Genomic DNA, 70,677 nt, shown 5'->3' with positions numbered 1-70,677 from the left:
CCAACTTATAGACGCAGACGGCAGGGACCAAAAACCAAAATAAAAGTTCAGCAGTGTCGATCGAACCTAAGGAGACTTCGGAATATCGGTGCGTACTTCCAGAGAACGAGTCCGAGATGTTCGTTTGTTAGCATTGTGTGCCCGACATTTTCGGTACCGCTATGCCTCCATATATTCGTTCACTTATGTGTCTATAACTTGTTTCTTTTTTGCGTGCGTGCGTACATGCATGTGTGTGTGACTGAGAGAGAGAGAGAGAGAGAGAAGGGAAATGCGCCCTCTCCAGCCTTCCGAAGCTTGTATCATCGGGCAGACCGAGTGGTAAGACTACCTTTGAGGATGTCTGCAGTAAATGCCCATTTCAACACCATGCTACTTTATCATTTATACTAACGCGCTTTCAAAGGCCCCAGTTCGTGGAACCTTCTTTTTCTAGGAATACTACTTAGAAGTAATGGTATAACACCGTCTCAGAGACGCTGTTCTGTTTGTCTTTCTTTTTATACTCCTGTTTAGATCGCCTGTGCGTCAACTTTAATTTCTTTAAGGATGATCATGTTTCTATACTCCGTTTTAGCATAACTCGGCAAATGGTGAAAACTACGACCGCAATTAGACAACCATGCTGCAGAGCGTTGGAGTGAAGCACGTGACTTAAGGCACCATTGGAGTGTACCCTTACCGTGGGGAGCTATCACGTGCTTCGCTCCCTTGCTCTGATTGGCTCAAGGGACAAGTAACGTTTGCCTTTTTGCCAAGTTACCCTGATACTGAATATAATTTACCCCACTGGTTGATACAAGTGCATCCTTCCGACTCAGTTTCTGCCAAATGCTTGCCATAAATATTTAAAGGAATACGGAAACCAAATTTTGGAGTTCATCTCTTTGCTTTACCATGAAGCGGGTTAAAGTAGGACTTCACCAATATCAATATTTCGTACAAAAGCGCAAGAAAACGTATTTTCAACTGAATAAATCGATAACCAGAAACTACCTGGTGGATATCTTTGAAGCGTCGATGGAATGTCGTGACGGCATCAGATCAGTAAGAGCAGCGCCAGAACGGGAAGTACGCTCCTTAGGCCTGAACGGTACTGAGGCGCTTTGGTGATCAAAGTCACGGCAAAGCTGGCCACCATTGGTTTCCTTTCAGTCTCAGGTGGCCTTTCCAACAACGCTCACTTGTTTGGGGAACGACCGTGGTTTGGGAATTGTGTCCGTGAGATGTAACGTCGACGCTACGAAATGTCGATTTAAACGGGCCTGAATGCCCACCCCTGCCGACGACGGGACAACCGCCTTAGTTGACTATACTGCGCGTGCTGGACATGACCCCTGTCGTGCTTTAATTTGGTGGGTGGCTCGACCCATATGACTCATTCCGCGGAAAGCTCAAATTCAGCGGCAGGAGGAGAAGAGGACGAAGAGGAGGGAAGAGTAGGAGGTGAGGAGGAGGAGAAGAGGAGTAGTGGAGGGGCATACCCTCCCCCCCTCCTCCTCAAGAGGTGTGCTGTAGTTTTGCATTACAGAGATTCACAAACGTCTTTTATTTTATTTTTTTTTTTGTTAAAACCACCAAGGAATAAAATGCTCTGCCTAGTGAAGTTCTTCGATGGAATGCGGAGAAACTGCTCACCGTCAAAAGGCCAGTGAGCATTTCTCCGCATCAGACAGTTTTCCGGTGAGCTTATCTCCAGTGAGCTTTTCTACGCCGCCCGTTGCAACTGCGACTACAAATATATGGGCACCAATACATGTTTTCGCTCATTTTACTTGCAGGTACGCGGCTGCTCATTTCACGTTGCGAAAGTCATTAATGCCAAGCGTGACGAACTGGGGCTAAGGGCTCTGTGACGTGACGACCCTGAAGTGAACGGATGGTTCGTCAGAATTGGTCACCTGCCTTTCGTCCCGGACCACTGCCGCCTGCTGTTTTCAAGTGACCTTCTTCCAGCGAAACCAAATCAACCCCATCTGAATGCCGCTCATCTGGATCAGTTTGTCCGTTACTTCAAGAACTTCTGGCTATCCCATAGCATTCTCGAAGAGATTTGGTGACACTTGGGAAATCGGGGTCCAAGGACGATGAACCTAGTTGAGGGGTGGCACAACGGTCTGCATAGTCGACTTTCAGGTCGCCATCCCGACCTGACTGAATTTATTCCGTTCCTTCAGGTTGCGCAGTATGCCGCACAGAATCGAATCCAGGCTTTTCTGCTGGACCCACTCGCTGTGGCAAGACCAACATCAATTTCCGTCTCGGCAAGAAACGAGAGGCTCCGCGCAGAAATGAATGCGCTTGCCTCATTCACCAGCGGCATATGCTGCCACCTACCAGGACGTCTGCAATTACGTCGACAGAATCGCGAGCATTGGAGGACTCTCAGCGGCTTCTTAACAGTTTTTCAGTAGTCGTTTAGTAACGCCTAAAGTGAATAAATGTTTTATGTTTTCCGCTGATCATGTTGCCCCCTTTTGAAGACGGGGAAGAAGGTGCGGAAAGCGGAAACCTATCACTCCTTGAAGCTCCTTTTCCTAACGTTTTTGTCTAAACAGTTGGTCTGGTATGCACCAATCTCTCATCGTTGTATGTGTTTACATTTTACTCTTGAAGCCCAGTTACTGCCCTAGCCTCTTTCGTTTCTGCCACAAAATCTATTAATAAAGCAGTAACCTACATAAAACATGTTTTTTTTAAAATAAATATTAGGGTTTTGTGCAGTTGAGGCTCCGCGAAGATCTACGTCTTTGTTCGTACTTTTCAGCAGTTGTGGAAGTAAACTGATGAAGTCTTCTTCAATTCAAGTGACTGAAAGACGAAAAAAAAAAAAAAAAAGGATATATAAAGTTGTTCGGTCCAGACTTTTCAATGACCGGGGCTATCACGTTTATTTGAAACCACAAGAACGGCGGTACGTTACATAAAAACAACACACCTCCGAACTTTTGATTAGCAGTTCCCAAAATCCAATATTTTAATGCGAAAGCGTTAGCTGTCTCATGGAGCGACCTGACGTCATCAGTTTGAAGCGCAAAAACGGCTCCTGATTTCCGCGATCCGATTCGCCTTCGGTTCCATTGGCTGGCGCGCGTCGACGGGGCTCCCATTGGCCGCTGCGCCATGGCCTCCGAGATCCCGAAGCGCGCGCGCGCTAGTACTGGCCGATTTACACGACGGACTCATCCGCGGACGGATTGATCACGTGACGACATGTCCGCGGTTCGTCCGTCTCCCAAGCGCATCCACACGAGGGAGACGACGAGCAGACGCCAGCGAGGACGAAACAAACCTGTTTCGCCACCCCACAGTGCCGCGAACCTTCAACACCGCACCGTGGCACCGTTGTCCAAGAAAGAAATCGACGTTTGTTACCGCGATAAAGAATCGTACGCCGCTGTTACGAACAGATCGAGACAAAGCACCGTGATAGGCTTCGCGCGAACCGCCACTAGCTTTACTAACCTAGAGTCACCAAATAAGCTACGCTTTCAGAGTACCACATTCCCTTTCTTTAGCATTTTGCCGACAATACAGTCGCTCTGTTCAACAATATTCTGGTTCGCTGCGGCAGTCACGTGAGTCGCTATCATCATCGCGTTTTTTCAACACCACCATCTTGGGTCCAGCGATCCACTGCCTGCTGCTGTTTTACTGTTTACTGCGCGCGCGCGCGCTGAAGTCCGTCGCTCAGCATGCATTTTTTCCTTCTTACGGCGTCGAGATACGAACAACACGACCTTGATTCGCTGCCACAGCTGCGGCTACGGCAGCTGGTACAGGCGACGACTATACAGCTCGGCTTGGCTCGGCTACAGTCGCTCCTCCATCTGCGCGCGGACCCAAGATGGCGGCGCCTGACAACTTCAGACGCGTAGTTTGGGAGTTTCGGTACTCTGAAATCGTAGCTTTATTGAGGGACTCTATAGAGTCTATACTAACCAAAAGCATGACAGCGACTCGAGCTCCTGCTCGAGAAGGGTTTGGCGTAGAAGCGACGAACCCTTCTCGTTCTGGGCTCGCGGAGGTCATTTGGAGATGCCTTCACTCACTCCGCGTTCGTGCACAACACTCAAGTACACCACAGCCACAAGAGAGGTCTTGCTCGGTGAAATTCTGATTGGACGTGCAAGAATTATCGCGGCGCGCTAGACGAGTTTTGATGGGAGATTCTTGACACGGACCCGGAAAAGTATCGGAACCTGCGTCGCGTCAGCCGGACAAAGTTTCTGCAGTTTCTTTCACGCGTGGAACCAAGAATCGCGCGACAAAATGAACCAGCGAACGCACACACACAACGATGCGCCATTTTTGTTTTCATCGTCCAGAAATAAAAAAAAAAAAACAAGAAAAACCATGTACCGTTGCCAGACTCAACGCTTATCAAGTCAATCTTCCGCCAAACATCCGCGAGTGAAAAAGGACTTTATCACGGTCCGCGCGTCCGCGGACGAGCCGCGGATCGCAGGAATCGGTGACGTATCGGTCACGTGCCGGTCACGACAAAGGGAGCGGTCAAGCAGACGACAAAGGGAGCGGACGAGCGGCTCGCATGCTTTCGCATTCACAACTCATAAGAAATAATTAGGTGTACCTCGAGCTTTTTTTTTTTTTTCCGCCCTGTTGTGGGCTTTTAAAGGTCCTCGCCTCCTCTCCTTTGGGACGGCCAATCAATCATTTCAAAATCTGTCGGAGTTACGGGTCCAAACGAGACAAAGCACTGTCCAATTGTCGACTGGGCTTCTACCCACACACTCATTAGTACGGGTTATATTTGCAACGGATTCGGGGTGACAACCCCATAACTTCGGTAGTACAAACGGCCGGAGCTTACTGGGCGTTACGCCAAGCCCATTCTCGATGGACCAGGCCTCTCTTTCGCCACTTCATCACGCTCCCGCCCTTGCCCACGCGCAGAGAGCCGGGGTCAGTTGATAGGAGGGAGGCGACTGATTGGTCCGCGGTCAGTCGCCTCCCCCTTTTTTTTTTTTTTTATAAGCACTTTGCAGATTTAGTTTAGTGTAGAGTTCCTGTATAGACCTTTTCTGCAAGTGCGCCGCCATCTTGAACTGTCGTCACTTCCAGTATGGGCGAAAACGTTGTTTTGCCTTTGCCACGCCAATAGAAGGCGTTTAGGATATAAGCGTAACCGTCACACTTTCTCGTTTTGCCTCCCCTTTATTTTTTTACTATTTGCAGGTTGAAACGTTGGATTATTTTTTCGTCGCCCATACCGGATATGCATATTAGGTGGCTGGGGACGAGAGTACACAGAAAAGGTCTATAGACCCTTTCTTCAAGGGCGTCGCCATCTTGAATTGTCGTCACTTCCAGTATGGGCGAAAACATTGTTTTGCCCTCGCCACGCCAATAGAATGCATTTAGGAAAAAAGCGTGACCGTCACCCATTCTCGTTTTCTCTCCCCTCTATTTTTTTTACTAATTGCAGGTTGAAACGTTTGATATTTTTTTTATCGCCCATACCGGATATGCCTACTTGGCGGTCGGGGGCGAGAGTAAGCGGAAAAGGTCTATAGGGACCGTAGGTAGCTATACAGGAACTCTAGTTTAGTGCTGATACGCGCGCCTCTCGCGGCGGCGTCGCGCGTACTGATCGGGAAGTCACATCGGCAGTCGCTGCTCGATTGCAGTGGTACACCGGTGGGTGTTGTTGCAAGGTCGACATGCCTGCTTGGGCTACCACATTGGCGGAAGCGCGGGAGTGGCGGCGGTGCTCTAACGCTCTCCCTACGCTGACATAAAAGTGGCCCCGCGCGGCGCTGTACACTGGGCGATCGGTAGCGTCTCCTAGCGGACTCAGGGTGCCCATAGCTCCCACTGCAGTCTCAGCCGCCGTCTCAACCAAGCGCCCAATCAAGGTCCCTCGGCGAAGGCACAAACGGTTTGGGAGAGGAGGTACCGAGGAACAACGACACCCGAATTTTTCGGCAAATCCAAAAAGCAGACACCGCCGGGGTGGAAGATATGTGCCCCACGAGATGCGCGTAAGCCGGCGAAGGCCACACGCAATTAATTGCCAGCGGTTCCTTGAAATACGATGGTCGACAGAAGAGTAAACAAGTTAAATCCGAGTACAATTAATTATAAGCCGTTCAGCAATTTCAAAATTGTCCCGAACATAAAGGGATGATGCAACAATTTTTGTACTTTGTGCAAATACCGCCTAAAACGGATCCCTGTCGTTAATGACCTATGAAACACGCTTTCGTTTTTCACCCCACGCAATAGAAGTTCCAGAAAAAAAATAAAGAAAAACGAGCACCGTTCACCCCCTCAACTCGCAGCCAGAACAAGCGGCCACGTGATCTGGAGCCGATTATATGCCGCCAATGTTAATCATAGCCACGCGCTGGGGTTGGCAAAGCACAGGACACGCGCTGAGTTCCAGACATCGTTATGGCTCGGCTATTGCAGCGATTGGACACGGGCCACTACCCGAATGCATGTCGAGGCATCGATTGTCACGAGCCCAGATCGAATGCTCACGCAGTGCTCGCGTCCACTGCGTGAGCAGCATTTGAATATCGTCACCGCAAAGCTCGATGACGCATTCCCGGGGATCGTACTGTTGCCATTGTCCCCAAAGCTCCGTCATCAAATTTCGCGAAGGAGCAAAAGGCGGCTTTAGAAGGAGAGACTGAAAGAAAAGCTCCGCTTTCATCCTTTGAATTCCGCCGCGACGAAGACGCTTCTTGGTCAGTGGTGTCGCGTTCGAGCATTCTTGGGTCCCACTAGTGCCAGGAAGCTGGTGTAAAGTAAGAAATATTCCTACCCAATGTCGTTGCACAGCCCCTTTAACAGCAAAGTATAACCAATTTGAATCCCTGCCTGAGCAACCAGCATTCTCTTTAATGAATTTGAAGATCTATTAGCTCGAAATAGGTAAACATTGTGAAACGCATTGCTCAAATCCCAAATCAGGCAGCCAGAGGAATGAGCCTGGATGACGCTCTGCGTACGATATCCACTTGGTCACGTGGCGGGCGACATGAAATATCCATCGAAAAAGAATGTCCAACGAGTATGAGTATCCAACGAGACGTAAGATCTAACCAGGCCTGAATGTCCAACATGTCTGAATATTCAACGGGCCTAAATATCCACTAGTGGATCTTTCGTCTCGTTGGATCTTTTGACTCGTTGGGTATTCAGGCTCTGCGTCGGAGGGAGGAGAGGTCAAAGGTGGAAGCACTACCTCAGGTTGACTGGACCGGCCATCCTCACATACACCCGGAACGAATCGAAGGTCCGCTTTCTGGCGTCGTCGGGGCCAGCCGCTCGACGGTTCGCTCTGCTCAATGTCTTTGTTGAATCATTGATGTGTAAGACAAATGATTACTTTCTTTTATTTTTGTTTTGTTTTTAAGTCCAACTCCTGAATAATGTCTCTGAGCGACGCAGGTACTGTGCAAATAAAGAAAAGGCTAGCTTGAGCCGGTACACGGGTGAAAGACATCATATAAAGACAGTACGGTGCGCTAGCACACATTTCGTACAAAAGAGACTAAATAACTCGGGGGCAAAAAATAAAAAGCAGGGAACGACAACAATAAAAAGGAAACCTGGAAGTTGCGGAAAACGACGATTGCCCTCTCTGCAAATGGACCTATAGGACAATCGTTGGCATATTTAAAGAGTTGGCCTTCGACAAGTCGACCTTCGACGAATTCGCTTTGAACGAGTTGGCTGGATACCGTAATTTATGCTGTTTGGCTCTGAGCTGAAATGAACCGCTAGGGGCGTGGCTGTGACCAAAAGGGTCGCTGTGGTCGGCCAACCATCGACCTGTTGAACGCTCACTGTGACGTCTTTCGTTGTATTAATTTTGCTTTCATTGGCGCAAATGAGTGTAATGTAAGACTCCCAACTTTGACGGTGTTGGTTTAAGAATGCGATGAATCCAAGCTTCCACCGTGATTTTTGCAGGCAACAGCTAACTCGTCGCCTGCAAGGCAGCCCGGATCACAACTCGCGGCATCATGGCAAGGTAAAACGTTTCTTGCTTCATGGTTCGTTGTTCTTATCGGCTAATGAGACGCCGTCTCACTGGCTGTAGAACCCTGTTTTTTTTTTGCTTAAACCGTCAGTGACCACAGTCTACAAAACCACCCATGGGTGTCCACAATAAGTGGAATATGGAGGTACGCGGACAGTTGTTGAGCAGGATAAAGTCGCAGAATCATAATAAAAATTGGAGCCCTCGCAATTATTTTCTTTTTAAGAAAACCCCCAAAACTGAACTTTTTGCTTCGCGATTTTTATCTTATCGGCACACATATCAGTGGGGTTGTAGCATTTGCCGATAAGATAATTATCTTATCGGCAAATGCTACAATTCCACTGATCTGTGTGTGTGTGTGGGGGGGGGGGGGGGTAATTATCTCATCGGCAAATGCTACAACCCCACTGATCTTTGGGACAATTTTTTAACGCACGTAAGCTCGGCTTCCCAACAGGTCTTTTGCTCAACTGCGAAGGGGCTATTGACGCCGTTTGTCCGCGAAGCTTCCCGGTATTACGAAAGGCCCATCCGACGGCAGGCTACCTCGTAAATTTGACAAACGATGCTTACGGCCAAGGACGCAAGCCGGAGGAGGGAGCAAGCGTCTCGCGGAGGGCTCGTGCCAGTGCCGCCAGACACACGAAAAATCGCCCGGGCTGGTTTGCTCAGCTGGCATTGCTTGTACTACTCCAAACCTTGCGCGTGTCTGTATTTGCAGAAGAAACGCCATCGAGCGTTCCTTTGGGTGTTTTGAATGTCTCAGTCCATTTGTGCAACCCTCCAGGGGGGAAGTAATTGGGAGACATTGGGTGGCCATAGTTTCGAGCTCGCCAGTTGATGCGGCCTTTTTGCACACGCACTCGTCAAGGTTGTTCGGCGGTACATAACGTCGTTCATTCTCGATTATTATCTCGTTGTTGTGATTACACAAGATTGGTAAGTGACTCGACCATCGTCGAAAATATCGTGGCTAAGTTTGTGCATACAGCTTTCCTTATCATTATTAAGGATCTATAAAGAGAAAGACAAGTGAGACGTTAAAACTGGCATCATCACCATCAGTCACATTGCGCCCTGCAGCTGAGGAAGTCGTGGTTGCAGCTTTCGTTCTCCCTACCGGTCGATCATTTCTTTTGAGTGTGTGTGGAAGACAGTGGCATCAAAATAGGGGAGGGGGGAGGGGAGGATTCCGAGTCAAGAGGTCCAACGAGTCAAAAGATCCATTACTGGACCTCTTGACGCCATGGACCTGTTGGCTCGCCGTGGATCTTTTGACACGTTGGATCTCTTGACGCGTTTGACCTCTTAACCCACATTGGATTTCTTGAATCGTGTTCGACGAGTCGAACACTATTCGTTTTCGTTGTCGTTATCCTTTTTATGCATGTTAATTCTTCCCACCGTAGTGCTGCTTAGTTGCCATTAATTCAGGTACTGTGGGCTCGTCAAGCTGCTAAGCGCAGCTTTTTTTCCACAGCCCCTCCAACTGTATTTTTAAAAGGTGGAAATAAACACATGTGAGGTCCAACGCGTAAAGATATCCATTATTGGACATTGTGACGCGATGGACCTCTTGACTGCCTGTCCGATCACCGGGAAAAGGGGGGGGGGGGGGGGGGGGGGCTTCCCAAGAAGGTAGGAAACAAAAGAAGGAAAAGGAACAAAGAAAACCGAAACAACGATGAATGTCGACTTTTAGGTGGTGGCGAGGAGGAGCGTGATGGTCACTGCAGTGCAAGGGGGTGGGATTCCGCAAATAAAAACAAAGCAACAAAAAGAGGGAGAGTGGAGAAGAGGATACAGTGGCCTTGGGGAGGACAGGTTTTGGGATCCCGAATGGCTGTCTGCGTCACGGCGTTGTGCGTTTTCAATTTCTATTGGCTGGTGACCAACGCCATCTCTTCGTGGGGTATGCTGTCTACAGGAGAAATTTCCCGAGAATTTTGCGCGCTGTACGGTCACGCGGGGACGCAGCGCAGGTTGCTTCTTGAATTTAGAAACCAACGAACACGTGTATGCAGCATGAGCTCAACTAGCAGGAAATTTTGGGGTGTGTGGATAATTTGGACAGCGTAATGTTTGTCAGTCATCCAGAGGGTAAACATATGTCTTTCCATAGAATATTGCCGATATGGCCAGTGCAGCATGACTGCTAACTGGCACCACGCTGTACGGAGGACTAGCATCGGCGCGCGTTCGTGTAATCACTACTGCGTGGTGCGCGTAAAGCCCCCAGGCTATACTCCGCTTCACCTATAGGATGGACCGCAGCCGATGCTGGGAGCCCATCCCTCGAGAGCGTCACCGGACATCTCGCTCCGGGCCACGGTGTAGGAAGCCTTCCTACACCGTGCTCCGGGCGTCGCCGCGCTGAACCAGAAATCACGTGACGCACTGTATGCTCAGGATCGGTAGCGCTGGCTCGTAGAGATCGTTTCCGTTGTCCCGCAACGTTCTCCGCAACCCGCTACAAGATCCGGGACTCTGCAGGCAAGGATAGCGCCGGGCATGCGCACTAGTGGCGTCCTTGTTCCGGGGAGCGTAGTGGAGGCGCGAAAATGGTCTACGAAAACTCCCTATTCTTAAGGTGAAACAAAGCACAGCAGTCGTATACGGCCCCGGCTAAAGTGCTCATTTGAGGGTCAGAGATATGTCGCCCCCTGGGTGGCTGACAAGTACCGCGCTGTCTCTTTCTCTCTCTTTCTGATCTCTCTTGGATAATGGAAAAATTCCAAGCGGGAGATCTCGTCGTTGGTTGAACAACGAAGACCCAACGGCGACGAACGTGTCTGTAAAATGACCCCTTGCAATATGACGCGGCAGTTCTCGAGTCATTGGATCTCTTGAGTCGCGTCTGCCAAGTCAAGAGACCCAGCGCGTCAAGCGATCCATTATTGGACCTCCTGACTCGTTGGATCTCTTCGCGCGTTGGACCTCTTGACACACATTGGACCTCTTCACTCGTGACTGGCGAGTCAGAAGGTCCAACGCGTCAAGAGATCCATTATTGAGCCTTTTGACTCGATGGTTCTTTTAACTCGTTGGGTCTCTTGACCAGAAGCGCATACATTTCAGACATTTTCAGCGATCCATTCGGAGGAAAGGAAATCTACTCCCCTCCCACAACAGCGCCCGAAGCCTTCTGACGCCCCTGATAGAAGACAACAAAAACCGCTAAAAAATTTTTGTGTGCTTGTGTGTGTGTGTGTGTGGGGGGGGGGGGGGGGAGAGATTTTATAATAATAATAAGAAGAAATCATAATAATAATAAGAACAAACGTCAAGCGGTTAACGACGACAAAGCCACGCAGCCGAAACCAATTCTATCTACGACGTGCGGAAGTTGCCTAAATTAGCGGTTCGAGTCGCAAGGACGCGCTAACTAGAGAACACTTCTCTTTTTTGCTAGTTTGCAGGTAGTCATTGAAAAGAAGAGAACGCGATGGGCGTGCCGAAAACGAAGTTCCCTCTAAGCCGGGGGCCTAACAGCCCTGACACACACATTCATAACGGCATCGAAAGAAAAGAAAAACACAAATAAGGCCAAACTGATTATGCTTTTAGGAGAAACACGCAGCAGCAATCGATAAACCGAAATCCCCATCAGCGCAAATTATGCATGGACAGAGGGAATAAGAGGGAATTACGCACGCGCTCTCTCTCGCGGGCGCGTGCGGCTAAAAACGGTCGACACCGAAGAGTTTCTTTTGTCTCGCGCCTGCCTTTTTTTTTTCTCCCTAGCTCTCCGCGCCTTTCCCCGCCGAGGACCTCGGAATCTGTCGCGCCGCAGCGCACGCCCCACGTGGGAGCCTCCGCTCCTCTCAACGATCCTTCGCAGTCTGGACTTTCCGAGAAGCACCGATACGTCCGAGTTTCGGGAATAAAAGGCACCGCCCGAAATAGAAGCCCGGCGCCGGTCGAAGTCCTTTCTTCTTCGACCGGTACTTTTGTGCCGGGTTACGCGGCGGCGCGACAGAAAAAAAAAAAAAAAAAAATACAATAGGCGTCTGCATTGACAGGCTCGTGGACAAGGCAGGGCCATTGGTAGATGTGTCAAGTCGCTTCGATTATATCCTGCAGAGAGAAAAAAAAAAAAAAAAAAAGAAACAGAGAGAGAAAGGAGACGGAGAATATAAGCAGGGGGTAGACCCGTCAGTCGCAGCTTCGCGCTTGCCTCAAGCGAACTTGTTGGGCCCGTCCGCCGAAGTATGCTCGTTTATGTAATGTATCGAGCAACACGCAGGGGACGATGCGTGAGATGGGAGCCTTTGAGGGACATGGGCTCGCGTGACTGGCGCTGTGCAGACGCCCCAGGCAACGAAGGGAACCCGACAACCGCGATCATGTCCAACACATCGCTCGGTCATCGACTGCTCACCTCCCCCTTCCGCCGTCCCATTACTAAAAAGAAACACGCAGACGCACGCCGAGACAAAACAAAATGAAAATAAAATAATAATAATAAGAATAAAAAGAGCGCGCGGGGCTGATCGCGGACAAACGCTCCCCCCACCCCGAACCATCAACAACCGAGTTCACGCGCACACGATTCTCCATTCACGAGAAACCAGTTTCTTCCACGCGTTCCCGTTTCTGCCTTTGTCTCTCTCTCTCCTCCTCTTTCTCTCTCTCTTTCTTTCTGTATCTCCTTCGCTCTCCCTCAGACACCGCCCTTCTGTGACGTCGCCGGTGACGTCAGCGCTCGCCCCTGCGTTGTGCTGCGCGCCCTGTTGCAGCCCGTAGCACACGCGGATCGGCGGCGAGAAGCGAGCAGCGTCAAGCGTAGGGGCACGCGCTCTTCGAGTCACCGGTCGCCGATACTCGCGCTCGGGCTTCGTTCGCTCTTCTCACTCCGGATCCCGAGTTGCGTGGGCGAGAAGGGAGCACAGCAGTCCGGGCAACTGGTCTCCCGGCGGTGGGCATCCTCCACGTCGCCCTCGAGCATTCAGAGGTGAGACGACCACTCGGGCGATGTGGGACGCGCGCTTCACTCCTGTTTTCGGTCGGGGCTGCTTTGCTCCCAATCCCGTCCCACACTCCGAAGAACTTTGATACCCCAAGGTTTCGATTGCTCGATTCGAAGGATTTGTTCTCGTGCTTCTTATGTCCGCAATGTTGGGAATAGGGGTGGAAAACAGGATGGCCGGCATTCTTGTGAACAGAGCTCATTAGTATGTTAATGAGCCTTGTTCGCACCGAAGACGGTACCTGTTGGTGTTTAGCGACTCAAAAATTGCCAGAGAGAAAAAAAAAAAGAACACATAATTTTATTTACGTTTGCAAAAAAAAAATATTCTAGTATCTTCTTTTTCGTACGCTTTCCTCTATAAACGTTTGAGCCGTGGCTTCCGTGTACGACAGCGAAAAAAAAAAAACGCATTTGGGCTGAAGTTAAAATTGGATTATAGAGAGTATCAACGCTACGCATTCCATTACATAACATTTTAGTAGATCGTTCCGATACCTGCGATAACGATACCCGATGACAAAACGATGCGTGCACAAAGATGTCCCTGAAATATTGGGTATCGTTATCGGAACGCTCTATTAAAACTCCCTTAACTATGGAATCGCACATTTGGACGCTTATTGAGGACACCTCGTGTCTGTCACGCGACGGGCATTTCGCTCATTTTCAGCGCGTTAGATAATTGCGGGCTACTAATGATGACGGCAGGGCGCTCGAAGCCGCCCATTTGCGCGCTCGCCTGCTTGCGAGTGTCAATACGAGTTTGTAAGAACGCGCGCGACTGTCGCAACAGGTCAGGCGACGTATTGACCGGACCCGCCGCGCGTTTGGATTTCATCACCGTGTTGACATCTTTTATGTGGGCCGGCCAAAAGGTTTAAGCCGTCCGACGAGGCGCCCCCTGGCATGAGGAGGAAGTGTGTAGGCACTCGTAAAGAGCGAGCATTACGTACACTGCGACGTCTCACGCAAGTGCACTGGACCGAGGGTGAGCGTGACACGGTCGGGGGAGGGCACGCGACTAACTGGATCTCCGGCCTCACTCTGGAGACCCCGAACAGGTTCACGCGACTGATCTGCTTTTCCGCGGCTACGCGGGGAGGAGCTCTTCTTTTCCATGGCTGGACGACGTCCTGAACTATGGCATCTTGGTGGGGACTTTCCTGTTGTCTTTCGGCTCTCTACAAACGCTCAGTGAAGGCCGCCGCGGCAAACAAGCGGGGTTTTATTTTCTTTTTCTTCTGGAAAACCAGTACAACAATACTTGGGTAACTGGCGCTCCGCCAGATGAATATAACGAGTCCAAATCTCGTAGTCGGCGAGATCGTTATTCAAAGAAATTTAACGCGTTTCGTGGTAAAGTCGTAATTGCGTGTACGAACTTGAGGCAGCGGGAAGCTAGTCAGCCTCAATGGGCTCTCTGACGTCTCTCTCGCTGTAGAGGAGGAAGTTTGCCAGTGCATGCAGCGCGACTGCTAGCCTGGAGTCTTTGAAGTGCACCACGCAGTTGTGTGTGATACACGACCGCCACGCCGGTACGATGCTCATCCAGATCAAAATGGGCAGGGATGGGGATTGAACCCAGAGCACGAGCACCCCCAAGGTCAACTTTATAAAATAAAAAATCGACATACACCCGGTTTATATATATATATATATATATAGTTTTTTTTTCTTCTTTTTTTTGTCAAATACTTGAACCACGGCGACTTGAATTGATGGCCACAGCGCCGTATTCATCTCAACGTTCGGACATTATGCACGCTGCGGCGACGAGAGCTAGGAATTGTGCTTAGTTTTACCTTAGCCTGGGTCTGATCTCTTTGAGGACAGCGATCCGTGCTCCGTCCAAGTAGCTCGTGCTTCTGTAACCTTCCCCCGGTGTTGGAGCTTAGGTTCCGTACACTGCCTCCGAGCATACGCAAATATGACGTTTAATGTTTAGACAGCGAGAGGTCAGTCTGCCTTTGAGGTCTGGCTACAATGGTTCACGGTGCCTGGACTGGAACCCAACCGAACCAGAGCGTCTATGAACCATTCGAATGATCGTCTTTTGTGTGCCACCATTTTCGTCGACTAGGCTGTTGTGGGACACGCTCTGAGCATGCGCATTAGCTGTTTTCTGCGGAATATCAGGCGCCATGCACACAGCCCCGTGACTCAAGAATTTTCGCCAGGGTGATAAGCGCAGAAAAGGTATATGAAAACTACCATATGCAAAAAAAGAAAGAAAAAAGCATGGCAGGTTCTTTGGGCTCGTAATGTTCACAATCTAGTATGTACAGCAACTAGTATACTAGTGATTACACGACCGCACGCCGGTACGATGCTCGTCCTGATCGAAACTCCGCCTGTTGTTACCACAACGGAACCCTGTCGTGGTTCGTATAAAACACAACGGATACACGAAAGTCCGTGCCGCGCTATTGAGGTCACGCTCGAGGCCGGCAGAGGTGCTTTTTTGCACTGTTCGTCTAAATCCCCCGTTTTATGGGTACTCCAAGGGCCTTCAGAACGAGCTGCTTTAAAGAATCGGTGAACCAGCGCACGCCCATGGGCACGCGCACAGAGTCAAAATCGGAAGCTGATTCGCCGATTGTTTTAAAGGGTTAGTTCTGGATGCCTTTTAAGCGCATATAAAAAGACATTTTCTATTTAAATGTAAAGGTTTTTCTTCTCTCTACATTCGTAATACTTCTAGCAGAAAGAGGACGAGACTCGTGTCGTTTAATATTATCTACGAACGTCGTGATAGTTTTGGCAGTACGACCTTGCTACAGTTGCACTAAGACTAAAAAGGAGGACACCATATATCCAAAAGGACCATCACTATACACTTATAGTTTAGTTTCAAGGCTTCTTTCTTCTTTTGACCGCCAGGCGCTTCGTATATCTGACTCGCTCGAGAAGGCAACGAACCTACCGCCACAGCTTTCTGTCTCTAGCCGCCAGGTGCCGTCAATTTCGCCTGGAGTCGCCAATACTTCGTCTCACTTTAAGGTTGTGGCTGCTGCTCGGCAGGAAAACGAGTCCGGTTTCAGAGTATGCGAAGCCAGCAGGCAGTTTGCCCACCCAGGACTTTACAGTGCGCGACACCGTATAGCGATTATCAGAACTCGGGAAACGTATAAAGATGCTGAAGAACGCGATACCCACGCACACCAGCAGCATCTTATATTACACGATACCTTACGTACACGATCAGCTGAGATCGAGAAGTTCGATGGCGTCGCGTGAAATCGCCGTGAGTGTAAACGAAATATTAGGTTGACACAAGTTGGCGCTCCTCTGGCGCTGTTAAATCCATGGCTGAATTATCTCGGATAGGATATGCCTCGACGTTGCTGACTCCGCCAACCGTTAATACATCGATTCGAGTCGTTCTAATTCTGGGCTCTTCACGAATCCGCAGCTGGCAGCAGCACGAGTTAGAATCAGGTGGGGCATAACATGTATTCGCATAGTGTGGGCAGCAGTCGTGGGTTGGTCATTTCGCGACCCGTGACACTGTCGTACAAAACGTAAGTTTTGTATAAATATACCTCGAGAGTGCACAATGTTCTATTCCGCCTGTTTCCTCTTCTCCTTTGTATACTACGCTTCACCTTACGATGAAGCACGGCGACCTCTACGAGCGATCCCACCAGCCAATTTAACGCTGCGGATGCAGCACGTGTTCCTCCCGAAGGTTATGCGACTCTCAGGCGGCATTGAGTTGGCTCCGATGGCTCCCTCGGCGCTCCAGTGTACGAGGTGAAACGAAGTCTCAGGGAGGCCTAGTGGCCCTCGACGTTCGCCGGCCCTAAAGCAGCCACGTGCTGCACGCATCTCAGCTAACGAGTCGAGCAAGTTTACCGATCCGATCCGCGAGGTATACATTGCGGAGCGATCGTGTTTCTCGTCGATCGCGAGCCGCCGCCCACTCTGGCTCGCTCGTCAATCTCGCTAGCTTCGGCGAAATCGTATACGTGCATCGTCGAGTGTCGCGTGGGCGACATCGGGGGAAGTCTCTGGGTGCAATAAAATACTACGTGTGACCATATCAGACGAGACCCGCCAGTCGGGTACCCTGTCTAACATGTTGCAGTTTAGTGAAGACTAAATAGTCGAGACTATAGGCTTTTAACGAACCTCGTGGTATTGAGATCGACACTGGCTATTTGTCCACTCGTGCACGGGAGAGATTGAACGTGCACCTTCATATTCGGCCACCTCTACAGTCTAGTAACCATGCTGACTTTGAGACAGCATGCAGATACATTATAGATGCTTATGGTACGGTAAAAACTCCGAAGTCCGCCTTTTTTGTCGTATACAGAGCTAATAGGACGTCTCAATCATGGTTTCCAATTGCAAAGGAAACCTCTCAGCGCAGTTGTATATGCGCAATGCTGGCAGTCGCATTAGGCATTTGGTTGTATATAGCAAAATATAGCGCTATAAATCTGCGTCTATCCGATTAAAATCTAATGGACGTTCATTTCTATTGATTCTGCATGGGCGCGACACTCGGATAAAGGAGTGGACTGTGGAACAAATGGCGCGAAGAAGCAGCTTTTCTTAGGTGGAAGCTAAAGCGCAGATCACAGAAAGTGTAATGTCTATCGTTTGGTTCCTAAATGCCTACTATCGGAAAAGTAGCGTTATCATTATTGACGTCGACATTAACATTAGCTCCGTATAATTGCACACGGCGGATACGATGAATAAAAATTGCAAACGACCACACGAAGTGTGCTGCGGTTGGCAGCGGTAGCTGCCGCGTTGTGGAAAGGCATGTTGGAGGAGAGTTTCCTTCAGCCAGTGTGGTGTGCAATGTTTGCAATGGGCTCTTTGCTTCCAGTGGAATTAATGTAGGAGACGTATGTGAGGAGAGATCCTTGCCGGTGCGGTGAGGAACGACAGGGAGAGCAATGCCTCTGCTGTAGACTGGGGTTTTTTCATTCGTATTTAGAGCCCTGCATATCTGCGGATCATTCGCGGATATCCGCAGTAAACTGACGGATATCCGCGGATAAAAATGAATCGGATTTGGCGGATTGCGGATCGGAGGCGGATGACAGAGGGTCGGATGCGGATATCCGCGGGTCCGGATCTACAATTTTTGTCGAGGCGGCCCATAAACGTGTGACAGTGTAGAGTGAAGAGGTGAGTGACAGTAGAAAGTGCATCATCGAATGTTTTGCGGGAACAAGTTACTCTCTTAGAAAAAAAGTGTGTATCGAGAAGAAAATTGTTCCTTACTCCAAGAAGGTCGCTTTAGACCATTCTATCTCGCCAAAAATGCCGCCCATACAAAAAGTTAAGAGATGCGAGGGCATCGATCGTCCCGCGCTTTTTGGCAGGGAAAGAGCGGAAAACGTTCTTCGGGCAAAGAAAACCTAAAACGTGCAAGCCACAAGAAATTATAGAAGAAGCCTCATCGACAAGTGAAACTTAGTGTGTGTGCGCAGTTTCGGGTTCGTGTTTAAAACAGAAACCAATATGATGCTGCCATTATTAAATATTGTAATATTTTCCCAGTGGTGTACTCACGTCTTACAAGTATAAACGAGTACTTCGTTACGTTGAGCGACCGCCTTTTTTTGCCCACTTTTTTGATTGTTTGATGTAAAAAAAAGTTACACAATGTTATTAGTCTGTTTTTTCTTTATTAATTTTAATGGTTAGAAAATTCGCGTCTGCTTAAAGTAAGTGTTACAAAGCAAAAAAAAAAAAAAAAACAAAAAAAACAAGACGCATTAAAGTTTATTTTCTGTTTGAGCGCGTCTTATATTAATAAATATTTATTTTGTTTCATCACTGAAACGGGGAACCAAGACAAAAATCTGCTGGAGCAGCTTGACGGAGGTCCTGGCCCCCTTTACAGAAGGTGATTCCTAAGCAATTACAAAAACGAACAAAATAGCTACATTGAGAGAAAGAACACTATTTCAAATCTACAGATTACGGATCAAACAAAAACAAGAGAGAAAAAAAAAATAATACATTCATTGTGGTATACAATGGCACAGTGATCCGTACGCCTTAGCCGTACTTAAGAAAACAACCCTAAAATAATGCTCGTACCTCTGCCAGCGTCATTGCATGAATATCAACACCTTTTAAAAATAATTCATTTAATAAAGCAGTTAATTGGTAACTTAGCGTGTGGTTATAATATAATGTATGCGATGGTGAAACAAACCCTTTTTCTTTAGGGCGGAGTTGATATGAGGAAGTGAAAAGGACTAGGTTACATAATTCCTCAAAAACTTTATTTTTAAACTGCGTAGACTTCTTGTACGCCACAAGAAGTCGAGACCTGTAAATATTTGAAATTGGGTTTATATTAAGCAATGAGACCAAGTGTTCAGTATGATCATAGTATGAAACATTGGCAATAGCACGCATAGCTTTCTTTTGTAAAGTATGTAGTTTATTTATATTTGTTTTTGTTGTATTTCCCCAAACTAGATGACAATAATTAAGTTGGGAATATACCAAAGCATTGTAAACTTGGAGCTTAACACAGCGAGGTAGCAATGATTTAAACTTCTGGGAAAAGTGTCTCAGACGCCCAGGATGATCTCACAACTGCGATAATCTTTCCAGAGACGCGAAGTGTTGCACTTTTTGCTACAGCTACCGCTGCAAAACGACAAGAAATGTCCAGCGTCTATTTAAATCTTTGGTGCGTACTTTGTTACCACCGATTCAATAAAATAGCATGCGGCGCAGATTCCTCGCCGTGCCGGAACTCGTAGGATATTTCCGTGGCTAAAGGGGCGGGAAAGAGGCTTTTCAAAGCACCGTGTGCTGTCAGCGTCAGGCAGTCCATTAGCCACGCTGCACCGTGTGCGCCTAATGGACTCAATGCAAAAGTAGGAAAATCTGTACGCCGACGACTCGCGTGTGTGCGAACCGGACTTTAATCCGCAAATGGGACTGACGGACACGTGTAGTTTGGTAGTCCGGCATTGTGCAGCGCGGCGCGGCGTTCTTGGAAGCCCGTGGAGCTCCCCTTCTCGGCGAGTGGGGAAGCCGTGCCGAAGAGTGGACTGACCCTGACTGACCGGACTTGCAACAACGCGGCGGCCCCGGTGACAAAAGCGACGGGCTGACAGGAGGGAGGGACACCCCTGCTTCCCTTCCCGAAGGAAAAAAAATATGGGGTGGGAGAAAGGGAGGGCCATTCCTGGGACAAGGTCATTCGTGCTGTCTACATGGGATAGAGTCAGGTTTCAAGGGTACTCAAGGCCCGTCCAAAGAGGATATTCAAAAATTGCGAGGCAACACGACTCCGACATAAGTCATGCGGCGGTCCGCTTCCGTCCGTCTCATTTATTTACTTCTTTTTTTTTTTTGCCGGGGAGAATGCTTTTTTTGTCAAGTTTCTCCCGTGTCCTCCACGGGGGCCTTGAGCATGCTCATTACGTGGGTATGGACGACCACTCACAAGCTCTGTTGGTTGTCGATTAATCGCTGAAGGCCTCCGCTGCTCATCAGGTACCGAAAACGGGAAAGGGAAGGGCTGTGTTCGAAATCTTACCCAAATAGAACCGAGCTACTCAGGCGGATCGTGTCACGTGATAACACAGATGGAGCGACGCTGGACGCGGATAGACTTTCGAACACTGAGGCAGAGGCACAAAACCCTTACCCTAGAGCAGAGCTGGCCAAATTACTCATATTTTGTAATTAAATTACATTACTACCGTAATATCCCGAGTCATCGCCCATCCCCGAGCCAGCGCCCACCCCATTTTTTGGGCCAATATCGATTTCCGAAAAAAACACCGAGTCATCGCCCACCCCTTCAAATACCCCAGCGTGGACTCTGCGATCCGCGAACACTCATCCTACCCGAATGACGCGGCCGCGGACCTTACAGTTGGAGGACGTCCGTGACAAAGTAAAACGAAGGAGGGAAAGACACTTCTTTTTGTTTACGAATTTTCTCCGTGAGTGACCCCAAAGTGGTCGTGTATCCGTGCGAAAAGAAAACGATGGAGATAACAAAATAAGAGTTTGTTAATGTAACCGCAGAGTGTTAGGTCAAAGTCTGTCTCCGCCGAAGTAAGGTCACCGCGAACCCGCTCCTTCTTCCCGCCCGTCGCGACCGCGGTTGTGCAATATTTTAGGCAAAGCCAACGCGTAAATAAAGCTTTGCTGGAACGCCCTACACAGACGTTTGCAGAGCGTCCCAACCGTGCATTGATAGCCCGCCGTGCACGGACGCACGTATGTACGCACCAAACAAGAAAGTTGCGCAAGAGCTTGCAATTGACAAGGCGCCCGACTTGGCCCGACGCCAAAGTATTTGTCAACGCGACCGCCGGCTTTCCCGCTTTCCCATCATTGCTCTGGGTCGCTTCTTTGGTCCGTTCGCTCGCTCGCTCGCTCGCTCGTTGCGCCTGGTCGGTTTTTCTATTTTCTTGTAGACTTTTTTTTTTTACTAACTAGGAGAACATAGTGGTGACATTCTTTCACGGAACAAACGTTTGCGCTATATGCAGATCGGCGGTGTTTCTAGCGCGTATGCAAGCGACGGACTTCGCTATAGTAAAATATTCTTTCGTGAGCATCTTTTTCTATAAAACAATGAAACTAAATCGAGTTTTGAGTTTGATGTATCTCTTGGGCATCAGCGCTAGATACGCAGAGAAAAATGGGCGGTTTTTTCCGCTTTTTTTCAAGTGTTTGTGCTCACCCACCGAGACATGGCCCACCCCACTTTTTTAATGAATTTCAGGCGGTAGGGGGGTGGGCGATGACTCGGGATATTACGGTAATTACTTTGCTGAAAACTGCTGAAATGTAATTAAATTACATTACAAATTACTACAGCCAGAAAGTAATTAATTACCATTACAAATTACTTTTAAAAGTAATGACATTACTTTCGCATTACTTTTGTATACTTTTAAATATAAAGGAGCCATTGATAACTTCCTTTTACAAATAACTTTATTTACATTATTTACACAGTTCATGGCACACAGCTAGAACTCCCTGTTGCATGTTTACCGATGGACAGAGGAACGCACGCGACTGATCCGTTTCCCACTCCAGCCCGGACAACTATTTTTGGAAATGACTGAGGACCCTACGCGGATTATCTCTGGGAGGGGGAGAACACTTGTCATTGTTCGCAAAATCGCGTCGAGGGCCGTTCCACCAGGGGCCTTGGTTCAACCTACTTCCACTCCTTCGTTTCCCGAGAATGTCGAGCAGAAAAGCTCGAATGGAAGGCACTTACCAGCCCTATTTCTCACAGTGGACGATAACACAGAGAGGGTACGCAGTATGCATCAGAAAAAGTAAGCGGAAACTTTCAAGAGGGGCCAGAAAACGTCGAATGCAAAACCGCAAAACATGGGTAGAGAATCGCGCTGAGCGGGTTTTCACAGTTCAAGAGAGTGGCAGAAAATGTCTAGCTGATAGCGGGCGCGAGAGTCGCACCAGCCGCATTAGCATCAGCAACATAGCGGCGGCCAAAGAGCGTTTTTTGGAAAGGTGTAGAGGAAAAAGAAAAAGTAAAATAAAAAGAAAAGTGCCTTGTGTATTGTGGACACAAAAAATATGCCTGGTGCGAAAAAGTAATTAGGTAATTTAATTACAATTACCGTCGCTGGAGTAATTCATTACATTACTAAATTACCTGCTCCAAAAAGTAATGAATTACATTACTAATTACTGGAACAAGTAATTAAATTACTGTAATTTCATTACAGTAATTACATTACTGCCAGCTCTGCCCTAGAGTAAGATCGAGTAAAGTTTGGAACACGGTTCAGGATACGAGGGCCCGGCAGAACAGATGGACAGCGTTGGCAGGTGGCGTGTGACGTCAACACTGACGGGCACCGAGGTTACCGAAACGCGAAGGAAGCTAGAAGGAAGATCGTGATGTTTGCTTGGTAATGTTCAAATAGACACCGGACTGCCGGACGCTTCAACCTCCACGATGTTTGACGGAGTCATGTCGCCTCACGATTTCTGAAGTGTCCTGTTTGGATGGGCCTTCACCGGCCGGCGGCTTTTCCCGGTTTGTGCCACCTTTAAGAAACTGTAGTCACTTCGGAGCTACGGTGTAGGGAGAACCTTGTCTTGGGTGTTTTGACTTTTCAGTCGTGATTTCTGTCATTCGCGTATACATGTAAATGTACGCACGGAATGTCATGACGATGATGATAGGTAGGATTTTAGGAGAGAAAAGCGCTAAGTGATACAGCTACAAGTGATCTATGTCCACGTTCTTCCGTAAATATGTAGTCAACGTTGTGTGAGAATTAGTAATTGTTTTGGTTAGGATTTGGAGTGGTTAGGTTAGGTTTCTTCAGCAGGTGTACACAGACAATAAGATAGTTAAAACATGGGAAGCAGGAACCACACACACCCGCAGCAATAAAAAGAGGGCTCAGACAGGGCTGTCCACGGTCACCTCTGCTCTTCATGATATATCTTAGTGAAATGGAAAATAAATTAGAGCAGAGCAACTTCGGTTTTGATGTGAGTTATATGGAAGGAAAGAGAAATGTAGTGCAGGTAATACCAGCGACCGTTGTATGAGGACGATATAGTATTTATGGCAGATAGCCAGCATACGCTACAGGAACTAGCTGGAATATGTGGAGAGGAAGGGGGACACCTTGGGCATGAATTTTAGTAGTGACAAGTCTGGAGTAATTGTATTTAATGACGAAAAGAGGGAACCCCTGAGGATACAAGACATTGTAATAGACCATGAAGGAAAATACAAATATCTGGGAGTCTGGCTCAATGAGGGAAGGAAATAGCTAGAGGAACATGAGAATATAATTAGAAAAGGGAAAATAAATTAATCTGTCATGACGCTCAAACGACATTGGAACTATAATAGATATGAAGTGGTCAGAGCTATACGGAAAGGAGTGATGGTACCAGGACTGTCTTTTGGAAATGGGGTACTGTGCATGAAATCAGAGGTTCAATCAGGATTAGAAATTCGAAAAAAAAAAAAGCGTAGGCAGATTGGAACTGGGAGCACATGAAAATACACCAAATGAGGGGAGTACAGGAGGCATGGACTGGTCGTCTTTTGAGAGCAGAGCGACAATTAATAAGCTGAAATTTGAACAAAGGTTGACTAAAATTGACGATACGCGCTGGGCACGGAAGGTATTAAAGTATTTATACATGAAAAGTTTAAACACAAATTGGACAAACCGAACCCGGAAGCTTACATTTAAATACCTACACACTAATGGTGGGGTTGAGCAAACTACTTCAGTGGAAAAGGGAGTGAAGGAGGCAGAGAGAAAAATGTGAGAGGTAAGAATGCAGAAAAAATCTACTCTAACAATGTACGGGACACAAAAGCAGGGCATAAGAAAGGAAAATGTGTTTGACAATTCACTTGGAAGTACTTTACTGTTTAAGGCGAAAACGGAAGTTTTGAGGGAAAAAATTGGCTTAGAACGGGCGGGAGGAATCATATGTTTGTCTTCTTAGACTTAGACTCGGTGGCGTAAGCTACTGCCCGTTACAAAGGGTATAGCCATTAACATTCATCCATCCATCCCATCGGCATATTTTCGAGAAACAAATTTTCTGTAGGACATCATGGTTTGCTATCTTTGATGGCTTAAAATGTCTCAAGACGAGTCATCCCCTGAGCCCATAGTAGCTAACAATAATGAAAATAACACCCCAAAAACCCTGAGCGTGACCAGGGAGGAGTATAAATTAGGGTGAGTTGGGGGGGGGGGGGGGGGGGCTTCATAACTTTTATTAAGGCGAACACCTTATATGTTTCATCATTCAGTCGACCTTCAATGTCCTTGAGCGAAAAACACGTCGGCGAGGCGAAATGTACCAAAACGTTTACGTGACCACTCGGGCGAATTTGAGGCAATGAAATTAAGAAGGATGACAAAGTGAAGTAAAAGGAATTTAATTTAAGTAAATCATGTGTCTGTCTTTATTGCATCGGCGCTTGGGCTTTCGCCTTCAAGTCGTCTTAGGGATACCATAAGAGACCCTGTGAATTTTCTTTTATTTCAAGGTCATCAACCGGGGGAAATTAGAGAGGGAGAAAACACGAGTGTGCCATGCGAAGTATCGTAACTGTGAAAGATAATCTAAACAGCTATCACAGTTAAGGCCCTTCAACGCCACACACCTAAGTGATGCGTACCTCGGAGGTCAGACAACCGGGTTCCATTGGACTGCCCGTAAACTTCCTGCCACGTTGCCGCCGTTGTTGATGCGAAGGGCGACCCACGGCCTCGCGATGTACGCAGGGCAGCTCCTCTCGCCCGAAACCCCGCTTTGGAATTCTATCACGACAGCTTTCGAGAGAAGGACCGGACCACCTGGGTCGGCCCTCGACGACCGACGCCGATAAAGCGGTCGTGACCGCCATTCCACTTTATCGCCCTAGAGAAATCAACGTGGCGGGCCTGCCAAGGGAATGCTTTCACCTCGCATTCCTTGCGACGCGTAAACGTGAAGGCGCGTTCGTGCCGTCGAATGGTTGGATGCGCCTTCGTGTAAACATCGTATTCATAGGAAAAAGACCTGGACTCCCTCGAACGTGTGGCAGCCTCGCGCCAGTCGGAAGTGCCGAGCTCTTGGAAAACTCTGTCGTGCAGAAAGATCGGTTTTGTGATGCCGAGTCGTAAGAGGAAATTCATCTCGTGGAAATGTTGCCTTCACGGTCCGATGTAGTCGTCGCATATATGGCGGTACTGTCTGCACCGCAGCATGGGCACCGGCGCAGCGGGCTATAGATGCGAACCGAATTAACAACGCGCCCATCGAGGGTTGTAAAAATAAATCCCTCCAGCATCCGCCTTCGGTTTTCTTCGAAAGAACACCGATAAAACAAACTAATTTTTCGTTTAAAATAACGTTTTCCGTTAGTGCAATTGCTTTGAGAGCATCAATAAATATCGCCCTTTCTCTTTCCGTCGTCAAAGTGTCTTTGTTTCGCTGACAGCGCCACTATACTATCCCCGGAACTTTGGCGGGCGTTACACTATACTCGAGTTTCTCTTACATATATATTCCGGGCGGGGGTGGTCTTTGCGCGGGGGCTACCTTACGCGGCACGATGAAAGCCGATGTTAACTCGGTGTTGGTTGCCCACGCCGCCACGCGTATAATTAAAACCTTGCACTCAGAGGCAGCAACCGAGGGACAGGAAGTGGCCGCCGCCGGTTCCCTAGCCGCCTCCTCTCCCAGGGCGTCCCCCGACGTCTTCGGTAACACGCGTCAAGGCGATCGTACACACGCGCAAACGACGCCACGGTGTTCGCAACGAGGCGGCGGCATACGTGTGCGCGGGACCCTCGGAAGAAGTTGGTCCGCCATCACCGGAGGAGACATCGGAGCAAATGGAATCGGCCGCGTGGCTCGTAAACTATGCGGGCTTACCGGTCCGTGGCGCCCGCGGAATCTGCCACACGCTGCGACCGGGAAGACTTCGGCCGCGGCATTTCTTCCCCTCGAGTGCCGAAAACGGGCGCGGACACAGCCGGCGTGTTTGTGAGCGCGTGTGCGTCGGTCGGTCTGGACGCAAGAGGCGAGACGCCGGACGGTTTTCCGCGAAATGGGGTCAGTTATCTCGCGAGCTAACGGCCAGAGAGAAAGTGACGGAGAACGTGGGACGGAATGAGCATCGCAACAAATGCAGCGCGCCGCCGAGGACTGTATCTTTCGAGGAGCGATCCATCACTCCGGGAGCAGCGGGAGGGCGGGCGGGCGGCGGGGAAATTCCTGGGAAGTGACGCGTACTGCGAAGGGACCCGGGCCTGGCATGACTCGGCGTTTCGGAGGGAGCGCGTGTAGTTCAATTACGCGATCCCGCCCTCGCTGTCACTCCGCGACGCCAACGCCGCCTTCTTGGGTGGGTGTGGACTCCTTCGAGTCTCGAGGCGGGTGGGCGAGAGCCAATGGTATCGTTCATTAATGATTATGGCCAAAGGAAGCTCGAGAAATGTGGCGTGTTGGTGGCGGCGAGTTACGAGGAAAAAAAATAGGCATGCAGGAGAAAAGGGTTGGCACGTGAAATGGATTGGCGTGTCGTTTCGTTTGTCCGGTTTTGTTTTTTCTTTATTCGTAACTTATCAACCGCATAGGGGCCTGACGAGAGTTTTGCGGCTTTCTGTGTTCTAACGATCCCTTTCCTTACGACTCAGTCTGGTGACCTTACTTATTAGTCGGGGCGTGATAAAAATGGCCGATTCGCATCCTCTTAGTTCCACGATACATTTAATTTTCCGATGTCATGAAACTACACAACGTCCTAAAAAAAAAAAAAAGAAAGACTATTCTAAAATTTAGCAATTTTATTTTCGGATGCTACGAAGATTTACATTGTGGGCCGGAAAAGTCCTTAATTTTTTAGCATCATACCAGAGGGACCATGCGCGATATTAAACTTTCTAGCCACAGCCTCCGGATTGGATGGATGCGCTTTCTTCTTGCACTTTAATGCGCGACATATCCTGCCCTCATTGCTGGCTAGGCTGCAGATCAAATGAACACGGCTCATTAGCGCTCTAGGTGTTCTTTGAGTCTATATTCAGTGAAAGGTGAAGAACCCATGTAGAAGCCGCGACTCCAGCACACCATCCGCTGAGCTTCGGATGCGCGTGCACCGAGGTGTTATCAAAGAGAGAAAGCTCGCGCTAGAGGTGGAGCATCTACTGGGTTATTAACCTGTCACCGAATACGAGGCAGTTTCACGAAATAGCAAGTGCTCCTTTCTTCACAGAGACATGTGAGTCTCCCCTTGACCAATGTCTCAAATGAAAAAAAAAAAAAAAAAAAAAAATCATGATTAAAAAAAAAAAGAAATTAAGAAAACAAGGTTTATTTTATTTAAATCGCCGTAGCCATTAAATACCGTTGTTTAATCACTAGATGTATCTTTAAACGTAACAAATTGACTCATAAATCTGCCCGATCACCAAAAACGACGCGGAAGAACGAATTACTGTAAATTTAGAGTAGAGTTTAAATAAAACAAATTTATCGAGTAAACACTACAATAGAAGAAAAAACAAAACAACAGCTGGATATTTTTAGGTTAGCGAAAAAGCTTTATCTATTTTTTCTTCCTTTTGCGTTCTCAATTTCTTGCAATAGGACATTACTTGTTTCCAGACGACAGCCCAGCCACTTCGACCGACAAAACGCGTTCAACGAAAGGCGAAGCGCAACAAACGAATGTCTCGTTACTCGCTGAACGCGCTACGTATAGACACAAGTGATTGGCCCATAGCACAGGCATTTGTTAAGAGTAAGAAAAGAGACGAGTTTCGAGTGTCCTCGAGGTTATGTACTGTTGTCTAGAACTCGAGGTTGGCTCGCTATTAGACTATCGTCGTAAACACCGCGTCGTTTCGCTACGCCTGAGGCGTCTTCCCTGTATGACGTCCTGTCCCATGAGTCATCCAAAAACGGTGAGCACACATGCTCGAAGCATGGAATATATGAAGCAAACATGGATGGATGGATGGATGATATTGGCTATGCCTTTTGTAAACGGGCGGTAGCTTGCGCCACCTAGCCTGAGAAAATGCTTTCTTCCCCCACATCTTTCGAGACTGCTTCAGGGTTGTCCATAGATCATTTTCTCATCATGTCTGTAGCGAGCGCCGTGCCCTTTGCAGGTTGTACGGGCACCGTGACTGCGGCTTTAGGCCATTGCGTGCGTACTCATGAGTCATGAGTTATAACAATATGTTCCTCTGCCGTCTAGATGTGCACGGCGCGTTTTAGCGAACAAACCGATGCGCATTCTCGTGACCAGTGGGATGTTGATTTCACTCTGGATGTCTGCCTCGTTTTCTTACCCATCCTTTAGGCGCACTGAAACACGGCTAAGATGGCGTCTTTGACAACCGTGTGAAGAACACAAGGAGGTTAGAAGTACTAGGAGGGGGCACGTTGCAATATTGGTGAAGCCTAGTCATAAAAAGTTTAAACGATGTTGTGGCCAACGTGACCGCAGGTTTCTCTGGAAATTGGTGCGCGTGACATGTCACGTGTGAGATGGATGGTTGATTGTAGGATTCCTTGCAGGCTTGCGCGCGCTCCGTCTGGTAGGTTTTATCAGATCGCAGGCTAGGCGAAGGCTAGGCGAGGCTAGCTACGGTCACGTGATGTGGTCACGTTGACCTGATAAGTGAGGAGGATGTGGAGGAAAATGAGAAGGAGGCGAGGCGTCAAGGGAGCATGGCTTGTGGAGGCTACGCGGCTGACGTCCTTCTATCCTCCTTGGAAGAACAGGACGAAAAAGGATAGATGACAGCTCCGTTAGTACAGCACTCCCATCGCAGTGCGACCGTGAAGTGCACGCAGCGGCCAACACACACTGGTTGCAGATATGTAAAGAAAAACAAATTGTAGTGGAGCCTTTTTATACACTCGACTGTCGTTAGCTTACAACGAAAGGACATGGGGGACTTGCCCAGGCGTTACACCGAACATTAATGCGTCACTGTGGGCAGGTGATATCAGCCCGTGGGTTCCTCGTTCGAATCGGGTGCAAACAGAAGTTTCGAAGAAACTGCGTGCACACATTTGTCTCTGCGGTCTTGAAATCACCACAATAAAAATAATCCACCATTTTTTTTTAACTCGACGTATATATATATATATATATATATATATATATATATACTGAATCGATATCCAATTTTTGTGGCAGGGCTCAAACGAGAGAACGTCCAAGGGTTTCACATGTCGTCTCGCTCATTCGTACACTATTTTCGGCCGCTCCTTAATGACGATCCGATTCCGAAAGGTTCGTGGAGCTCGGTAACTCGGAGAAGCACTCGGGTGTATTTTTAAAACAACCTTCATCGTTAGCCACGCGTTGCCCATCTTCTATAGCGTCCTTCGATTCTAGTCCAATTGCTTTTGCCCAGGCAGAATTTAGGACACTAATTACTTTAGAGCTCTCTCAATTGAAAATCGGTTCACCCTCATAGTATAAAAAAAAAAAAAAAGAAGAAAAGAGCGAGAGCGTTTTGGTATTGGGAAACAGAACTCAAACTGGGTCACTCTAATAAGTGGGGCAATAAATAAGAAGTGACAGCGCGGCGGAAAATGGGGGAAGGGGGGGACACCTTGTCGAACGTGCCTAATTAAAAACGATCCCCAGGGTAATTAGTATGGCGCCGGCTCACATTGATCGTCGAGTCGGCATTGTGTTTCTCGGAGTTCTGCCGTTCGGAGCTATAACGCTGGATTCGGCGAGAAGCCCGAAATCGCTCCTTGCCAATGCTCTGGAAAACCGATCGAAACTTTACTACGAGACTTCATGTATACTTCCGGCTCCCGCTGCTTTGAAGTATCGTCTCAATTCGACTTTTATTTTGCCCGCGGACATGGTGTTTATCGACTACCATAATTTTTTTCTGGTTTTTATTTTTTACGTTGTTTACATCCATAAGTGAGAAAAAAAAAACACACACACAAGAAACATATATTTTGCGCAGTATTCCCACAACCCGACATGAACGAAAACATTTCAGAAGATAGTGTCTCCGTCTCAAAACTGTGCTCCTTTCCACGGAACAACCTATAGCTTCATTGAAGGCCGGATACTTTACAGTTAGGAAAGTAAAACGTAAAATATAGAAATGCAATAGTAATGAATACCACTCGGTATACTCGTACCGATATTTGTTTTTCTATATAACAAAAACCAGAAGTCCCGTTCATAGGCCACGTACTGCAATAAAGTGTATCACCGAACGCCTCCACATTCCTCGTGCTTAATACAAATTAAGGAAGAATTTTACGAACTGTTAGCGGCGAGGCCCGACCGAGTTACGAAAGTGGTGCCGACAATTGTGTTTATAGTGCCATATAATTTGATGGCACGAAAAGGCTCTTGAAACAAAAGGCAAAAGAGGGCATAAAGTGAAGTTTCGTGTTCGGCGCTATATGATCGCGTAGGCATCTGACGGTGATTGGAAACTCCGTCGCAGGGACTTTAATTTAATTTGTAGACAGACACCCACAAGTCATCTTTCATAAAAAAAAAAAAAAGAACGTACATGTTGTCGTTTTGGGTTGTCCTGAAGAGAGTACAAAAGGACACATACAAGCTAATGTAGTATAAAAAAAGAAGAAAAAGACTATATATATATATATATTATCGTACTTCGCTCACACGAGAGAGGGGCAAGCGGCGCGGAGAGGAACAAATAAGGCATTTTGTCCGCCATACTCCGATCTCCGGTTGGTTCGCCCGCTATCGCAAATGACGACCCCTTTTACCTCTCTATTGGAGCGCTGCGATGCACTGCGTACTAAGCACACATCAGGCTGACGTCATACGTTATTTTAAAATCGGGAAAAGTGTATTGCGCAATGAATATAAACTTATCTCTTCCACACATCTCACATTCATCAGCGCACACGTAAACATCGCATTACCTCGGTTTTCCCAACGTCACTGGCAGGTTGCGAACAGTCCACCGGTTGTTCCTTCTTCAACATAACCCTACCGTTCATGGTTCTTTGTTTTTGCGGCAGCAAGAGAGTTCACTGAGTCGCGTCGTCGGGTTCAGTGCACTATACTACGCGATGGGGGCAAAACAATTGTGATTAACAACCAAGGGAAAACAGCCTATGGCATTGTGGGGTGCCTGTGACTTACGCACAATTGCGGAATGCTATTGTGTGATGAGAAAAAAAAAATGGAGCCTTCGTACAGCTGCCGAATGAGCGGTATGAACAGCAGATCCGGAACGACGCGCAGCAACCGTGGATGGCCCGGCGAGCGACGGCGCAACAACTGCGCCGTTCTCGCAACCCAGACGCAACACGTGCCCAACAAGGCCGGGACGACGTTCCACCTGGAATTTCGTTTACACAAGGATCCCATTAGCAGTGACTCACGCTCGCCTGCTGCCCTACGCCTGGTGCAGCGTTCATTTTTCTTCCATTCTACTGCACCGACGCCGAGACCCCGCCTTCGAAGCATGAACCCACGCAGAGGGCACGTTCACGGCGCATGCGCAAAACCAACCAAAGTCCAGAAAAGAAAAAAAAAAAAAAAAAAAAAAGAGCCGCGAAAACTAAAGTAGAACGGATCCAAGCGATGGCGGGCGCGAAAGCCGGTCGGCTTACTGTGGGTGTACTAACCCTATCATTACGTCGCTCCGTAGTTTGATACGAAGCTGATGGCCGTCAGGCTGACAGGCTTCGAGGCTAGTGGAACGGCTTCTCTCTTTTGTTGTCTGCTCCTTGTTATTTGAGCGGCCGCCTCATTTGGCCTTGAGGGGCCCGAGTCGGCCGTCGGCCGCCAACGTTTTTAATGAACCGCTCGGCGAGAATCAAGGACGTCCCCTGCTGGCTTCCGTCTCGCTCGAGGCGACGTGGACACCAGTCCGTCTTCGACCGCGCCTCGTCTGCTGTCACGCTCCCGCGCGTTGCGAACGCCGGAGATGTACGAGGAAGCGCATCTTAATTACAATCTGTCCTCGGTGAAAGATTGTACTGTCGCACGAATGTGGCGCAAAGCTAGCGCAACCGCAAATAAGAAAGCCACGCTGCTGCCCCGTGCACGTTCCGTTTTAGCTCTGCAGCCTCCGATTGCAAAAGACGATAATGGATCACCGGGAGCGCGCGTAGAATTATCCTTGAGACGGAGGGAGAGCTGCGATGTGACCGATGGCACGGCTGTATGTATAGCGGCGGCAACTTCACCGAGAGACGCGATGGAACAGAGTTTCTTTAAATACCTAGGGCGTACAATTAATGGGCCGACTTACGCAATCTGTAGGTATTGGTAAGTTGTAGCCTTGGCTCACCCGCTAATTACGAATCTATCTCGAGACAAATCGCAACGAACCCTTGAAATGTTTCCGTCGAAAAAGACGCCTCACCCTACGGGATTCGACTGCGACTGCGGGTTAATTGGGTTATTAAGCGGTTCAATTATACTTTGGAGTGCTTGTAATTAACGCGAACTAAGCGCATAGTAGGCATATTCACTGAAGTTAAAGTTCTTGAGTTCTACACAACTTGTAAAGCTCGAATTTGTGCTAAAGCACGCCCCGGTGCATAGTGGAGCTGGGTACGGGCCATGTTGGCCAACACCACTTAGACCTGCGCTGGACGTTTCTTATTTTGCTCCGGTTAGTCTTGTGTTTGCCTGGAGCAGTGGTTCTCGAATGGGGGTCCGTGGACACTTGGGGTTCCGCGAAGGCAGTCTAGGTGTCTGCGAAGCCCAGCTTCATCAGTCAAGCCCGGCAATAAAAGTTGTATTTTCTCAGATTGAGAGGAAACGTTCCAATTTTCGAGTGAGGTTTCTCGTGTATATGTCAATAAGACAAGTCTACTTCACACTAGCTCTTAGCTATATCATAGCCTCCTCTATACTGACAAAGCCTGGCAGATTGCCACGAGACGCGGCCGCCGAAAGTGAAAAGGTAGAGCTGCAGACAACGGACGAGAGGAGAGGCATGTAACGGGCGCCCCGCTGCGGCGAGACGCCGAAATACACTTGTCCCGAGCAATGGAATGTCCGCTCGTGCTCCTCGCGTTCCTCGGGCTACCGCTTCTTTTCTCGTCGGCTTTGAAAACCATGTTTCGGGTCCTCGCCGCTGCAAAAGCTGTGCGCTGACTACAGGCTCCCCGAGAAATGCTCTGTGCTACCAGATCCTCGCGCTCCAAATGTGCAACCGGGCACTCTCTGGCTCCGTCGTGGAACTGCCAGGTTTTGTGAGTTTAGAGGAGGCTATGGTTATATCCATTCGTTAAATCCCTATCATAACAAACCTACGCCTTTCTCTTCCCCTCACCAAGAACGGTGTCCTCCATCATCTCCTCCGATCTACAATGTGTCCGCGAAACATCGATGGTGGAGAACCATTGGTCTGGAGCTAGCACATGCACGCGTAATCGTACCTTGATTTCATAGCTGTTTGTTCAATACACACAGCCGCACGTATTGAAGTCTATAAGTCAAGCGTCTGCTTCAGTCTGGTCGAGCAGCAGAAGTATGAGGGTTGAGACGGGCTGATACTTCACACATTAAAGACAACCAAAAATGCGCCGCTATGTTGCAGGATAACGCTCACACAAATGCAGCATATTTATGAGTGTTGCACGTATCAGTTGTGAGCATTTTCATTATTGAAGATTGTTTGAGTGAGGGGATCGGTGGTCAGGTGTGTTAGCGCACCGCAGCTCGGAGCACGTGGTGCGAAAGCTCGCACTGCAGAACCCAGGGTTCCTGGGTTCAATCCCTACCCCTGCCCGTTTCGATCTGGATGAGCATCGTACCGGCGTGCTGTCGTGTATCACTACTGTGTGACGCACGTTAAAGACCCCAGGCTAGCAGTCGTGCTGCACTGGCTAAATTTCTCGTCTGCAGGTTGGTCCGCCCGCTATCGCAAACGTCGCAGATGCCAGGGGCAGACTGACTTCATACTGTCTAAACGATCACGCGTACAATATAATTCATTATTAGTTTGAGCGCCCTCCCCAATCACTGTTTCACTAAAAGTGTGCAGAGACAACTGATCTTCAATTGAGGTACCCCTAAGAACCATTTGATGTGGGAGTGTTCGGGCTGCCAAATATTGCCTTTTTTCATTTAGCAATATGCGAAGTAAACATCTCAACTTAACTAGCACAGTCAAGAACGAAATGACGGGGAGTATAAAAAGTCGAGAAGAAAAAAAATATAGAACCGTTTTTTCACGGCCAGAAACACGCACCGAATGATGGTTTGAACGGTTTGGAGAAAACAACAACGAGAAAAGGGAATCTAAATTTACGTCGTCCCACAAACGACTCGAATAATAGAAAAAAGAAAAAGCGAGGTTGCGCTCGCCGTCACTTGGTAGTAAACTGGCACCTTTGCTCGAATGGGGCCGCACAAAGTGCGCAGATTCGCGGCATTCTTCGTGAACACGACTGTGAAGCCCTTCTTTAGCGCAGTCGGGTAGCACCACCCTCCCCGTACTTTTTTTTTCTCAGTCTGAGGAGAGGAAGGAAAGAAACACGAACGTCCAATAACCGGCTCCACGCAGCGAGGAGCGCAGTACTCCCAAGTGAGCAAATTTACGAGTCGGGCCAAGACGAAGAGCCGTGCGGCAGAGTCTTCCAGCAGGAGGCGGCGGGGCCCTAAACTGGTGGCACGGGAACACCGAGTGGATGCGGGGGGCTTCTTCCTCGGCGCTCCACCGTCCGAAAATCGGCGGAGCTACTCGCGGGGCCCTCGTGGAAGAAACTCCAATGGGCAAAGGCAGGCTTCTCGGACTCCCAAGCTGGTTCCGGCAAATTCCTGGCCGTCCCCTCCCCCCCACCGCCTTTCCTCTCGGGGAGAGGAACATTCCTGTGTTCCTCATCTCGACCCCTGCTCCTTCCGGTCCGTGAGCCGTGTTTCAGTGCGGCGTGCGCACTTTAGTTTTTTTTTTTTTTTCTGCGCTCTTTTGTGCTGACCCCCGCCCGTAAATCAGCGGGGGGGTACCGCGAAGGTAACGGCGCGCGGAGTAGACGCTTGGGGCGAGGGTCGCGGGGGAGGGCCTGGTGCAAACGGAGCATCCGGATGCCTCCCAGGGCGCCTTTGTTCCGATGGCACAGCTTCTTTGTTCGAACTCGGAGCCAAGCTGACGGCACCGGCTGGCGAGCTGTGGCTGCCGACGCCGCCGCCAAGGGCCCGCTTGCGAGACCTGCCGCATTGTCTGTCTGGCTCCAGAGAAATATGCTCGTTACAAAGAGCTCAAGCGCTGTCGTGTTGCGAACAAACGAGCACCCAAAAGAAGAGCGAAAAAAAAAACAACACAGCGAGTCGATGAGTCGAAGATAAGTGTCTTCGACGACTGGAAGGCCCTGGTTCTTTCGATTCGGTCATTAAAATATAAATAGGAAAGCCTGCAAGCTTATGGAGCAGGGCTGCTCAAATGGTGACCAGCTGTCAAAAAAAAAGAAGTTGAAGAAAACATTTTTTTCTTTTGAATCCGCTTATTATGGGCCCTGTAAAGAACAAAGCGATACGTAGTCGGGTTTCTTTTTTTTTTTCCTTGTGTGTGTTTTTTTACGTCGGAAGATGCCATTGTGTTATGCTCGCAGTGCCTGTAGAAAAAAATTACCAACAAACAAACAGAACAAACGTTACTCAATTGTGTACTGTTTAGCTTTTAAGTTTTTTTTTCCCAACTTATTATTATTGACTAACTTATTAAAGTGTGAACGTGGCGTTTTGACAGACCTAAGAAAATCGCGACTCGAGGTAGCGATAAAAAAGCTAATAAAGACGCAGACAAAAACAGCTACTTCAAAGGGAACCCAGCAGAACTACGATAGACAATTAGCACTATTGAATTATGAGTGTTTCGTTTCTGCATCGACAGTATACTTTCATGCCACCCATTCATAGACTCTGTGCAGGTTACATGAAGCGAGCGAATTTAGTCGACTATTCGTCAAGACCTCAGCTGCGGATATTATACACGATGAAGAACTAACCTAAATTCCCAATAATATTTGAATAAGGCAATGAACTCGTTCGAGGATGCCAAACTCTCCACAATAGGCATTATTAATTTGCTCCCTCCATCTCCATCCAGGCTGTTCGGAAGAGTAATTACAGAGATACTATAGTATCTCTGTAATTACAACCGCGGGTTCCGATTCTGCATTATTTTCATTTACGAGCTGGTATCGATGTTATACAAAACCCCGTGAGAGAATGAATACGAACGCACAATACGAAACCGGGTTTCGGCACACGACTTTCCCCAACCACCTCGTGTGCATTCGTGGATTGTCCATCCTTCTCATTTTATTATTGGTGGCGACATGCTTCAGTGGCTTCTTCCCACGTTTCACGTTTGTGACTAATAGGGTATGTCGAACTGTTCAGGTTCCCGCCGACTCGTTCTCAGTCGATAACATCTTGCTAACACGGTGTGCTACTCTGAATAGACACAAGGGACCTTTGGTCGATCGTTCGCAAAGAGCCTTGCGCTGCTAGCGGGAGCTGGTCCCCTCACGCTGAGCACGCGCCCGCAGGGCCCGCGATCTGCAGCCTACGATCCACCAAAAAATACCCCAATATGGACTTTTAGCAAACTGTTACCGTGTTCCGCGTACCGCAATACCGGTGCCCCTGAGGCTTGAGGCATGCTTTTAAGCGCGCGCCCGGGTGATACCGTGACCGTGGGGCGCGCGCTCAAAAGCATGCTTCAAATGCTCCGGTAGTGCATATGCGTCGACAACCGGAGGGGGGCTCGGGCTTCGCTTTTCGCTCTGGCCTCACTTGGGCCTCGCCGGGCGTCGCCTCGGCAAGAGAGGTCTCGCGGTGATTGTTGCTCCTTACTGATTTTTCCAAACCGAATGCAAATTCGACCCGTTTTGAAAATCGCAGTCGCGAGGATGCCGCCCACGTCCCGCTCACGACCCCGCCAAAGCGGACACAGCCGTGGCCCTGGGAGCCGCCATTTTTTAACTGTGCTCGTCTTGGCTTTAGCCAACTTCTGATCACCAATCCTCCTTGGAGGAGCGCAAAGACTGTTTGTGTACGCACGCGACTTCCGAAAAATAGCGTACGCTAAAACAGCGCACGCAAAGCGCAAAGCGTGGTTAGCGTTCGGCGCATGCGCAGTGGCGACGGCGCTATTCTTTGCGTACGCAAAGCTTTAGCGTGAACTATTCTAAAACTCCCTCATGTGAGCTCGTTCTAAGCATGCACTCTAAACAGCGCCCTCAAAAGTGGCGTCCAATGAATACCCCCTATCGACAGCTGCCGAAATGAGGCGAAATCCTACGAAGGACGTTATTTAGAGCTCTGGGCCTACCACGAAAAGCCGACTGCCGTTTACCTTTGTGCAGATCATCAATAGGAGGGTGTAGTTCGTTTTATACACGAACTCGTACCTTTGACTTTACGTCACGGCGGTGGCGCTTTTTCGACGCTTCACGCGCAAATTGTGGGCGTTTCGCACGTGCCTGTGTGACTTTCAAGTTTGACCACAAGCGGCAAGACCGAGCTACGCGCTTGGAACGGACGCTTAGGCAGGGCAGCATGCACGTGCTTGTAATTTCGGCTTCGCTCGCACCCATAGAGTTATTAAAATAAACGCTATGTTCAGGTGGCGCTAGTGTGCTGTTGCATTTTAAAACAGTCAGCCAACAGTCTAAATTTGACTTTCGGAAATGCATTAATATGGGAAAATGCAAATGCGTTTCCTCTTCGCGCTCGATTTTAAGAGCAAATTTCGCTTAATGTTGTGAAAGAATAAAAAGTTTGGAACGTTGTAAAATCGGATGTACAAAAATATGTTTCGGTTAAAGTGTTTTCCTTTGGAATTCATGGCGTTGAGCACTGCGCTCAGATAGCCCAGTGCACATGCATAATACGTGTTTACGTTGCAGACGGCTATTATAGAGCACGTATTTACGCATATAGTCAATGCTATGACGCACACACAGTGAATCAGCTTGATAAAACACCAAAAGTATGCTAATATATGCCAAACCAAACAATCAAAACATACAACAAGAACGAAGCATGAAGTTATGGAACGATGACCACGTACTGGATTAGTAACAAACTCTGCATTAGTGACAAACTGCGTTTCCGTCATCTGAATGCTATTGCAGCTTGAATAAACCCTACGCACTTTTTAATTGTTCATTTAGAGCGCAGCTCTTAGGCGCCTGTTTGCGGGTTGAGTGGCGTCGGCACAACCGCGCGTTGCATTATGGGACGTGTGACGTCACGAGGGTAACCCTCATGAAGATAACCCCCACGAGAGTTATCATCGCGAGGGTAACCCTCACCCCCGTGAGGGTTACCTTTGTGAGGGTTCTGCCCTGTGAGTCCTGGGTTTTGCCATATTTTAGGTTTCTGTCTGACAGTTTACGAGTACTCAAGGATGACATCAGTCAGTGGTCTTGTTTACCGAGGGAGTAACCCTCGTCAGGGTAACCCTCACGGGGCCGGGTTACCCCCGTGAGTGTTACCTACCGTGAGGGTTACCCTCACCGATGAAGGCAACTCTCGTGACCCCCGTGAGGGTTACTCTCACGAGGGTGGTTACCTTCACGGGTGAGGGTAACCCAATTCCCGTTGGGGTTACCCTCGTGAGAGTCACGAGGGTAACGTCAAAACGCTACCCTCGTGAGGGTGACGCCCGTGAGGGTCACGAGGGTAACGTCGAAACGTTACTCTCGTGACGCCACGTGTGACGTCATTATGGAAAACACGTGGCGTGTGACGTCACGCGACGTATGACGTCGCACGTGACGTCACGCGACGTATGACGTCACACGTGACATCCACGCATCTCACATTGCCAATATTCCCGCTAAATTTAGCGGGGAAGGAGGAGGCGTATACCCTTCCCTCCGTGCCCTCCCCTCCTCACGTGCTGTGCTCCAATGCGGCGTTACAGGCCACTTCAAAAGTCTTTCACGTTTTTTGATTGAATTGATAGATTGTACTGGACATATCACGCTGTACAACATAGGCGTGGGCCTCAATTTTCGGTAACTTAAACATCGCTCCGTAATGAAAAAACAAAAAACAAAAACAAAAAAAACAACAAAAAAAAACACATTAACTTAATAAATTACTCTTTTATAATGTGAATAAACCTACATAGTACCGTTAGAGTAAACAAACTACGCTGATTCTATTATTCCCTGGCGAAGATATCACGTATGTTTTCTAATAGGTATACACAGGAAGACTGGAAAAGTAGACTGTTTGCTGTCCGCTTCAATTCGGAACTGGAAGTCCCGTTGACATTAGCGCCAGCTGAGCGTCTAGCGTTTATTGTAATAACTCTATGCTCGCACATATATGGGAAACAGATATGGCCTTCTGCATATGTGAAGTGCCCGAAGTGCCCACAGTTAGCACACGAAAACATTATTCTTTATCAACACTGAGTTGGTGTACAGACGATTGCAAGCAGGGCAACTGGCCGCCGCCATGTCTCTGCTCGTGCGGGAATGCCCGTGCAGTTTCAAACTTGACAAAGTTATGTTCACGCGCAAGCTGCACATGCTTGCACGCAAGGGGGACCAGTTGGGGCGCCATGCTAGTCATTTGTGTACATCACATCCCATTGCACTGTAAAAAAAAAAATAGATTTATGGTTTTGCTTGTATTATCAGTTTTGCTAGCATGTGAACGCTGTCCTGAGCTACAAAATGACGATTTTTTCTTTCAGGATTCCGAGTTGCGGCGCTCGAGGAAACGCCTCCTCTGCACGGCCTTTCGGGATGGGCTTCCCCGCCATGACCGTGCTCCTCATCTCGGTGCTCGTCGTGGTCGCCGAACCCAGGAGAGAAATCAAGTACAAGTAAGCACTTTAGAAACCGTATACCGTGGGAGATTATGCCACGAAATCTTGGACCAAAATACTGATGCGATCGCCATGCCATGTCGTTCTCAGGGTCAAGAAGCAAGACTTCTTGCAGAGGTACCAAGATGAGAACAAGAATCGCACAGAGGAAAACGGTACGTCCAAATCAACCTGTTGTTGGCGGCTTCTAATGTTTAAGTGCGAATCTAGGTTTGCCCGAACGTGTAGCAAAAGCTACAAGAGCGAGCTCCAGACTTTCAGCGTCCCTAACAAGCACGCCTCCTCGTGCATGTAGCCTTCAGGGCATCATGCTCCCGCTTGTAGCTTCGGTTTCGCTCACACATAAAAGAAGCTATAATATAGAAGAAAAAGACAGGTTCACGCGCACAGCCACCTTCATGAAGTTGGAGCCATCTGTAACATGCGGGGCTTGTGTATTTCAGCATTTGAGATCTGCCACAAGGTGGCACTACACCGCTGTGGCCAGAACTTCATGCGGGCGTTCAACCTCGTCGAATACCTGTCTGGAGCGGATTACTACAATACTCAGTGCACGCTGAGAAAAGTAAGTGGATGGTTTAATTTGAAACTAAGACAATACAAACTAGGAATACTATTGTACCACCCCCGCCGCCTCTAATGTTGCGCACAACCTTTTAGCATGGTGAATGCAGAAATTGCGTTCTAGGAGGCAAACATCAACTTCCAGAACGACTTGACAATCAACACGCCAGTGCAGTGCCGATTGTTCGCAAATGATTGTGTAGTTTTTTCTGATATAGGTTGTGTTGCAGACCAACAAGCGCTTAATAACTGTCTTTCATCCATTTGCAATTGGTGTTCGACTTGGCAATAACTATTAAACTGTACAAAGTGTGCTCAGGTGACTATAACGCGAAACAAATTTCTTTTGGATTTTAGTTACTCAATGAATAACGTACCCTTGCAAACAGTCAGTGAATATAAATATCTTGGAGTCATCATTTCATCAAATCTCAATTGGAATGCGCACATAAACTACATATCCGCTAACGCTTCACAGACACTCTGGATGTTAAGAAGAAAACCACAGTACTGCACACCCGGAATCAAATTAATGGCCTACATTCAGACTTGTACCGTACGCATTACAAGTAATCAAATTACTTGTTATCGAATACTTTTTGGAGTAATTTTGTAATCAGTTGATTACTTTTATTAGGCAGTAATCACAAGTGTAATCTGATTACTTTTGAAGTAATAAAATTACTTGTAACCGTTACAATTTGTCTACGGACACCCCCCCCCCCCCCCTCCCCCGGCACCACGCCTTTTTTTTATGAAATGACAGAAATAAAATTTGCTTTTTTTTCGAATGGAAAAAAGAAAGATTTTTGCGGAACTGTAGTAAACGAGGTCAATCTCTTTCTATGTACAGTTCCTGTGGAATGTCCGTTTTTTGTTTTTTTTTTCGAGCTGGGACTGGGAGTGGGAAGCCCCACGGAAGCCACAGTGCGTGACAAAGGCCATTCAGGGCGAAGTTTGAGGAAGCAGAATGTAGCTTGGCGAGTCCTTCGTTCAAACTAGCCCCCTCACGCACACACACACATAAATAAAAATATTCTGGTTAGGGTACCCACTCGCAGCCCGTAGGCGAACCAGAACCGGAGAATGCCTAAAGCGGATGCAAAATATAACAAAGGCAGTTGAAATATTTCCCCATTTCCCCTACGCGGTCTTTGTGACAAGCAATGTTTCGAGTTGAGAAGTGGTCGGGGCGATCTCTTCTGCTAATGGATACTACACATGATCCGTTTCAAATCCTGGAGCTGCTGCTCTTTTGTATAACATGCGAGCTCATCCACATGTGAATAATAAAATGAGCGACGCAAACTTTGAGCGACACCCCTTGATCAAGCTTAACAAGATCTAGAACCCCCTCCGCTCCCCTCCCCCCCCCCCCTCCCCCCCCCCCCCCCCCCCCCCCCACACACACACACACACTGGCGAACGCCCAAATCATTAAACGTCTTCAAACGAATTCTATGCTTGTGTCCGCATTGTGAAGGTGCAACGACCACGAAGAGGGAGCCAGTTTTTCTTCTTCAATACTTGTCCAAATGTGAAATATAGGTTGGAAGTAGTTCATTGTTATGAGCGCTAAAGATGTCTTCACAGAATAAAGTAATCAGAAAAGTAACGATTACTTCTTTAAGTAATGTCCAATTACTTTTGTCGTCGAGTAATCAAGTAATCTAATCGAATACTTTTTAGCCAAGAGTAATAGTAATTGTAATCGATTACTTTTTTTTAGTAACGTGTACAAGACTGCCTACATTACTATTTTTAGGCCATTACTAGAATATGCCATTTCGGTATAGGATCCATATACACACAAATAAGCATAAGCCGTCTAGAAAAAAATACAAAAAAAGCACTACGCTTTGTGGCTGGCAGTATTATCAAATAAATAAATAAATAAATAAATAAATAAACTACACACTATTAATTTTTCTGGTCCGCACCGCGACACTAATTCACGACGAGATTATTTCGTTTTGTTTTCTTTCGGACAGCGTCCGAAAGAGGGGCCACGGCAAAAGGCTAACGAGCTCGACGAGGCACAGGTCCCTTACACTTCACATAGGTACTTACATAAATGGACGAAAGAATGCATTCAGCTGAAAATTACGAACAGGAGAAATGCATGGCGCAAAAGGCTGACGAAAGTTGGCATGGGCCGACCATAGGCAACATAATGTGTATTCTGTTCAATAACTGCCTGGTAAAGATTGACAGAGTAGTGATACGCTTTTGCTCCACGAAACCTCAATAATTCAATCAACCGAGCAACAAAACGTATGTACATTTTGCACGTCCGCTTTTTCATAGTTGTCCCTCCTCTTGAAACAAACCTTCTCCCTACATTCCGCGGGGTGCTGGCTACAGATTTCGATTTTTAATTGATTTCAGTATCCGCGCTGTTTCGAACAGAAAAAAAAAAAAAAAAAAAAAACTCAAACTTTAAAGTCTCATCTTTGTTGGCGACACGGTTGAATTAGTCCGGTAGGTGTGGGTGGCATCACAAGCGACGTTCGTTGTTCTCACGAGACTGCACAACGCGGAGTTTGCGTTATGTTTGGATGATCCGCAAGACCCGCAGATTTATGGGCGTGCGTATCGAAAATGCGAGCGAAGGCCACGCGGCTTTGCGAAATCAGATAGTCAGATGCACGTTTTCAGGCAGTGTCCTAGGTTTTAAGCGCTTTTCGAGATTAGTATATTTTTCATCCTCATGCAGTTCCCAAGTTAAAACGAACTTATAATGTCGCCCTCCATGTACCTATAGAGTTGACCTACGAGATAGCTTCCCGCTCAAGTTCATTTGCTTCGCTTGGTTGGTGAATAAAGGTATGCTGCGGAAAGTCGACTGAATATAGATTGTGCACTAGTTTTTGGAGGGTTAGAAAGTAAGGGGTATATGCTTTTCGGAAAACTTGGCGTTATTGAGAAGGCATTTGCCTCCTACCTTATTCTTTTTTAAATGTTTTTTCTTTGTTTTTGCTTAAACGTGGCACATCGATTTCTATCACTTTCAGTTTGTTTTACTTTGTAGAGAAGAGATTTTCACTCGTTTTTTCCTGTCGTTTACGTGCATGTTGAATTATGTGCATTTCCTGCACGCTTGTATGCAGCTGACCGTTGTTGGGAGCTGCACTCTGCAGCTTTTTTTCCTCGGACCTTCATTTCTATCAAATTTGATAGAAGCATAGTTATTACTATTATAGTGTCACTGATACGTTTTTCTTTCTTTTCTTTTCTTTCATTAATGTGGTTTCAGGCTTTCTTCGCATGCGTTGACAAGCTGCGACAGAAGCCCTGCCGCAAGCGACGCACCTCCGCTCTGGACGACAAGCGATTTCGCAAAAAGCTGGCGGACGCCCTCTGGGAGACCAGGGTTTGTGTCCTCGGCATCAAGGACATTGACGAGCTGCCTCCCAAGAGGAAAGGACTCAAGTGACCGAAGAACGCGGATCTTGGGCACATCCAGTACATGACCACACAACGCGGTCGGGCACCGGGACCTCTTCCAGGGTTCATGTCCGTCTAATGCGAATTTGCTTTGATGAGGCAGCCTGTGTAGGCATTAAGTTCCTTTCCTACGGCTTTACACGACACGTCTAGAAGAACGTTACGTATGATACACAAACTTCCTGAACCTGACACGTTTGTTTCCGATCTGATTTTCGCGCACACGCGAAAGTAAAAAAGTGAAAATCTTTTCTAGCGATGTAGTCAGGTTATGGGATTCGTGTGAATGGAGAAGGATGTGACATCGTATCGAATCGGGCGATGCTAAGATGTGCCAACATGCATTCGTTCATAGCTGCTGCAAATTTAAAGGGGTCTATGACATTTCGCGGTAGGAATATTAGGACACCCAAATATCCGGATCACATTTAAAGACCTGTGCGGCAGGTGCCACAGATATCACAGGTCTGAGAACAGTAGCGAAAGGTGTAAGAAAATGGACGACTTTCGGCTCAAAGCAAATCCTGTCAAAACATTCTAGAATGTGGAGGACAAATTCTCAGGGAGCACGCTTACTTTCGGAGACTTCTGCGCTTGCTGTGGTGATGCTAATGAGCATACCTAATGAGTGCGTGTGGCCGGGGTGTTTAGAAAATATAGTATTAGGATAGGTGTTTTTTTTTGTTGTTATTATTCGCATTATCATGCAATACTCCTATTCTTCGTTGATGTTTCTGTATCTGTAACATACTGATCACCGAAAGGTAAGAAAGTACATTAAATGTCCTTTTTGTTTCTCAGCTAAAGGCCACGGTCGGTTATTTTTCGAACAAAAATAATACAAGATAGTATGGCTACTATTACGGTCAGTTTCAAAATAGAGTGAAAAACAGCGATGGCATTCTACATGCTACTTCTAAAACGAAGTTCCTCAACTGACAGGACATTAGACTGGTCGCAAACTCGTGATATGTGATGCTGCACGCAGAAATCTTGATATGAGTAATTGATCTTTTATAAAAAAATAAGTTGATTCCTAACTTACACTCAAATTCAAGTTTCAGAGCAAAGTGCTACTTTGACCATTTACGGCATTCAGCTGAACAGGAAAATACTCTTCATACATATATTTCTAAAGAAGAATACAATTCCACATACTCCACAATGTTCGTGTTATACTCATTCGTAACAAATTTCTAGTTATGAACTTTTAATGAAAAGTTATTAAAATTACAAACAAGAGGTTTGCTTTTATGGTTATGACCGCAAAGTCGCTCAGAAGAGATTGACGATTTTTTAGTTCAACACCTAAGTTTGGCGTGGAGTGAAAGCCAGGATAACATTATTGCCTCAGTCATTGTGCTTAATATTTTCAATATCGTGACTTTACTGCTTCATTTGGGTTGTGAAGAGTTATCTGGGTGTTCAGTCACGTGACCAATGTTCTTGTAGTTTGTAATCAGCGCGTAAAATTACGCTCACTGTCCTCGTGCTCGTCGAGTTTCTTCTGGATGTTCTAGAGTACGTAGCAACTCGGGTAATATATTGTTTTCGTTGTTTGGAAGAACACTTCTGAAAATTCTCAGCTCGATTGTTTTTTGTTAAAAAAAAGAAGAAACAAACAAAGCGATATTATTCCTGGGTGTAAAACGTTCTCAATATGTTGTAAACACTCCCAATCTAAGGCGCACATGAATTTGCACTATGTTGGATTAAGTTTTTTTTATTGAATCCAGATTTAGGACTTAAAGTTCAGTCTACTGATTATGCGCATTTAATAAGTAGCATTTGTGCATTGCCTCGAACTGCACATTATGCCAAATACTTGTGCCAGACAAACAAAAGACAGGTGTTTCTGTGATAAGTAATGCATTTCGAAGTTCTCGTGTTGTCATCTTGAAAAAGTACCGCCACTTAAAAGTTCTACCACTACATATTTAAGCTGCGTAATTTCTTCCTTAGGCTTTTTTTTTTCAACTTTCCAACCACTCACAGAATGCTTGTTTGAAACGTACCTGATTATATATTGAGTCTTGAACTTATTATTTATAAGAACGGTTTTAATACCTACGTTTGAATATATTTTTTACCAATATGTACATAATGAGCCTTCTTTTTGAGTATTCTTTTTGGTGTGTCCTGCAAGGGCAGCGTCGTCGGGTACCAGTCAATTTTACTCCACCAAGACCTCAACGTTGGTATTCCGAATGTGCTTTCTTTAAGCGCATGCTCTAAATGTTGGTGTAATAAAGTGTCATGAAAACAAATTGTGTTTATGTCCCTTTGGTCGGCATGTAATCATGCAGGAAGTTAACTGCCCAATTTCTATGGTGCGCTGTCGACGGGCCAGTAGGCTTTAAAGCCTTTAAACATATTCAATGACTCGTTCACTATTCACTTTCGGACATGCTAATCAAGTAGAGCTGATCAGCTCACGCAAGAATACAGTAGCTTTTGAAGTAGAACAATTAACTTATGACATGCGTTTCGTAAGCATTTTCTAAAATGTTCATCGTCAGAGGATGAGAAAACCTTCACGGTCCTTTATTAAATACTTTTAATGGAGTCGTTAGTTTTCAATTGTATTGAGACCCCACAGTGGAAGGCAACCACTCCTACAATAAATGTATTTAAATGTTTCGCTGTTTCCATACAAGGGTGTGCACACCGCGCAATATTTGAGCGCAGTAAAGTTATAGCTTATAGACAGCATCATTTGTAGAAAGCAAAGTCAGTGCCACATTAATTACCTCTGTTCATGTTATTGATATCAATAAAAATATAATAGGGATTTAGTCTCAGACACCTGAAACATTTTTCACGGTGATGTACGCGGATGTGTATTATGCATAAACAGGAAAGTGTGGAAGACCCGAATAAAATAGCGGGTAACATGGGCAAATTAATAAAAATACGAGTTTCAAAACTCGAGCCTTGTGTATGGATATCCTGTATTCGTGAGTCTATCAAGTTACCGACTGGCAAGAAACTTACTTCCCAAACGACTTTCCGGTAATAATATGGGAGAAATCGTAACTAGTGGGAGAGAGGGCCGAGGGGTCATTATGCTCGGGGCCAATCTTCCTGAGGCTATCCAGTCCAAGCTACCGGCGTCCGTCGGCTCTTTCGTCTTGGGAGACTGCGGGAATAATATGATGCGCGTCGCTCTTCTAGAGGCAGCTAACACAGAACACACACTATATAGTTGGGTACTCCGAAAACTTGCCCAATTTTAGACGATGTTACGGACCATTCAAGAAAGGGGCTTCTGGCCGGTGCTATTTTTAGCTTTGATGCGTATGGCGCGTGCTTTGCTCCCTTCCCAAAGCGGCCAACACGCATCTGCTGGGCTGTGCTCGTATACGCCGTAAAGCGAAGAATTTTTTTCACTTCAACTTATTTTGTGATTGACCCCGACACTATAGCCTGCCGGGAACAGTCTGGTGGCGCCAGCAGAGTGAGAGCCCACGGTCATACCCTGTATCGTTGTAACTTGGCAAATGGTGAACGCTAAGCCCCACATTCCGTACCGACGGCTTCGATGCGCGCTACGTATACAAGAGCGACGCTCACATATTGGAGCATGACCGAAAAACCTGACACTTTTTTGCAGTAAAAGGGCACTCCGGTGATACGTAGTCACGTTGCGATTGGCCCGGCAGGGCCGTAGCTTCTGACGTACTGGCATGTTATGACATCACGGCTTCTTGGCCTATCTAGTATTTCCTGCTTCAGACACTAGGCCAGGCGGAGCCACCAGAGTAATAGCTCACGTTTGAACTACGCAACCACCACTCCCAGGCCTACCCAATGTTTCTTGCTTCGGTCGCTAGATAGCGCCACACCAAACAGCATTGCAGGTTGCCTATACGAGTTCGTTTCCCCTTAAGTTTAGACACAGCCAGCGCTACGAGCTGATGGGACCAATCAGACAGCGTGAAAAGCTCACCATGGTGGATTTCTTCATGTTTCTGTACGTGTTCTATCATAGCTGAACTAATCATAAACAGAAAAGGACTTGCGGTTTTGACGCTGCATGATTAGTCCCATTACCTCGTTGCGTCGGCTGCGTCTGGACTGAAGCTGAAACGAAGTATGGCCACTGAGACCACGGGTCCAAACAATTTTTGTGCATTTGTAGTGAATTTTTCGTAAAATATACAAACCTGGACATGAATCTGAATTAGACTTGGACGACCGCCAAGCCGGTGAACGTTAAAACCGTGCAACACGAAATGGCTCTATCCGTGGCTCAAAAACGTCATAGCTTCGTAAGCTCCCAGAAGGATACAGAAGCACTGAGGCACAGCGAGACGAGTAACAACGCTTTGCTGTACGAGCAAACATTTAGGCAGATCTACAGTGCATTTTTGCAGCAACCATTCGGTCAAGTTGATTGGAGCTCTCCGTGTACCTAAACATGAACAAGCGCCTTTCTGGGTTCAGGCTAGGTTTTCTCTAGTCTTTTGAGAATCTAAAAGCTTCGTTATTCTGGAGTTGCAAATCATTGGCCGCTTTGGCGCCGCACGGAGTAGAGTGCCGTCCCAGTATGACTCGGAAATTTTTTTTATTTCGGCCATGCTTCTCCGACGCACACCAACAGGAGGGCGACAGTGACGAGCGAGAAGTGCGGAGGAGCAAGACCGGGCGAGCGACACATCTGGAAGCCCTGGCGGTAGATACTGCGCTGAGCATCCGTCTTCAGCCTGAAGGCCACGTCGGGGCAGTCGCCGCTAGGAACCATGGCCGATATGCAGTCAGCGTACTGCCTCACCAGCCTACGCGCAGCGGAACGGCCATTTGAGCGGTGAAGGCGGACATTAGGCAGTTTTAGCATAGCGCTACCCGAGCGGTATTGTTACCGGAAACTCGCGTTGCACATTCAAAGCAATCTCTTTCGCGAGCAAGGAGCGTTGCCGTGCCCACGGTAGCCTGCAGTAACGCCGTGCTAAAACTGTCTATCATTTCATTGATTCTGCTACTCTGAGCGTGGAGCGAAAGCTTACGCTGGGAACCTCCTGGGTTCGATCCCCGCCGCCCCCGCCCGTTTCGATCTGGATGAGTTTCGTGATTAAAGATTAAAACAGCGCAAGGACACGGACAAGAACAAGAAGGTAGACAAACAAGGCGCTTGTTTGTCTACCTTCTTGTTCTTGTCCGTGTCCTTGCGCTGTTTTAATCTTTAATCATGAAATACCAACTAGCCCAAACTTCTACACGAGTTTCGTACCGGCACGCGTTCGTGTGATCACTACTGCGTGATGCACGTTAAGAATCCCCGGTTAGCAGTTGTACTGCACTGGCTAAAATTCTCATCTACAGCTAAGAGACCGATTACCCGTTGAGGCGCATCTCCATCAAGGCTGTATAAACATAAAGAGCATACCAATTTTTTTTGTTGATTCTGCTATCCTACAACTTTCAATTACTCAACACACAAAAAAAAACATTAATGACGCAATGCAAGTCCGTCGTGGTGTATACGCAGTACAAAAACCTGCAGGATTGTTTGCATGAACGTAACCTCCTATGTAGGGGGCCATGGACCGAACAAATGATGAATGCTGCAGCCATGCTATAAAATCTTCAGGCTAATGCACACTTCAAAGAAATGCAGCAACAAGGATACGGGAAAGGCATTGCCGTAACTCGTGACGCCACAAGCTATAGAGTTCACCATCGCTACATGAAGCTGAGCACAAGGAGCCAACATTAGTTCTCTACTTGATATGACCCCTTCCCACACAGCTAATTTCCTTTTTTTTTTTTTTTAAAGCGGTGTTTGCCATGGCGGGATAAGCAAATATGGCAGAAACACGAGAAGGGAAAAAAAACCAGCACCATTGACTGTAAACAAATTTGCAAGAAAGCAGCAAATATCTGCCTGCTAAACAGCACGCGCGGTCTTCGAGTTTTTACGTGTACCGCTCGAGACGCTCCGACATATTAGCGGCCAGGAGCTTCTGACTACAGTGCACCCCGACCAACGGTGACCCCGAAGCACCACCTGTTGTTAGCATCACTATAGATAAGCTACGTTTCAAAGTAAGGACACTTCAGCTGCTCACAAGTCATCTGAATCTTCATCTGAAATCGCAGGAAACGAGTTTCCTTTCTCCAGAAATGTTAAAACAATCCGCCACATCGAAAAAAAAAAAAAAAAATATCACCCGAGCTTCCCGACACCGTACCTAAACTACTCAAGCTCTGAAAGTGGCATTTCCAAATGCTAACTAACGTCATTAGACCACTTTCAAAAGTGCGCGCCATTTGAGAGCTCCTGTGACATTTATCTGAGTCGCCGTTTGGGGACGTACTTTTGAGCATGTACTGGCCACGAGGGTTGCGTCTGCGTTCACCTCGTGCCCAAGGAATGGCGACCGCCGATGTTGCTTTATAAACTTTTGAAAAAGGTCTATTGAGCCTGCCCTGTACTAAGCAGCGTAATGGCGTCGTCCACGAGATAGTCGTTGAATAAAGCGCCTATACTCTAGCGTACTCAGTGGCCCTCTAAAAACCGTCGCAACGTTAGGCGCGCTCGTTTTCACACTTGCCGCAGTGGCCGGCTCCCCGCGGCACGGACCGGGGGTTTCGCAGACTAAACTCTGTTCTTATAAAACGTTGCTGCGCGCAACGTCGATCATGAATAAAAGCAGCTCACGGACTCGAAAATGATAAGAAGACAATGTTAAAAAAAATGATCGAGCAAGACAAAAATAAAGAGGGGAAGGCAAAGACGGGACGTAAATTTAGCCGACCTCCATGCACGAACGTGCGCAGCCGCCCGAGATAAAATAATCCGGAGGATTTAGGCTGATGGATGAAGGGCATCACCTGCAAATCTTGCGCACGCGAGAGGCCTTTCCGACTTTACCCCGGAGCGTCGTGTTCTGCAACACTTTTACCAGGTCCATTTTTTTCTCGCAAATGTTTTTAAAATGAATCAACTCCGTTTCGTTGCACGCCAGCACCGCTGTTGAAAAAAAAGAAATACAATAAGAAATGCATTTCACGACGCTTTCTTATTTATATATATATATATTTCACCGTAGAAGCTAAAGTGGGAACGATCTATAGATACGAGGATGGTATCTCTCCTAAACGAAAAACAAAACTCGCGAGTTGTGCGAGTCCATGTCGCGCAATGCGTTGAGGCTCACTGCTGAAACTTCGACCATTTATCTTTAAACGCAACTCGCTTAGACATTCAAATTGCGCTTGTTTATGCAACATTTACAAACCTGCTTGTACCAGGCGTCGTATCTTGTTAATCGATTTGTCCATACGACGGTTCCTGAGGGGAGCTACAGGCTTCCTGTCTGAAAAAAAAACAAAAAAAAAAAAAAAAACAGCCGCAACAACATCAATAACAACTTTCATTTTCAAACTACAGGATAATAAAGGATCCTCGAGCGTTGCTGTAGCATATGGTAATTTATAGGTACTACTTTGTATAGGAAGATCAACGTACACCTATCGTTATAAAACACATTCGGACGATGCGCCGTAAAAGATCCAGCGGGAATTGAAACCGGAATATCTACATTGCGTTTTCCGTGTATTCACGTCGAAGAAATCTTGACACAAAATAGGCCAAAATACACCCATGGGACACACATGGACGACGCAGTGGTGTGTTACGCGTTGCTACCGAGTCAAGAACGCCCGGAGTCCTACCAGCCGCTTTCAGGCCAACACTTACAAATCGCAACGAAGGAACTGCGATTCCAGTTTCAACCCTATACTTCCGGAGCAGGCAACCGGCGATATTTTATTCAAGATACGTCTTACGAATAGACGTGAGCTCTCACATACTCTGTTCTTCTGAACTAAATGCACTAATCCGGCACAACAAGCGCCGGTCTTGCCCACGCTTAAAAAAACACTCACAAATTTTTTTTAAAAATCTTTTTAGGAGATTACGGGTTACAAACTGAGGAGAGACTGAATGAAAATGTCGTACCTTGGAAGTACTCATAGTATTCGTCCTGATCGTAATAGTAATACTCCTTTTCGCCGGTGTCTTCGAGGTAGTACTCTTCGTCCTCACTGCCATGGGGAGGAGGACCTGTGCCCAGGTCTTGAGCAGGCCGATCACCACGTACGAACGGCCAAATCATAAGCAGCAGTACGCTGTGAAACCATGCTGAGGACATCGTGGCACCGACGCGTTGACGCCCAGTAACGTTGTCGCCTGCCTCGGCTGGCTTTTACAGCATTGGCACGGATCACTTCAACGATCTCGAGTGAGTTGAAGCGCCTGAGACGTCCAAACCGCGTGTCACACCTGATCGACCATGACGGAGCTTGCCCTGGGACAGTACATCAGAGTTCTCCCCAGTCTAGATACACTGAACAAATTTGTTTGTTAGGTTCACGCACGCTTAAGCTCGAAGGATGACGCTCCTGTCGGGCTCACAGTAATAATCGCACGTCACGGCTCCTGGCAAGGGCCAATAGAATAACGGGTGAGTTAGAGTCATATCAAATGTATTGTATAGACACATATCGGGTCTCGGTGTGAACGCCAAATAGTCGAACCACCTATTTAATGTTTCGTTATGATGTAGTCTGGACATACAGAATATATCTTACTGAAAAGTCTGATGACATCAGCTTCAAAAAATTAATTAAGAAACAAAAAAGGTATTCGAGAAAATCAATACGGGAAACAATTGTGTCAATTACGTACTTGCATTTGTTTTTTTTTTAGTGTTAGGGAAACGACTCTAGAACATATGTACACTTTTATGTCGAACAATTTGTGTGCGCAAAAACACCATAGCAGAGGTGAAATTAACGCTTGCCAAGAAAAGGGCTGGATACATGTGCGGGCTTTCGACGTTATATTACGACGGGCTCTAGCTAGCGCTCCCATGGTTCAGTACTACCGCGACTGCGAGACGCTCATCTTGAGGGGAGCCCTCCATATACCACCATTTCAACGCTACGTGTACTATGCAGGTTGGCAGCGTCTTCAACGAAGGGATTTACAACCTGAGAACATAGACAGACGTACCCTTCTGATGATAGCACGCAAAACGACAGCCAGATGAGGTCAAGTTCATCAATTACAATTTAGTAATGTTAGCGATTGTGTTGGGGATGCTCCTTTTTTTTCCCTTCACGTTTAATAAAAAAAAAACAAAAACAATGCATGTGTACTTGCCTGCTTACAATACACCCCTTTAAAAAATCACTAGCCACTTCTGAACGGTTCCTAAAAGGTTACTTCCATGTAACACATCATGTTACATGGAAGTAAAAATAGACATTTTGTTATATTAGTGTTTCGACAGACGGAAGTCAATAGACCCTTTCAGGAATTCAGTCTGGCCACTTCGATCACTATCATCATCTGAAAAATGGCATATGCGCTATGCTAATGGCGGTCTTCTGTTTACTCATGAAGGAAGAAGTTGAAGATGCTTCTAAGCAGATGATTCGAGGCCTATATATTCTAGACGTTAGCGCGACGGTAGCAGGAATTTGATGCAAGATATGCGTAAGCGTTCGTTTCTAACTCCGGCCCAATCAAACTGTTAGTGCGCACATTCGGCTTTAAAGCCCCTGGATGTACAGGGTGTCACAAAAGAAAATTTACACGGTCTTTTTTACCGCAAAAATAAACTAGGCATCGCCGAACGCTCATTCTCCGCCCAAAGGTAGAGCTAGAGGTCACAACCAGATGCCAAAGTTTCAGCCCGATCCGATAACTTAATCAAAAGTTATAAGTGGTTTTCTAAAAATTTCAATGGGAAAATGGCGGCCGACGGAGTTTTCAAACACATGGGGCTCTATGGCACCAGAAACCGAAAACAGGCAAAAATGGGCTCCATTTTCCTATTGAACTTTTCAGAAAACCACTTATAACTTTTGATTAAGTTATCAGATCGGGCTGAAACTTTGGCATCTGGTTGTGACCTCTAGCTCTACCTTTGGGCGGAGAATGAGCGTTCGGCGATGCATAGTTTATTTTTGAGGTAAACAAGACCGTGTAAATTTTCTTTTGTGACACCCTGTATATAACTTTATCCAGGCGTCTATGTGGGTTGGCGCCTCGTTCTGGCTGGTTGCATTTTTTTTCGCCATTGACACTGAAAGAGATTGAAAAAGAACTGTACAGTGAAGTGTACATTCTCGTTTACCGTTGACTTGCGAAGGTGACGGTGCCCCATAAAATACTGGAGACCACAGGTTCATTGCCGCCATTAGTACGGTAAAAGTTAAACTGCCATTTGAGTCACCAGATGGCACTGAATTCCGGAAAGGGTCTATTAGGCGTAAATAATGGCGTCTAATCTCCGCTGTAAATAGATAATATGACGACTGCAGCATGACTGCTCACCTGGCGTTTTTAACGCGCATTGTGCACTAGTGCTGATGCACGCCAGCACGCCGGTAAAACGCCAGCTCTTATTAAAACTGGCAAAGGGAAATGAACTCGTTATGTGCTGGCTCCGCGCCGCGACTTGCAAGCTCCTCGTGATAAGACGCAAAAAGCAAATACAAAATAATAGCGTACTTAGCTATAAACCATCTTTCACGTGCTCCACAGTAAAGAGAAAGATGGCTCATGCTATAAAAATGCAGTCGTCACGTTTAAAGGGGTCATGAAACGATTTGCTTACTTCTTCCTCCTTAGCTTTAATCCTCAACTCAAATGCGAATTGTGAAATCACGTCGTCGTGACATTCTTCGGCACCGGTGCGATGACTCCTAGCCTCCACCGTGCTTTTTATGCACACCATAGAACTTGTCATTCACCAGTGACGATAAGTTCCGTCAGGGCACTCATTGGCCACGAACGCGAATCCAAATATTCGTCGACGGATTGATTGTTGACGAGCGCATATACGTCCAAGTGACGCAGTTCTCGTGTCCATGCGTGAGCTGGGCTCGGCTGACGTCAGGTTGGCACCACTGACGCGCTTTGGGAACCGCGGATGTATTATAGTGAAAAGGCTGCGAGCTTTCGAAGGAAAGATGGTACAAAAAAAAAGAAAAAAATGACCGCATCTCCACGTGGTGAATGATGTTGATTGGGGCGAAGCTCTGGTGGTGCTCATTATACTGATTTTATTGTTCATAGGTAGTGCTGATCGTGCTGATTTTTTTTAATTGCTCATAGGTAGTGCTGAGTTCCGGGTTGCCGTTTTGACTTCATTATTACTGCTTTATGGTCGGTGAAATGCAGAGCCAGTTGCTCTTCTAGCGGATCAGCTTGGATATGCTAGAAGCCGTGGGAACGCACCTCCACCGCTTAAGTCAACGGTCCATGTCAGAAAGAGAATGTGTGGTATGGAACGTAGTTATATACGCATTTGAGTATTTGACCGCAGCGCCCTCTCGTCTATAAACTTTGAGCCAATGCATGCAAAGTTTAACGCGATTATAAACGCATTTGACCGCAGCGCCCTCTCCTGTATAGACGTTGAGCGGCTACATGCAACGTTTCATCCATGACAGAAACCCCAGCTCTTGAGTTACTATCACATCGCACAGCAAGACTGGTCCCGCGGTCGTGGCCGAGTGGTTCAGGCGATGGACTAGAAATCTATTGGGGTCTCCTCGCACAGGTTCGAATCCTGTCGACTGCGCAAGCATTTTTTCTTTTTATGTGAGCACGGACGCCGGCCGGCTGGCCGGACGGACGGACCGACAAGGCTAGACCCTAAGGAGCTTCGGCCCTAATAGTCCGGTATATTTTCAAATGTTCGTACCGAAAAGCTGGCTTTTGACTTTTTACCCTCTTTCTTTTGGCCAACTAAACGATATGTGATTAGTAAAGTCCCAATTGAAAATAATTCATCCCGGCCCAAAATTTGTTTCATGGCCCCTTTAAACGTCTTCTCAGTTACCGCAAGAAAAAAAAAAAAAAAAAAAAAAAACGCGGACGGCGTTGTTATAATATTATTTAAATACGATCTAGAGAAAATACAACGAACGTCTATGGATGAAAAAACCCCGAGACTGCGGGTAAACGACACAACACTAAAAAGTCTCTAACACAGCTGAAAATTTTATTTTCCGAAATCTGGTTATATAGACCTTTTCCGCTTACTCTCGCCCCCGACCGCCAAGAAGGCATATCCGGTATGGGCAACGAAAAAATATTACAACGTTTCAACCTGCAAATAGTAAAAAAATAAAGGGGAGACAAAATGAGAATGGGTGACGGTTACACTTATCTCCTAAATGCATTCTATTGGCGTGGCGACGGTAAAACAATGTTTTCGCCCATACTAGAAGTGACGATTTTTCAAGATGGCGGCGCCCTTGTGAAAAAGGTCTATAGGCACTTCGATACAAAAGAAAAAAGAAAAAGGGGGAGAGGGTGAGAACCCCAAAGAATGACACTTTCCACCAATGTAACCTTTGACTAAATACAAGGACAACGGACTCTGCGTCATGCACCTCTCTTATCTTTGACGCCTCGCTACCCGACCACCAAACACACTGGAAAGCCTAAGCCCATTAACACACACCCACACACACACACACACAAAAACGACTTAACGTTTTTTCTACCCGAAAACCTACATTAACCCATTAACACACACACACACACACACACAAAAAAAAAAAAAAAGAAAACGATTTAACGTTTTTTCTACCGGAAAACCTACAAAGATAACCTTGAAGGTCAGAACTTTTCACAGCCTAAGAAAACGCTGAAGTTCGTTGTCCAACCCAAACGACGGCTTATTAACTGCGTTCCCGTGACCTAATATTGTTAATGACTCTTTTATCAATCGCTTATGGTCATCTTTTTCCCGCAACACTACTGAAGTTAAATGCCACAACGGTGCACAGTTCCTACATTCGATAACATGTTTTGACACTTCGGAGTACGGGTCTTTTTTCATTATACAACGTTTATGTTCCATCAAGCGCTCATTTATACAGCGTTTAGTCTGTTCAATATAACAGAGGCCACAATCAAAGGGTATCTTGTAAACGACACCCGACGAACATTCTACATCCCTTTCTCTGTGTTTTATCGTGCAACCTGAGACAGTCGAGGAAAAAGGGGTCAAACGGCTCAATCTATAATCTGTAGAAAAGGCAGTGCCAATATTAAACCTGCTGGCTAACGCTTTGATGTTGCGCGAAATTTTATGAAAATATGGAAGGACTACTCGCTTTGAAGGTCTAGGATTTTTTCGAATTGACTTCTTTGGACATATCATATACATCAACTGCCTTAAAATATGTTCCTGAGGATATCCAGCAACCTCGAAACGTTCTGTCAGTCGACGAAGAGAAGAGACAATAAAATGTGAGCATGATTTTTGTACTGTTGAATTGACGAGATTCTGAATTATTCCCAGTTTGACATGTTTAGAATGGCAGCTATTGAAAGGAAGAAGAGGTTTTGCTGCGAACTTTCCGTACTCCCAACAAAGGCCTGAACTATTCCTAAGTTGAATATCGAGATACTGTAAACGGTCGTCATTCGGTCTCTCTATCGAAAACTTTAATTCAGGCGCTGCTTCGAACATTACGTTCTCCAAAGAATCCGCTAAGGAGTCATCTGTTGAACAAACCAAGATATCGTCTACGTACCTCCTCACCAGAATTTCCTTAGGGGATCTATGTCTAAAAGACTCTAGAAGACGCAGATCTAGGTCTCTTAGATAAATATCCGAAAGAGTTGGGGCTACCGCCGATCCAATACACACACCCTGTTGATGAATGTAACTTTGACCGTTATGTTGCACCACCGTAGAACCTAGATACACTTCTAAAATCCTGAGAACATCCTGAACAGATATCCCCGACTGCGACTGGAAACTGACCAAATGTTCTTCCAAAAAGCTGCTGACCCTAGCCAATAACGTCTTAGGTTCTAAAGAATAGTACAGATCTTTTATGTCAAGTGAAAAGATCGTGCACCTCTTTCCGTGGAAAGGTTGCAATTCAGCCACTAAATCATCAGAAAAACGCAGTGGACAACGGGGATCCAGTATCCAAGATCGTGAGAGTCTTCTGAAGAAATGAGGACACTATTTTCTGCCATGTGCCATTCTCGTTTATGACTACTCTTAGAGGAAGATCTACCTTATGATCTTTAAGGAAAAATTTAATGCCAAACGTGTCTTTAGAAACATTATTAATTCTGGTGGTCAAAGCTGCTAGATCGGCGTCCTTACAAACCCTCACAATTTCCTTTTTGGACTTTTTCAAACAACCGTCAAAAGGTCTAAACAACCCCACCATGGCTTCGTCTGATTTCCTTCGGAACTCCAACACTGGTAACACTGAAAAGAAACCCGACTAATCGGTTTCTAAGAGTACTACTTCTTTCTCATCTAATTCCCTCTTGACTGATACAATCTTGCTGAAGTCCCTACGGTCGCTTTTGTATGAATCGTCAACCAAATTCGACATCTTTTTTAAAGAAGACGTTATCAATGCCGTTTTTACCGCCGGGTCAGAGACGGCACTTGACACAGTATGAATCGCAGATACAATATCCATCCCCTGGACGGTTTTATATTTACAGAAAATTTAGGGCCGTTAGCAAGAATGCGTTCCGTCGGTTTTGATAGTTGAACATCACATGGGTTGACGACCTTCTTTAGCACAGACAATGCGGAAGACAAAACCGGATTCGACCTCCTCCGGGAATATATCCTTAGTCTTAAAGTTCTAAAAGCTACGTCATAGTCCATCTTCTTTAGCGCTAGCCACTGAGTGAACATGGGAGAAGTGCGAAAGTTCCCATCTAGAAGGGCAGTCCATAGCCGGTCACATAGAAGACTCACAGTTCGAAGTTGACCTCTTGTGCCGTCCCGGTAGTCGTTGAGGATCCTCTTCTTTCGATGCCACCCGACTTGCATGGATGCCAGACGACCCAATTGTGTTGGGTCGACGTACTTGTGTCGGAGGCACATTCCAATGTACGACACCTCCGCTTCCATCTGGGCCATCCGTTGTCCGAGTTTGCAGAGAACCCACAAGGAGTGGGAAAATACTCGTGGAAAGTGGGCTGAATTCATAGAAATAATCGAATGGGGGGCGAAGTTTGCATCTTGTAGGATTAGTGAACAAAAAGTAACGGCGCAAACGAGCTGGTGTACATTTCACATGGTTGAAAAAAACATGTGCAACGTCTATGAGCGCCGCGGTAATGATTTGGTCAAATAACCGGCAAGACTAAAGTGCTATAGATAAGAGCTTTTTACAAGTAGCGAAACTCTTTGAAGCGCTGACTGCATGATGGTGCAGGTTTTAGGAAGCGAATGGCGGCGCACAGCAGAGGCTTGAACTGAATGCCGCCATTTGCTTCCAGCGGAATGCGCTTTGTCATTTACATTGGTTGTCGTTACTTGGAAAAAGAAGTATCAAGGAACTTTAGGCAAGACGTTTCAGTAGCGTCCTCTTATGGTTCCTACCCGCGACGCGATGACCAGGATCTGCCTGAATGCCGGTGACTTATCACCGGTTGCGAGTGACAACATATAGGTGGTGTGCATAAAGAACATGACGGAAGCATGTCATCACGTGCTCAACACATTGTCACATTTGACGCTCTGAGATGACCCGTAATTGCATCGATGGAGAAAAGAATCCTACTAAAGGCGCTTTGTTTCGTATTAGTGCGAGCGCAGTCAAACTTAGTGTTGAAAGCAGGGATGGGCAAAATACATGCAAATATGTATCGAAATACAAATACAAAATACTTTGTCAAAAATGTATTTAATTACAAATCTGATTACATTTCCAAAAAAGCATTTAAATACAAGATACAAATACAATCAAATGTATTTGGTTTCCTCCAAATACTTTTCCAAATACATTCCTCAAAATTTGCATCAGTGACTTCAGGGCACCTGCAACGGGTTTCTGGGTATCTCATTTTAATTTTGCATCGCACACTCGGGAGTTAGTGTGCGAGGCTCTAGTAACGTTATGAAAATATAATCACAAAAAAAAATGTAATCAGCCTGGACGTAATAGGTGAAAAAAGTACAGAGCTACAAGCAGCTTTTTTTGTCGATTACATTTTGGTATAGACCAACAAAGAACCGAGACGACCAAGACGCGCAGCCCTAGCTAGATAATTTTTTATTGTTGCAACTCATATCGGTTACGAAAATCTGGACGACCCGCGCATTTAGAATGTTCCAGGCAAAAATATGGATGGAAATCAGGCTGAGAGCATCACAAGTCGTCACAGGCACTTATTTACCCAGTCTGCCTGTGAACGTTGTTTTCTTCACTATTAATTCTTGCCCTGGACTAGCACCGTAATCACAAAGTCACTAAACGCTTGTGCTTGATTGAGAGACTCTGCATTTGGTGCAGGGCGTAGTTTTCTTACTGCTCTGGACAGTGACAATAAATTTGAGGGATGTATTTTCGCCCACAAAATTGTATTTAATTACAATCGTATTTGAAATACGCACGTTTTAGTATTAAAATACACACGTCATATACATTACCCAATTTGTAATTAAATACGAATTCAAAATACACAAAGTATTTGAAATACGTATTTCAAATACTTGTATTTGAAATACTGCCCATCCCTGGTTGAAAGTATACGAGCGTGACATACTTTCCTAAACGACTCTGGCGCGGCACGAGCGCGCGTGGAGCTCCTGGCCATTCGTGAACGGCCGACCAACCGCGGTGACTCTCTTGGTGAGTGTAGAATAAAAATCAACTTGTCTTGATCATTCTGAGAAACCCGGAGAGCACAGAACGTGACGAGCGTGCATCAAGCGCAGGTTATGACTTGTTATGCACGGTGACGGGGAGCTTTGCGTGGTTTCAGATATGTTGCACCTTGGCCTCTGAAGATCTCGGAGGCCATGGTTGCACGCACGACACACTCGTGTTCTCCTCGGGTTTACCAGAATAATAAAGACAAGTTCAAATTTATTCAAAAGTAGAGTGTGTGAGGAGTATATGTTTTAATGAGAAGAATATATTGGGGGGGAGGGGGGGGGGGGGGTTCTGCTTCTTCTTCTGAGAGTGTGTAGCGCCTCGATTTTTCGTGTTCTTGGATGGCGAGGAAGGTACGGACACGAAAGGTTTGCAATGGTTTCTCTGTTTAGATGTGGTCTGTGTTGTGCCGGCAGCCCAGAAACACTAGCCTAGACGTGTTTCTGGGCTGCAGGCAGAGATGTCAAGAAGACTAATTTTAAAACGAATTAACAGATTTCAAAATTTCATCTGTTGGCGATCCTAAAAACAGCGCCAGTTCGCGGCAGTATGGCTCGCTCGTGGAATTACTTTGTCCTGAATGTGACTTGGCAGAGTACGCTAACGCGTTTACTATACTCCGTTCACCCATAAGCTGAGACTGCAGCCAAAGCTACAAGCGCGAGCTAGCCCGCGCTCCTGGCCTTAAGACATGCATTTCCAGCGCGAGCGATCGTTCTGCGAAAGAACGCTTCAAACAACTTTACTAGAACACTCAGTTGATAAACTCACCGTTGAAACCTAGGCCGCTGGCGTCCACCGAGACCGAGCTCAATACGATAACAGCGCCACTCTTTAGCAGCGTGTTGAAACATGAAATTTGCCTTATATGGTTACTACTCCAGAGTACCAAAAGTCCCAGGCTCGAGGTGCCAAGATGGCGGCTCAATCTTTTTTCTTTACTGTGGTCACCTTGAGCTTTCAGAAAGCATGTTTTTGCGAAAAAACAAACGAAAAAAACCCTCTTTTTGTAGGAACTTTTATTGGAGATTAGCACAGAATGACAGGCACGTGATGATTTCTAAAATCTTTAGTTTCAAGGCATTGTGGCACAATTAATATTGTTTTTATACAACCATGTATCACCGGTGGTTTCAGGTAGCGCGTCTCGACCTGGGCGCGTCCTAACTTCTGTATAATAATTCGCGGCGCGTCCGCTTGGAAGACGGGGGTTGGCATCCCTGATTCTTATCGCAGGCCAGGGGCAGTCTTGTACACGTTACTAAAAAAAAGTAATCGATTACAATTACTATTACTCCTTGGCTAAAAAGTATTCGATTAGATTACTTGATTACACGACGGCAAAAGTAATTGGACATTACTTAAAGAAGTAATCGTTACTTTTCCGATTACTTTATTGTGTGAAGACACATCTTTAGCGCTCATAACAATGAACTACTTCCAACCTATATTTCACATTTGCACAAGTATTGAAGAAGAAAAACTGGCTCCCTCTTCGTGGTCGTTGCACCTTCACAATGCGGACACAAGCATAGAATTCGTTTGAAGACGTTTAATGATTTGGGCGTTCGCCAGTGTGTGTGTGTGGGGGGGGGGGGGGGGGGGGGGGCGGAGGGGGTTCTAGATCTTGTTAAGCTTGAGCAAGGGTTGTCGCTCAAAGTTTGCGTCGCTCATTTTATTATTCACATGTGGATGAGCTCGCATGTTATACAAAAGAGCAGCAGCTCCAGGATTTGAAAGGGATCATGTGTAGTATCCATTAGCAGAAGAGATCGCCCCGACCACTTCTCAACTCGAAACATTGCTTGTCACAAAGACCGCGTAGGGGAAATGGGGAAATATTTCAACTGCCTTTGTTATATTTTGCATCCGCTTTAGGCATTCTTCGGTTCTGGTTCTCCTACGGGCTGCGAGTGGGTACCCTAACCAGAATATTTTTATTTATGTGTGTGTGTGCGTGAGGGGGCTAGTTTGAACGAAGGACTCGCCAAGCTACATTCTGCTTCCTCAAACTTCGCCCTGAATGGCCTTTGTCACGCACTGTGGCTTCCCTGGGGCTTCCCATTCCCAGTCCCAGCTCGAAAAAAAAACAAAAAAAAACGTACATTCCACAGAAACTGTACATAGAAAGAGATTGACCTCGTTTCCTACAGTTCCGCAAAAATCTTTCTTTTTTCCGTTCGAAAAAAAAGCAAATTTTATTTTTGTCATTTCATAAAAAAAGGCGTGGTGCCGGGGGGGGGGGGGGGGGGTCCGTAGACAAATTGTGAGGGTTACAAGTAATTTTATTACTTCAAAAAGTAATCAGATTACACTTGTGATTACTGCCTAATAAAAGTAATCAACTGATTACAAAATTACTCCAAAAAGTATTCGATTACAAGTAATTTGATTACTTGTAATGCGTACTGTACAAGTCTGGCCAGGGGTTACCTGGTCCGTCGTATATACGTTTCTTCTGCGTTGTGAGAGACGCATCGTCATGGCTGCTGCGTCAGCGCAGCACTTCCCCCCGCCGAAGGCTCGCGCCTTCGGCGTTGTCGTGCTTCTGGACACCTAGCCCGACGATCTCATCCATGGGGTCACCGGCGTTGTCGGACTTCCTGAAGTCTATTCAGCGCAGCACCTTGGTGCGCAAAGTTTTTAAATCGTTATCAACACGCGCCTTGTGTCGTTCCACTTCTTTGTCCTTGTCTTTTTCGGCGCTTTTAATTATTTAAAGAACCATGAACCAACTGGCCCAACTTTCCATTTTGCCGTTATCAACAGCCGTTCCGCCGCCGCCAAGCTCAACGAAGCCGGCGTCGTCACCATCGCCTCTACCCAAGTCCCCATCGTTCCAGCCGGACCGGAGGTGACGAACGTCACTTGCATGTTGTTCCCCACCTATGTCCGCAATGACCTGCTTGTCCAAGCCCTGTCCGCTTACGGGAAGGTCCTGGAAATCACGCATGCAACCTACCGCAGCACACCAACCGTGAAGACCGGGACAAGATATGTGAGAATCGAGATGAAAGAGTCGGACCCGGTCCCGAACTTCCTTCGTATCGGAGGCCATCGGGCGACCTTCGACTACCCAAGGACACATTCGCGTCAACTGCACGACAAAGCTCAGCGACCGGTGCGCTGTTTTCGGACACGCCACGGAGGGTTGCACGTCTGACTGCCGGCGGTGCGGCGGCTCCCACGCAACTGTGGACTGCGTGGCTTGGCGGAGCTACTCGTCTATGGTCGCTGGGGCAGCCTCGTCTGATTTTCCTGCGCTGTCCCCAGCACGTGAGGTGACTCTCCCTCGCCCAGCCGCTCAGACTGGAGCGCCCACAGCCCTAACCAAGCCCCAAGCAAACGTCGATTCGGAGAACTCCCAGTCCGCGCTGTCAGGGGGACAGCCGCCCCGGCTCCGCAGCCGGACGCGGCGGGTGCGATGGCCCCCGAGACGCGACTCGTCGCACCGGCACCTAGTCTGTCGGCTGCGCACACCTACACCCGGTGGAGGGAGGCGACGGAAGACCCTGAGGAATCTAGCGACGGCGAGCGCCTCGTCATCATGGACGAGGAGTCGCCTGTGGCGGAGGACATCTGCCTTTCTTCTCTGGAAGCCCCAAGTACCTCGGTGGTGCCAGTGACGGCAGGCAACAAGGACTCGGCCAACAGCTCGGAGCATTCGGACCTCTCAGGCGACTCGGACCCGACAGACGCATGCCGGGGTCTGGCCCAAGACGCCAAGCGCGTCATCTCAAGCAGCCGGCTCTCGTTCCCCTCGAAGCCGAGATAAGGCTGGTCGTTGCCCCAAGAAGCCGCGACCGAGCTCACGTGACACCTCGTTCAGCTCGGCTGAGGACGTTTAGTGAGTAGATGTTACAAGGTACTGTTTCCTCTTTATTTTTTTCTGCTTTTGTTCCTGGCTAGTCTGCGAATTATTTCCCTTAACGTTCGCGGCTTTTGCAGCCGGGCGAAGCAGACGGAGATATTACACTTTGCCAGACAAGCAGCTGGCGATATCCTCTGCCCTCAGGAAAAAATTTTTTCAAACCGGCGTGAGGTTGCAGAATTTGAGGCTGCTTTTTCTGTGACGTTTTTTTTTTTCTTTCGCATCGCAGCGTTCGTGCGGCGTATGTATTGTGGTTTTGAAACATGAACTGCTGCGTCATGGCTCCTATCTGTTTGACTCGGAGGGTCGGGTGATCCGTTTTGATTTTTTTTTTCAGCGCATAAAGTACAAGCTTATTAACGTTTATGCCCCCGCGAACCACGCTTTTTCGCATTCCTTTTTTAACAACCTCGACGTCCATCTACTCGATGCTTGTCCTTGCTTCATTGCGGAAGATTTTAATTGCGTTTTTGACTGGATGACAGACGTCCGGGGCCCGGGAATGGGACGATCATGTTTGGAATGCACGCGAACTGCAGAGACTGGTGCGTCATTTTGAACTTGAGGATGCGCGGTCTTTCCTTCATGGCGCCAGTTTTCAATCCACATGGAGCGACGGCAGGACCAGCTGCCGCTTGGATCGCGTTTACGTGCCTCGTCGGTTGACCACGGCGCTAACGTCATGCACCGCGGTTGTTTTTCCGCCGACTCCGGTTCGCGTGTCGGATCATAGCCCCGTTATCGTCGCTCTTTCTTTACCCAAAGCGAGCGGCATGCGTCCTTGGCGTCTGGACGTTCGAGTTTTGTGTAATGAATCCGCCAAGACGACACTGTCCAACCTAATAAAACAGTCAATTGTTGGAATGCGCCTGACCCCTGCCACGTGGGACTAGGGTGCCTACATGTTCCCGCCGCTCCGCTGGAAACATGTAGGCACCCTACGTGGGACCATCTCAAGGGCAGGTGGCGGGATTTATGCTCCATACAGGGGCGGCATCTTCGAGCGGACAGGCGAACGCTCCTTCAGGATACGATTCTCCGTATACGCATTGTCCGCAGGGGTGGTGCTGCCACCTATCTTATGCAAACGTACTTGGCACAACTTCAGCAACGCTACCAGTGCCTGCTCCGCAGATACAACGGCCTCCACGGTTTCTTGGGTGAACCGTTGTCCAGCGACCCAATAAGTCCTGCGATACACCCGGCGGGCTCAGCGGCCGGGTGTAGTCCACCTTCCAACCTTCGCGTTTTACTTTAGGGCTCTCGCGCAGGCAGAAGATGAGGCTAGTCGCCCAGAACTGCTCGACCACCCATTTCTTTGTGGGCTTCCAACAGTTCCCTACGATTTTGGTTCGACCTTGGAACAGGCTCCTAGCCCGGCGGAGCTTCAACACGCCCTTTCTCGGATGAAATCATGCTCGTCGCCCGGGCCGGACGGACTCCCAACAAAATTTTATAAAACCTTTTGGCCTGTTCTTTGCGACATTTTGGCGGCGTTTTACGAGTTTTCTTTAGGGAACAGTGCCTTCCGGCATCCTTCCGGCTTGGTCGTATAGTCCTTCTCCCCAAGGAGGGGGGACGCCCTTGTGACCCGGGTGCTTGGCGCCCAATTACGTTGTTGAACTTGGACTACAAACTTCTGACCACTGTTTTGTCGTTGCAGATGCAGACCGTAATCCCAGAACTGATTAATCTGCGTTAGACATGCTCGGTTCCAGCTCGCACCATCCATTCCCTGGTTGCTCTTACGCGGGACCTCGTGGAGTACACGCGATCCCGAGAGGCAGGCGGTTTGCTAGTATCCCTTGATCAGGCCAAGGCCTTGGATCGCGTAGAACACAAATATCTGTTCAGGGTGCTGGCTGCCTTTGGATTACCTCCGAAGAGCATTTCTCTACAACGGTATGCAAAGCAACTTGTTTGTCGATGGAATCCCGGCCGCACGCTTCCCGGTCACCCGGGGCGTTTGTCAGGGGTGCCCTCAATCCCCACTCCTGTTTATGCTCAGTTTGTAACCTTTCCTTCTTGGACTTGAGAGCCTCAAACGTTCGTGGCCTACAGCTCCCAGGAACGGGTCAGGTCAAGGCGGCTGCGTACGCCGACGATGTGACGCTCTTCGCCCGTGATGGCGACAGTGTTCTGCAGAAGCGCTTCAGGTTTTCACGACCTATGCGGCTTTGTCTGGTGCAGAGCTAAACTCCACCAAGTCCAAGATTGTATGCATTGGCGATCCCCCGCCCGATCCCTTGCCGCTCCCCGTGGACACAACTGTCAACATTTTGGGGGTGACCTTTGATAGAGACGGCGTGGCACGCGAGACGTGGTCGGCGCTTGCGTGTGACATAAACTCGATCGTGCGTAGAAGAGGCCGGGGGATATGCCTTCCCAATGGCCGTACGGCGTTACTTGGCACAGTCAGTGATTTGCGGTCGACTCTGGTATGTCGCGCGCGTAGCTTCACCGCCCTCTCCGTTTGTACGCCGGGTGCGCTCTTCTCTCGTGTCCTTTATTTGGGCAGGCAAGACTGCTCTGGCGGCTCGCCCCGCGCTCAGCCTCCCTCGAGAGCGCGGTGGCTGGAGCTTTCCTTGTATCAAGCTGACAGCGTCCACTTTAGCTCTCAAGACCCTTTGACTATCCTCGATGACACGGACAACCCGGCCCGTCCGCTGGCGGTGTATTTTCTCGGGACATTGTATAGTGACCTGGAACCCTCGCAACCGCCCCTCATGGGCGCCCGTTTGGAAACGGTTCCGCCTTTCTACGGAGTTGCTATTGAGACTTTCCGGCAGCTCCGCGCCCATGTATCAAAAGAAGACACTGTTGAGGCTCCGGTGTCTCGTCTTGTTGAGATCCTCTATTCGCCGCAGTTTCCGGCGCCAGCGCCGGGGCTTGGGCTGTCGTACATATATGACCACCCCTCTACCACGGTAACCTGCCTGGAGAAGTGTGTGACTTCCACTGGAAGAAAGGTTGGGGAGTCTTACCAACCAAGGACCGCCTTTTCCATTGGGGTTTGGTCCAACTGCAGCGCAGTGGAGACAAACGTCCACGTAACGGCGCAGTGTATGGTGGCACAGATTTTCTGGCGCCTTGTGGCGCATGCCTTTCCTGACGCTTGTGTGCGCCCTTATGTCAGTCAGGGTCGTCGGCCGCGAGGGAATTTCGCTTTCCTTGTAATCGCGCAGGCCGAGTGGGTCCTGTGGCGCAACCGTTGCTCCTCGAAAGTGCGGCAGCGTTACCAACGGGCGATGTGGCCGCTTTTATGGAGTCTGCGACAGGAGCTGGTCACTTTTTTGGAGTGTGAGCTGTTCCTCCTTGGGAAGTGCGAGTTCCTGCGGCGCTGGTCGTGCCGCTACCTGACGGTGCTCAACGGCCAGGTGCATTTGATTTGCCTGCCCTTGGACATGTTGTAATACGGGCACTCTGGTTCCGCCTCGCCGGCTGCGAAGGCCGGAGTGATCATTGCGTCGAGTAAACATTGTTTTGTGTAGAGCATGCATCACATGTGACCTTGTAACATTGTAAAAACTCGCAATGGTGTCAAATAAATTTTTCTTACCCTGAAACCCCTTCCACCGTACATGTTTCGGGGTTAAAGGGACAGTAACAGGGTATTTATGCTCGCCGAGGTTTTTAGTTGCACGTGACATATGAGAGCCCGACTACCCAAAACAGAATTTGCGGCTCGAAATTCTTTTTTTTTTTCCACTCGAAAACCGCCGATCAAGAACTGGCCGGTTTGAGTCACGCTCATTCTTTTTTCCGTGCTCACAGGCAGTTTTCTAAGGTTTCGACGCAACCACTAAATTTAATCAAAGTCGTGGGTCATTGAAGGCACATAGTCAATACTAAAAATAAAAAAAAAAATTAAACCCATTTTTTTTGTGGCTTCCAAAAAGCTGCAAATACGTTGATTAAAAAAAAAAAAAAGTTGCACAGACAACCGTAAGCATTCTGTGCGTTCACTGCATAACTCTCAACATGGCGTCGTTTCGCGTTTCCTGGGATTCGCGGGTGGCAGCGTACGACGGGCGTGGGACCTCTACTTTATAACCTGTTCACGGTACCAGCGAATTCTGTCTTCGTTCGAAAGAGAAATTTTGGAACGATCAAAAGAATTATATTCATCCCGTACGACACGCCCGACCAGCAAGCCGATTGCACGAAGACGTCGCCGAGCCGTCGACCCTTCTCGTGGCTGAAGACATCGCTCGTTCAAACGTCAAGCACGAAGGGCGTACATCGAGTTAAATACGAACGCGTGCGACTTCTTTACATTGTGCGAATGTGGCCAATGCGTGGTGCTGCCCGACTTCAAGCCGGGAGTACATGTACTGGAGGGAAAGCGGCGGCAAACTTTCCGACATAAGGGCCGCCCACACTAGCGAGAAAACGCGCCCGGCGCGCCGATAAATCGGTTAAGCGGGAAGATAAAGGGCGTGTCTCTGCACGCGCTCGTGGCGCTGACTGTGCTTCGGCGACATTTTGTTACTTGCCGCGATCGGCGTGCCACGCGCGTTTTCTCGCTAGTGTGGGCGGCCCTATACAGTCGACCGGATGCATTACTACGATCGAAAGAGTTCCTTCAGTAGCTCAGTGGAAAGACGTCCGCTTCACACGTAGCGGGTACGGGTTCGATACCTCGATGTGTTTGCGTCTGTCTTGCAAGTATCGTCAAATGCGCCACTGCACAAGGCCCGCGTCTCGAGTCTCCCCTTGGAAGCAAATGGCGGCGCAGCACTGAAATGAGCGGCCTTTGGAAGCGAATGGCGGCGGAGCACCCGCTCATGGCACGTGTCTTGCGCGTTTCCACAACAATGGTTGACGCTACTTGAAAACATGAATTTTATCGAGGGACTTTATATTAGCTCGGTTCTCGAGTACGGATAGGTGCCACTTTTTCAGAGCAGACTCTATGGCAGTTTCCCAACTGTGTGGTTCTAGTAACGTTGACTTCTAGGCGAGATTGCCACGCGTTGACGCCACCAAGCAGCTAGGCTCGCAACAACAGTACCCTTGACCGTGCATGAACTGTTGACGTCACGAGCGCGATACGCATTGCGCTTCTCTCTGTCCGACTTTGAAGCGAGGGGTAGGGAGCTCGGGTTCACGTCACTTCCTTTCCGTACCCTTTAAAGGCATACCACCACCATCACCTCGCCGTGGTGATGGAACCTATAGACGTTTGTACTGTTTACAACAATCACACTCCACACGCGCTGAATCACAGTCCAGCCAGCGCTCGCTCGCAATTGCGGCAAGCCAGGAAGTGCACTTGCATAACACACGAACACACCAATCAACGCGCCCTTCTAAGCTTTTATGGAAATGTGTATAGCCATAGCCTCCTCTATACTCACAAAGCCTGTCAGTTCGACGACGGAGCCATAGAGTGCCCGGTCGCAAATTTGGAGCACGAGGATCTGGTAGCACAGAGCTTCAAAGAGCACTTTCTCGGGGAACCTAGGGTGCCTACATGTCTGTCTGTCTCAGGGTGAAGACATCCATTGTTGCCCCGAATGTGCCAGCGCGTGACGCTCTCGCGCACTCGGTGCGTGACTTGGGCGGTGAAATGGCGTCTATGCATTAGCCAAAGCTGCGCGCCCGAGCTGAGTGACACCAGATTGCGCGCACTTCAAAATGCATACAAAAAACAATTGGGCGGAAAAATGGCTGAGATGTCACCACTCAAGCAAAAGCGCGCGTGTGTATGAAGGCACTCTAGGGGAACCTGGACGTCAGCGCACAGCTTTTGTAGCGGTGAGGACCCGAAACACACTTGTTCGCTCGGGAGAAGTGTTTCGGCGTC

General features: G+C 47.6%; 2 protein-coding genes across 2 annotated transcripts; one reads left to right on the top strand and one right to left on the bottom strand.

Moving 5' to 3' along the window:
• Window positions 1-12,741: 12,741 nt before the first annotated feature.
• LOC8043951 lies at window positions 12,742-46,587 on the top strand. The gene is made up of 5 exons (XM_002416463.4): window positions 12,742-12,974; window positions 40,175-40,306; window positions 40,400-40,464; window positions 40,753-40,874; window positions 44,130-46,587. The coding sequence occupies exons 2-5, from the start codon at window positions 40,227-40,229 to the stop codon at window positions 44,307-44,309; spliced, it is 447 nt and encodes a 148-aa protein (XP_002416508.1). The 5' UTR covers window positions 12,742-12,974; window positions 40,175-40,226; the 3' UTR covers window positions 44,310-46,587.
• A 2,300-nt stretch (window positions 46,588-48,887) lies between these two features.
• Window positions 48,888-52,476, bottom strand: LOC121046291. The gene is made up of 4 exons (XM_040500367.1): window positions 52,284-52,476; window positions 51,562-51,639; window positions 51,155-51,293; window positions 48,888-49,098 (listed from the first exon to the last, which is right to left on the bottom strand). The coding sequence occupies exons 1-4, from the start codon at window positions 52,474-52,476 to the stop codon at window positions 48,888-48,890; spliced, it is 621 nt and encodes a 206-aa protein (XP_040356301.1).
• Between the last annotated feature and the right edge of the window lie 18,201 nt (window positions 52,477-70,677).

The sequence above is a fragment of the Ixodes scapularis genome, unplaced genomic scaffold (assembly GCF_016920785.2).
Source record: "Ixodes scapularis isolate PalLabHiFi unplaced genomic scaffold, ASM1692078v2 PGA_scaffold9__187_contigs__length_104089568, whole genome shotgun sequence".
Classification (NCBI taxonomy): domain Eukaryota; kingdom Metazoa; phylum Arthropoda; class Arachnida; order Ixodida; family Ixodidae; genus Ixodes; species Ixodes scapularis.
The sequence above is the reverse complement of the archived record's forward strand: the minus strand, read 5'-3'. Positions and strand labels throughout refer to the sequence as shown.

Coding starts and splice junctions, on each gene's coding strand:
- LOC8043951 (XM_002416463.4), top strand. CDS start 40,227: ATGGGCTTCCCCGCCATGACCGTGCTCCTCATCTCGGTGCTCGTCGTG. Junction 40,307..40,399: donor AGGAGAGAAATCAAGTACAA/GTAAGCACTTTA, acceptor TGTCGTTCTCAG/GGTCAAGAAGCAAGACTTCT. Junction 40,875..44,129: donor CTCAGTGCACGCTGAGAAAA/GTAAGTGGATGG, acceptor ATGTGGTTTCAG/GCTTTCTTCGCATGCGTTGA.
- LOC121046291 (XM_040500367.1), bottom strand. CDS start 52,476: ATGTCCTCAGCATGGTTTCACAGCGTACTGCTGCTTATGATTTGGCCG. Junction 51,640..52,283: donor ATACTATGAGTACTTCCAAG/GTACGACATTTT, acceptor TTTTTTTTTCAG/ACAGGAAGCCTGTAGCTCCC. Junction 51,294..51,561: donor ACGACGCCTGGTACAAGCAG/GTTTGTAAATGT, acceptor TTTTTTCAACAG/CGGTGCTGGCGTGCAACGAA.